The sequence below is a fragment of the Empidonax traillii genome, unplaced genomic scaffold, assembly GCF_003031625.1.
Source record: "Empidonax traillii isolate 1590-97213 ecotype Southwest subspecies unplaced genomic scaffold, ASM303162v1 scaffold43:size1863611, whole genome shotgun sequence".
In the NCBI taxonomy this organism is placed as follows: domain Eukaryota; kingdom Metazoa; phylum Chordata; class Aves; order Passeriformes; family Tyrannidae; genus Empidonax; species Empidonax traillii.
Window position 1 is genome coordinate 759,723 of NW_020955236.1, and position 68,068 is coordinate 827,790.

Here is a 68,068-nt window from a genome sequence, read left to right on the forward strand (position 1 = left end):
GTGACCTCTTAAGGACCCCTCCAGTCATCTTTACCCATGAGCAGAATTAGCTTTATCTGCAGTCACAGCTCATTGTCTTGAAAGTTTTGAAAGAAACTTTGCAAACAAGCCTGTGCTGCAGCTTTGGAGTTTTATTTATGTATCAAGTGTCTTTATAAAAGTTACCACAGCTCTGGAGCATCTGTGCTGCCTTCTGTTGGCTGTGATACAGCAGGAACTTAATTTTCAGCAGGATTAAGTTCTAGCTTTTTTTCCTTACTCTACACAATTCATAGTTTTTTAGAAATATTCCAAGAAGTGGAATTTATTTAACATGTGTGCTTCTATTTAATTATCCAGGAAGAACTCACAGATCCAACCAAGTGACTGCTCCAGAGTACGTGTTCCTCATTTCTGAACTGGCAGGGGAGCAAAGATTTGCATCCATAGTTGCAAAAAGACTGGAGAGCTTGGTAAGATGGTTTCAAGTGATCTGAACCTTCACTTGAGAAAACGCAACTTAGATTTCTTTTCTTTAAAATTCTGTTTAATGACAACTGTGTGTCTTAACAGGGAGCCCTCACCCACGGAGACAGAAGGGCCACAGAAACTCGAGACCTCAGCAGATTCAATTTTGACAACAAGGTGATGGTTCTATTTCTGTTGGAAAACCTGTGCTGTGGTGCTTATTCCACAATCCCATCTCCCACCTGCAACTGTGTCACTCTCTGAGGCAGCCAGTAACATTCTTAATTCTGTTTGCAAAGCCACAGGGAACACAAATGTGTGTAAATCACTGTTCTGCCTTTGCAAACAAACTCTTGACTAAATGGTGTGTCCTTTCCATCACAGCTGAAAGATTGGCAGTCCTAATTTGAAATTAAGGCTGCTTTGTTTTCAGTTATAAGCTACACTACATAAAGGTAATAACCAATTCCCTTCACCGTTGCAGAGAAAAATGTTTTATTGTGAATCAAACTGTGTGTGCTTGGGGCACAAACCCTGGACCCCATTGGTAGAACAACTTTCTTTTCCTTGCACAGTATGGCAGAAATGCTTTGGAGATTGTGATGAAATCCATTGTGAACTTGGACTCCCCAATGGTGTCACCTCCTCCTGATTTTCCTGGAGACTTCTTCAAAGGTAAGATAATTCACTGGCTGCAATAGCTTCCTTTTGATCCTTCTCCAGGAGGCAGAAAATGCAAATAATTGGAGAGCTACGAAACATTGTTGCTATTTAAACTGATCAGGTGGGAATAACAGCCAGGGAGAGTCTGTGCACGGGGCTCGAATGTTGAAGTTCACGTCTGAAATAAGATCTGGGAACTCTCAATAAAAGGAATGTTCTGGATCTGCTTGGCCTGTTATATCCAGTTCTTTAACTGCCTTTTCCCATTATCCATTGGGATATCTTGTTCTCATCCGTGGGGCCACTGATGTTTTTCACTGCCTGTGCTTCCTGCAGGGGCAGAAGGCAAAGTCCTGGCTTGCTTATTGATGTATTAGGTAGGAATTGGAAGTCATGGAATTGAGGGGTGGGAATTGGATCCCATTGCCAGACAAGCTGTTACTTCACTGGGTTATTTTTAGATGGCAGAGCAGCTCTGACTGAACTTCCTTCCCTTTCCTAGATGTCCGTCAGGGATTGATCGGCGTGGGCCTGATAAATGTGGAGGACAGATCCGGAATCCTGACCCTTGATAAAGGTATGGAGTGTTCAGTGTGTCCTTGGGATGCTGCTGGGAATATCCCATGCCATGCCAGCGGATTCCTGGCAACAGCACTGAACTTCTTCTATCTTGAACTACCTAAAAAATTACTTTTTAAAGGAGCTTAATGTTTTCTTGGATTTAAATAGTCCTTAAGACTCTTTGATAACAACAAGCTCTGAATCAGTGCTCAATATTTGTTGACCTAAAACATGTATTTCTTTTTTTTTTTTTTTAAGATTATAACAATATAGGGAAGTTTCTGAATCGAATCCTGGGCATGGAAGTCCATCAGCAGAACGCTCTGTTCCAGTACTTCTCTGACACGTTAAATGCAGTTATTCAAAATGCTAAAAAGAATGGGAGATATGACATGGGCATCTTGGGTGAGTAAATAATTGGTGAGTAAATAACTCCTGTACTCGTGTGAGAACAGAGAAACAGAACAAAACTGGGCTTTCCTTTTCAGATTTGGGCTCTGGGGATGAGAAAGTAAGGAAGGCAGATGTTAAGAAGTTTTTAACTCCTGGATATTCTACCTCTGGACATGTGGAGCTGTACACAGTAAGTTTATTCTGCATCACCTTTATCAAAACTTACATGCAAAAAGCATTAAACAACAGGTTTAGTTCCTGTGTGTGGAACTGTTTTAAAGTCTTTTCTCACTCAAATATTCCCACTCTCTTGTAGATCAGTGTGGAGAGAGGAATGTCTTGGGATGAAGCAACAAAGCTCTGGGCTGAACAGACAGGTCCAGATGATGGGTTTTATTTATCACTACAGGTAAGGGTCTTGTCTTTTGGTTTATGTTCAGGGAAATATAACCTGAAAAATTCCCTGTTCAAAGTAGTCACTGTTCAGTTTTGCAAAATACTTCAAGTCTTATAAATTCACTTAAAATTTGTTTTTAGTGATGAGTATGAAGTGCTCCTTTTTATATCTCAGGATATTTTCTGATAGGAATATGAGCCCAAAATAATAGCTCTTATTTAAACCTGTATCAAGAAAGCAGGTACTTTCCCTGTGAGGTTAGTGTGGATCTCTGTGTTCTAGAGGTGCATTATTATTCCTGATTTTGGTATTACACATTCCCATTACTCTGGAAAGAACTCAGTATGGAATCACTTGTCATCAAACATTGTCATCATGTTTAAATTTAGCAAGTTTTTGGTTTGTCTTTCTTTTTGCAGATAAGAAATAACAAGAAAACAGCGATTCTAGTAAAAGAAGTGAATCCTAAAAAGAAGCTTTTTTTAGTATACAGACCAAATACTGGGAAACAACTCAAACTAGAAACATGTGCAGACCTGAAAAAGAAATATAAGAAGGTAACCATTCAAATTATGCTTTTTTTAAACTTTAAAAAAATTTTGAAAATAAGTACAAGAGCTTTCTTTTTCTGGTGTTTTTATATAATTCTGGTAATTGATGTGTTTTCCTCTACTCCCACTCTGCCAGGTACCCTCTGAGGATGCTCTGCCACACTGGTTGGAGCAGTACAATTCCTCTGCAGACACCTGCACCCACGCCTACTGGTCAGTGTTTTCACTGGAACTTCCATTGCAACTGCTTTTTCACTTCTTCTGTTACTCTTGGGAAATCTTCCTTCTTCCCTAAGAGAAATTGTCCCATGACCAGTCAAATGACCCAACTCTAAAGTGAAAACACAGAGCTTTGCACTCCCCCTGGAGTCCTGATGGATGGGATGAATGCTCTTGTATAAATTACCCTCAGGAGAAGTGCAATGACCCAGGAGTAGCTTGTACTCAGAGTGTCTTGCTCTGAGCTATTGCTGTGATCTGATAGTTCAGATGTTATTTGGGGGTGGGGGGAAGTGTTTATGCTTCGTGTAGAGATGAGATGGATGGGAGAAACAGCTGTTCCTGTGCTGCCTGTTGTGTCTGAACTCAGCTAGGGCTGAATCCCCGAGGAGCAGCACAACTGATGGAAGTTTCAGATTGATATTGAAACTCCTGAATGCTCTGATCAGATCCCAGCGTTTCCCAGGCCATCACTGATTCCCCTGAGAATGGCAGTGTCTCTGTACATTTTGTAGAGCACTTACCATCACAACCCTGCCATCCCTTAGTGTGTCCCACAGCCCCCACTTGACTGAGTAACACCTTCAATAACTTCACCTCTCATTTTGGATGAAATTGGGTATAGAAGCTGTTTTTTTCCCTGTGTCTGTAGGAGAGGCAACTGTAAGAAGGCGGGGCTGGGCCTGGTGTGCGAGGTTGGGCTGCGCTGCCGCACCTACTACGTGCTCTGCGGCTCCGTGCTCAGCGTGTGGACGAAGGTGGAGGGAGTCCTGGCCTCTGTCAGTGGCACTAATGTGAAAATGCAGATCGTTCGCCTGAGGACAGAGGACGGGCAGAGGATCGTAGGTAAGTGCAGCTGCTGCTCCTTTACTGCTTGGAGGAGGAGGAGGAAGTTGTCCCTTTGTCCCAGACTTGTGTAAAAGGGGCTTCTGAGACAACGGGCTTGTCAGGTGTCCGTGGGGAGGGGCAGAACTACAGCTCTTGACATCTGTATTTTAACAGTATAATGCAAACACTGTTTTGAGGCAGGTTAAAGAAGGAAGAATTTGTTTTCAGCCAGGCTTTGGGACACTTATCCTCTCGGTTCTTTTGATTTACTCAGAACAAAAACATCATCTTTGGCTTCTGCCAGCCAAGCTACTGTGAAATCATAATGGCTCCGCTTTTCTCCCCACTCTTGGAAAAGAATAGTAGGCCCTTGAAATAATTGTTTTCCTAGTTTTTGTGCAGAATGACTTCCAAGATTGTCTTGCCTTCTCACTAAACCTCTTAGTGAGAAGCAGAACTTGTGGCTGTCCTGATTAAACGTGACACCGCGAACGCTCGCTGACCGTTGCGTAAATTAAATGGTGGAATCACCAGCCCGAGGTTTTAATGAGCAAAGTGTCCCTGAAACAACTGCTTGGCTGCTGTTCCCAGGTCTGATCATTCCTGCAAACTGCGTGTCGCCCCTCGTGAACCTCCTGTCGACGTCGGACCAGTCGCAGCAGCTGGCGGTGCAGCAGCAGCAGATCTGGCAGCAGCACCACCCCCAGAGCATCACCAACCTCAGCAACGCATAGGAGGGGGACGAGCTACAGGTGTTGACTCTGGTGTTGGGGAGGAAAAGGCTGTAAAAGCATATCACTTGCATAAAAAATCAGGGACAGATTCCAAAGAAATATAACTTTTTCAGTTCGGTTGTGTGCTCTCAAATACTTTGGGAATAAAGAGCTCTGACAAGGTTGGTAGAACTGAAAGCCAGCAGTTGTTTATGGTGGTGCATCTGTCTTTCCTTCTGCTCTCTGTAGTGCTTCCTGTTTGCTTTTACTTTTGGCCTTTTAAGCTACAAAACCCACGATTTGTTTGAAAATGCTTGAAAAAAATCCCCAAGCGAGGCTTTCCTTTTTTTTTTTTTTTTTTTTGATCTCGTCATACAGTGCTCAGGGTTTAACGCAGTGCATCGACGCCATTGCTGTGGGAGAGCTCGAATGCATGTATTGACTATATATATAGAGAATATAGAATATTGGGGTTTTTCCTCTTCCAATTTGAGTTTATTAAAAAAAAAAAAAAAAAAACACAAAAAACACAAAAGCATGAAAACCTAGAGATTGCACATCATGCATTCAGGTTCCTTCCCAGTTTCTGTTTGACAGTGCATGTCTCTGGAAACGGGCATGGACAGGATGAACACACGAGGCAGGAATTCGGAGAGAAACACAATCTCAGTTGTACAGCATTGGTTATTGCATTTTTATAGTGTTTATACCCAGGTGTTGCATTTTTTTCTGGTTCTCTCCTGGGGGTTATATATTTGAGTCTACGACATGTTCTTTTTGTGAGAAACATCTTAAATTAAAATTAGTTCCTTTTTAATGTATTAATGGTATTCCTAATGTGTACTGCAAAGATGGCTGGATGCCTGTTTTTCCTTAAATTGAAGCATTTCCTTAATCTGAGGTGGTTATGGAAACTTAAGTGCAAATTCACTTCCATCTCGCATACAATCTTCTATTTTTTACTTCATTAACGTAATTTAATTTGTCACTTGTAAGATGAAACCTTACTTGAGCTGTAAATTAGAGAATGGGAAACACTTGAGGGTTCCGCTGTATGTGCTGTTTCTGTTACCCAGTAACTTGAATACTGTTTAATATGTTGTAAGACATTGTAGAGTTTATCTGGAGCTGTTTAAAAGAAATTGTAATGTACAAATGTGAATAGTCACTTATCTATAATATGGGTAAGTTTTGTTTTGCCTATAATAGTAGATGTTTATAAGAAAGTGAAGGACAATGTTTGTCATTTCTTGCTTGCACAGGTTGCACTATTGAAAAATTGAGATTGTATAAACCTGTCCAAAAAAAAAAAAAAACTACAAGATAATGATCTTGTAGATGTCAAATAAAAGTTATTGTACTAACAAGAAGTGGAGTCTTGTTTAGGCAATCACCGTATTCCAAAAAAAACTAACAAGTCTGTACAATTGGAATCTGACAGGACTTGGCATGTTTCAGGCTGCTCTAACCAGGCTTCTGTCTTGCAGCCCAAATCTCTCAGCTGAATTCGCTAATGAGGCAAGAACTAAAGTCAGATTAGAGCTCCAAATGTGTGTGCTAAGGAAGGCTCAGCTGCCAGAGCAGGAGCACGGCAGGGGTGGCATCTCCCATGGGCAGAAGGAGCTTCTCTGTAAGTAACAGGGCACGGCTTGAGGCTGGAGTGTGTTCCTTCAGGGAATTGTCCTCTTGAGGCTGGAGTGTGTTCCTTCAGGGAATTGTCCTCTTGAGGCTGGAGTGTGTTCACTCTGCAGGGAAGGGAATGTGCCCACCTCACTCAGCTCCAGCCTGAGCTGTTCAAGAGAGTAAACCCCTGCTCACGCTTGGGACTAACTAGGAATGCAGACCTGGAGTAAATCCTCTGCTCCTCGTTGCTGTAGCACCTGCTGCATCTCTGTAAATCCCTGGAGTGCAGGTGGTGGGTTTGGGAGCAAGGGAAGTGTGCTGAGTGCTGTCAGAGCCCTGGCAAACTGTGGAGCACAGGGTGTGGGGAAGGATGTTCCTGTGTTCCATACCCACAAGTGCGTGGATTTGGCATCCATTCCAGGAGCAGAGATGGGGTTTTGAGGAGTGTGTTGACAGATCACGACTCCAGCAGACAGGGAACCCAAGTGCCAGTGAGGGCAGGCTGGGTCGGGACTGCTCTGGCTCTTAATTGTTATTTGATGTAGAAACATCTGGGATCTGAGATGGCAAAGACGTTTTAGGTCTTGATCCTCAGTGAGATGGTTGTAGGAGTGGCAGATTCACAATTAGTGGGGTTTTTTTTTTATCTTTTGAAAAGAATGATTTAAACACACTCAGTTCCTAAGTGCTCTTCTCAGCCTGATGTGCTCACTTTGGTTTTTGGGATGAGCAAACCACACTATTTTATTTCAGCCTCTTAGATTTATGTCCCTTGGAGATGGAGGGGGGGAAAAAGCCATCAGGACTTCCAAGATCCATAAGAACTGTTGCCATTCCAGAAATCTATTCTTCCACTTGCTGTCCTTTGCCTGCTCTCTGCTACCTGCCACCAGCACTGCCTTGGCTTTGCCACCAGTTACTAACACAGCTGCAGCCACGGCTCGGGACTGTTAAACACCTTAAAGATCAACAAACAGCAAAAAAAGTTTAAAAAAAAATAGCCTTCAAGCTCCAGTAACGTTTTCTCTCTTGAAAATTCCTGCTCAGGTGGTTGGGGTGAGGAGTTTGGTGGCAGTTTGTTCCCTGCATGAGCTGGGGAGAAAAGGAGTGTAAATAGCACTGGATGGGGTGAGGAACTGAGAGTGGTGTCCCTTTGCATCGCTGCCCCTGGGACAAACATCCTCCTGGGCAGGAGAGGAGATCAATTGTAACATCACACAAATTACCAGGCAAGGATGGTCTGTGTATTTTCCTGCTCGTGGGGTATTGATCTGCTTTGTACAAAATGTTTGCTATGTCTGGAGTGGGTATAAAACTTACAGAGGGCAGATGTCTCTGATAAAGGGGCAAAGCCAGGTGTAAAATGGTATCAGCTTCTGTGCCATGGGGGTTTTGGACTCGTGCTGCACCAGGGGAAGGTGCACATTGAAGTTGACCTGAAAACTGAAACCCAAGTTTTGAGGTTTCTTTTCTAAACTGTCCCTTGACAGCAACTAAATTACGACTTGTTAACTTTGTCTGACGCATGAAATGCAGTTGTAACCTCCTAAAATCCTCCTCCCACAGCAAGTTTTCCACTATTTCCAGTGGTTGGTTCATTGGGAACACACACACCTCTTGTAAAGACTCCCAGTTCCCTGAAGATGCGAGTTGTCTACTCTGTGTGTGGTATTTTTCTTTGTAAATGAACAAATCTCTGCAACCTGTAAACGCTTGTCCGGTGAATTATCCAGGGGATTTGTATTTTCCTTTTGCATTTGGAATAACTTCCCTCTGCTCCAGCGCAGTCTGTACATACCTAGAGTCTGTTTGTATATAGAGGTGTTAAAGGCTACTGAATATTGAATGTAAATAACTCCTGTTTTCCTGTGTTTCTTTTTTTTTTCCCCCCCCTTTCGTTCCCTTCCCAAGATGTATTCCTATTTTCTCAACCTGCCACCCGGGCAGTTTGTGTGTACTTTGAAATATATGGAGCTCATGTACAAACCTCCCAGGGTGTGTGTGTGCATTGGGGATGGTCTGTGTTGTCAGCAGTGTTTCAAACTCTCCGTGTCCGTGATCCTTCTGATGCTCTGTGGGTTTATTCTATATTTTTTTTTAGTGTATAATGCATTTTTTGGAGAGAGCTGATGTCTTTCAGTGACACAGTGACTGTACCAGGGGAATCAAATATTTGACTTTTCCCCCAGTTTGTTTCCTTTAATCTCCTCAGTGCAGTTCAGATCTTGAGCTTTAATCCTTCTTCCATTTATTTGTATCTCCAGTTGTGCATTCAGGGAGCTCCTACCACAGAGTCCTAGAATTAAATTCTGCCCTGTCCTGATGTGTCAAAGTGTATTACCACATTCAGATTAAATGGGAACTGTGTCTTGAAAGCACTCGAGAAAGGGGGGGATTTCATACAATCATACAATGTTAAAGGGTTGGAAAGGACCTTAAAGACCATTCAGTGCCAACCCCCTCAGTCACAGGCAGGGGCACCTCCCCCTAGACCAGGTTGTCGATAAACAGTTGGTTTGTGAGGAGAAAAAGGTGAAAGAGGGAAGAAAAGGCTGTAACAGCTGAGGGCAGGTTGCCCCTGAAAGCTGGTGCTGAGGAGAACAAGACGTAAAAAACCTCAAGAACTTCCTTGATCTGATGTGCTTTGCTATTTCTTGATTGATCCAAACTAATTTTGGAATTAATTTTGAGGCACTAATAAGATTCAAGAGTAGGAACTGGACAGGTTTAAGATGAAGCCAAAACTCATGTAAGTTTTCCACATGAATGGATCCTGCAGGTTTCTGTTCTGCACCCAGTGTGTGAAGGATCTGAGACATCTGTGTGGAGAGCCAAGGCTGAAAGGAAAGGATTTGGAGCAGCCAAACCAAATCACAGAAATACAGAGTTCAGGGATGTCCTGCAGGGTTAAACACCTGAACCGATGTGAGTTCCTTTTTCTTTCCTAAGAACTAAGCTTGGTTGGTGCCTCTGAACTCAGCTGTGCTCAGGGCATCCCTTCCAGGAGAGGGGTCACAGTGGAGGAATGGCCTTCCTGCACTTGATCTGTGCTGGGAAGGAGGAAGAGCCATTTCTGCTGCCATTTCTGCTGCCATGTTGATGTCTGCACTCCTGATTTGGAGACGATAACCCGAAAATGCCAGATTGATCGCAGGCACAGAATCACAGGTTTATTTGCCAAGTCATTTGATTTATTTATCAGCCCCTGACATATTGAATTTTATTGGAGGTGGGTGTTTGCTGCCTTGGCACCTTCCAGCAGCCCTAGGGAGGGTCTGTACCCCCCTACAGTAACCCACTGTGAGCCTGCCCTGGCACAAAGGGCACGCTCAGTTTTTAAAGTGCTTCTTCAGTCACACCTTTAACAATCCAAGGTGACAGAATTCCAGAGCCACGTGTGATTTAAGCTGAATTGTAGGAGTTCTTTTTATTGCCTGCCTTAATGGGAAAGCTTTGCCACCCTTAGAGCCTCCATCCTGCAGGAGTTGTGCTGCACATCCCCACGTTCTCCGTGCCAGCAACCAAAACCTGCCCGTGCCAACTGTCCAAGAGTGGCAGAACTTGGAGTGCCTGGCAAGAAAATATCACAGCAGGGTGCAGAAAGATTTATACTCCCCAAAATGACAAACTGAACACCAGGAGTTCTGTACCCAGTTCTTTCTTTTTTTTGGTAAAAAATCGTTAAACAAATTAAACTGATTATTACGTTGGGACTTTTTTCCCCCTCTTATAATTTTCTGCTGTGGAATTTTCCCATCCAGAGATGCTGGAACACCTTTCAGCAACCCATCTGCATACCTTGGACATTGTCACTCCATTTTAGGATCCTCAGACCAGCAGAAATCTTGTTGTAATGATCCAAACAGCTTTTCTTTCAATCCCCTTGAATCCCCAGCACTCAACCTGGCTAATGTCACTGGTTAATTAAACTGCCTTTATTAGCAGTTAGGAGCAAATTCACAACATTCTCTGAATGTTGATTGCAATGATCTTAAAAAAGGGAGGAGGGTTTATAAAAACTGTATCAAGATTGGAAAGTATCACCTTCTTCATATTTTATGCAGAGCATGCAAATGTCTTTCCTTTATCCAAAGAGTTAGTTTGGGATAAACAGACTAAGCAAACTTATGTTTGTACATCATCTTATATTTACTTCTATTCTCATTTTCCCCAAATTTGGAAAAGTGATGATGCCAAGTTCTCAGGAATAAATGAAGATGCCCAAACCTCAGAATTTAATTATTCATTTTCCCAAAGCAGTAGACTTTGTTCTGCAAGTAAAGGAGAAATGTCTTGAGAGAGGTTTTGGTTGGCTCCTTTCCAGTCCGTAAATAACACACCTTGAAAACACCAGCGAGGCAGCTCGAGAGCCGAGGGCTCCTTCCTTTGGGAGTCCAGCTCTGCTCTGTGTGCTCCCTCCTTCCAGTTTGTACAGTGAAGGACTGACTGGGGCTGGTAAGTGCACAGTGAATTGCAGGGCGTGAAACCAAGATCGGTATCGGCTTAGCCAGAGAAAGTTGAATCACACACCGGGGTGCGAGTGATTTAATTCTCCTGGGTGAGCTGTCCCTGAAGTCACTTGGAGGGAATACAAATGGGAGCAATGGAATGGTGAGGATCTGAGCTGGGCTCTGCAATCCCAGCGTTACCTCCCCCTGTGGGCTGTGGGAGAGGGCAGAGCTGGGATTGGGATTCTCCTGGCGGCAGCTCCTGCCTGCTTTTTGAGGGGCCCCCCAACTCTGCCATCCCAGCTCACGCTGCTGATGCTGAGCCTCCTGCCTCCCCCTGGCCCCTCTCTGCTCCCCAGGGTGGGCTCGGCAAAGCGCTGGTGTTCCCTCCCTTCCCTGGCAAGAGGAAAGCCCAGCCCAGCCCCAGGAGGATCCTGCTGGAGAGGGGAAGGTGCCCAGGCCTGCTCTATCCCCCCCTTGGCAGGTGTGTCAGTGCCTCGGGGCTCTGCCTGGGGCTGCAGCCTCCCTGTGCTGGGTCTGAGCCTGGCAGGTCTCTGGCTCAGACTGCGCTGCTCAAATGGCCAGCGCTGCCCCCGTGAGGAGCGTCTGGCAGGGCTGTAAATCCTTCACATCCGGGATTGTCCCTCCCTTTCAGTGCACGCACAGACTCTGACACCGGGGACAGCGAGGAGGCTGCCAGGATGCAGCATCTGTCAGGGGGGAGCTGCCTGGCCACGGCTCCGTGGGGAAAACCCACAGCCTGTCCACTCCACAGGGACTTGAGGGGACATCACGGCCTCTCCTCCTCACTTTGGGAGGGGGAAGGAGGGGCTCGTAGGTGCTGCTGCAGGGCAGGAGGCTGCTGTCACTCCTCAGGGACATGTTTAGGGACAGTTTGATTGTTTGGTTGCTAAAAATACTTGGTGTTTGCAAGCCCTGGTGCTGTGGGATCACCCTGTCGAGCTGCCTCTGCTGGGAGAGAGAATCGGCACTGCAAGACTCTGCACCCACTCAGGGCTGGGCACAGGAGCTTCACACCGGCCATCCTCGTGCACAGGCACCACCTGGGAAGGGACTTCAGGGCTCTCCCTCCTGCTCCAAGCGGTGTCCTGGGGCAGGAATCAGCAGGTGTGTTAGACTCATCGTGGCAATACCCATATCTGGGCTCTGGGCTGGCTGAGGGAAGGCAGTGCCGTGCCTGGCAGTGCCAGCCCAGGGCTCTACAGCACTGACAGAGACCACTGAAGAGCTGCCCGTGCTGGCTCAGCACTCCAGAGGCTGCTGCTGCTTCACTGGGATTTACCTCCTGCTTTTCCTCCTTTCCCCTGCTCCTCTCCCCCCCCAGCACTCTGAGTTGTTGTGAAGCTCCACATTCCTTTCCTCGCAGTCATTTCCATTTTCCAGCCCTGGGCTTTGCTTCCACTCTCTCCTCCACTTCCTCTGCTCAGATGACCAGTAACAAAACAATCAGGGATGCTCCCATCAGGATCCAGAGCTGCTGTGGAAAGGGGCTCTGAGGGACAGCGGTGTTTGTGCTTCTGGTTATTCGTTTCAGGAACGTGTCACTGGTCTGGTGACACTTGGTTTGCACTTGGAAGGTTTGCTGTGATGCTCAACCCCAGCATGATTCGAGTCTGCAGCCGTGGCAGGTGCCACGTGGATGATTATTTCAGGTGGTGTTTGACACCAGCCTACCTTCAGGAAACACTCCAGGTGAGCCAGCACTCGGCTTTGCTGTGGATTCCTGTGCTCCCAGACGCAGAGCAGGTTCAGGAGCTTTCCCAGACAGGGCTGGGATGAGAGCAGAGCTCTGAGGCTGCTCTGCCCCAGCCAAGGGTGGGGTATTCCCTGCCCCGGGCCCGCAGCAGGGGAGGCAGCGGCAGGGCCGTGCCCCAGCCCAGCAGCGCCAGCTCATGCCTTGGCACGGCCTTCAAGGGCTCGGCAGTGGGAGGGAAACGAGAGTCCAGCCTGCAGGGCATCAAGGGAGAGTCCTTCCAGGCAAACCAAGGAATCAGGCAGGGTGGAGCACTCGTTTGTCTGGAAAGATGGTGCAGGGAAGCCCTGTAATGTGGGGATAACCTGATAATCCATCGCTGCAAGCAACAGCAAGGAAGGACGAGCCCCTTGGCCCAAGCCCCCGTCCTCTCCTCTCTTCACTCTCCTCTTTCCTCTCTGTCCATCTCCTCTCCCTGCTGAGGGCAGCTCCGTAGCTTTATTTGCCTGTTCTTACCAAGCAAAATGAAGTGGTTTCCTTTCTGCTCTTAATTTTCTTTGCTGGTTTTCATTGGAATCTGGGCTGGTTTTGATATTGGTGCCTGGTGCTTGTTTGCCTGGCAAACTGCAAAGAGGAAAACTCTCATTAGAGAGATTCCAGGCCTGTGCTTTTGTGGCTGAGGGCTTGGAAACTTCTCATTCCTGCTCTGTGGTCCTCCAGGGAGACCTCCAGACAGAGCAGGAGAGAACAGGCTCGCTACTCACACCGTCTCAAAGGTAAACCCAGAGCAGCACAAAGGCCTCTTTATCTTCAACATTCCCAGTCTCACAGGTGCCGTTTGCTTTTTCTCCTCCTGGTACACGACATCCCTAGGGCAGAGCGTCCCCCTTGGAGATGGAACGGGCCTGGAACGGGCCACGGAGCCCGCGGGGCAGCGCCCGTGCGATGCGGAGCAGCTGTCGGCCTGGCAGGGCTGCTCCTCTTGGCAGCCAGACAAAGGACTCAGGAGCAGGAGGAAAAACAAGGCTGGGAGGGAAAGTCGCTCCAGATAATATGGCAGCTGGCCTGGGAGGAACCATCTTGAGGTGGGGAGCACGGCTAGACAGGGAAAGTTTGTCCGGAATAGGCATCCAAGCTTCCATCCGGAACTGTGGCGAGGCTGTCTGGAGACGTGGGCCAGGAGCTGCGAGAGGATTCCTGGCACTTGCAGAGGGTCTCAGAGGGCTCTTCCCCCTGGAGGGGGGAGCAGTGCAGAGCTTCCAGAGGGATCTTGAGGTGTGAGAAGAAAAGGCAGCAGGGTGGAGCTGCACAATCTGTGTTTTTAGTCAGGATTGGGTGTTTCTCTTGCATTTTGGTGAGGATGGGGCAATAGGCAGCAAACATCAGCCAAAAATTAGATCACAGAGGAGGGACACCGAGGGCTGTCAGATTCCTCTTGGGAACAAAAAGAGCAGGAGGGAAATGTCATAGCATCAGCAGGAAGCAGTTGTGGAGAACAGAGACGGCAATGTAAGGAGCTGCAGCAAGGCGATAAGAAAAGAGCAACAATGATGCCAAAAAGCATGAAATGCACAATTTTCCCTCCGTGCCAGTGTCCCACACTGCCCCTGGAGTGTACAAGGTGTCCTTGGAGCAGGGCCTGGGGAAGGAGGGGTTCTGCACCAGGAGGTGCTGGCTCTTTACAATCCCAGTGAGGAAGGCACTCTGCTCTGAAAAGCATCTTTGAAAATGCCCTTTGTTAGAGCCACTTGCCTCTACCACCTGTGCTCTTCCTAGAGGTTAAACCTGCCTTCACTCAACACGTAAAAAGCTCAGTTTTCAGCCTAGGCCTACCAGAGACTTTTCACTTCATTTTGGTCGATCATCTTAGTTTTAGCAGAAGAGCAGTTTGGAGACTTGCAGATTAAATTAGTGCTCAGAAACTTGTAGGAGCATCTGTGATTATTTTATGCATGATGCTGGATCCCCAGAAATGTGGGGAGAAGCATTTGAATATAAACTCCCTCCAGGAAAAGGAAAAAAAACTTCCCATCCCCCTTTGCTGCTACACAAGTCTCTGCGGTGGGTAAAGGACAGAACCTCCCCAGTCACTCAATTCATTAAGCCTGACAACAATTAATTACATTGAAATTAATGCGCAAATGTAATGTTCTACACATGTCAGAGACATGCCAGCAAAAGAGAGGGTCTTGCCGAGCCATCTTTAATTGTTTTCATTGTTGATTTAACCCAAGATGATAAGGAACCAGCCTAGTTTGTGCTCTCCATTTGCAGGTCCCCGGGAGTGTTCCAGCTCTGCAGTGACTAATTCACTTTGTTAACAGATCAAAGGGGGCAAACAAGTTTGTTTTAAAGCCTGGCCCAAGGCCCCTGGCTCTGTGGCAGAGCCATCCTTCAAGCAGCTGCCAGCACCTTCCAACATCCCACTTTGCATGTGTGCTCCTCACACCCTTTGCCTGAGGGGCACGGCAGGGACCCGACAGAGATTTGGGAAGGGAAAACCTCCTGCAGATCAGTCGGAGCTCTGGCTAAACAGGGGCTGGAGGCAAACTCTGTGGAAACACTGGCTGCTGAGCATTCCCAGTGGTTTGGGAGGAGCAGAGGTGAGGAAGTCAAACCAGCAGAGAGAAGAGAAAACGCCAAGAAAAGAAAGAGGAGGGGGACAGGGTTAGAGTTGGAGATCTCACACGACTGAGAAGAGGCAGCTGTATCTGGAAACTACATCACTGGTGCTTGCAGTGACTGAAGAGCCTGATTTCACAGAACCAAGACTTCACAGAATATTCTGAGTTGGAAGGGACCCACAAGGATCATCAAGTCCAACTCTTAAGTGCATGGCCCATGCAGGGATCAAATAACAACCTAGGTGTTCTCAGAACCGTGCTCTAACCACTGAGCTCTTCCTGTCCATCCTCCCTTGTGGAAAACAAGCACACAAGTTCAATTTCAAATTACCTCTTAGTGTGGAGAGGGCTTGAAAATGTCACCTGTGTGATAAAATGGCTCTGCTGTATTTCCTGCTCTATGACTTGGCCACTTGATGCTGAAGAGCTGCTTTTGATGTCAGTGAACACGACAGAGCCCTGGGCCTGCAGAGCAGGGACCTGCAAGCACCCTGGGGCATGTGGGCTCTGGGAGATGGAGCTGCTGCACTCAGGGCGGGGTTTGCATGTGCAGAGCACAACTCCAGCACTGCCTGGGACATCAAACGAGGTGAAACCACAGGCAGCCCCCTCTGAGGGAGCTCACTCTGTGGTCACCCCGCTGAACAGTCAGCCCAGGGCCCCAGCACGGGGTGGTTTTGTTCTTGTGGCCACACCTGGTTGAGAACAACTGAAGTGAACCCTCCGAGCACATGGCAGATGGGAAGGATTTGCAGGTACTTCTTACCCAAGCCAACTCCTGCAGTGTCTGCAAAAAAAAACCAAACCCAAGAGTAAAGTCAGTTGAAGCTTAAACAGTGTCTGAGGCCAAGCAGTGAGGTTGTTACAGGGTCTTGTGTCTCACGCCACCACTGCTCCCTGTGCCCAGAGGACTGCAGAGCAAATGTCAAAAAATAATGTCACCCTGCAAGCCTGACCACCTCATCAAGCCTGACCCCCACATTCTGCTTCAAAGCTCACCAGTGCCTTTTGCTGAAGAAAGGATAATCTTTACAGGAGTCCTTCCTCATCCCCCTTCCCTCCTGGAATATTGTGTATTTTGAAGCTGTCATTATAAAACCCGAGCAAAACACAGGGGATCTTGTTCTTTGGAGTGTTGCTCTGAGAGCAGTTCTGTAGAGTTGGTGCAAAGCCGTGAAAAACATGGAACGCTCCCATTTCGCACTCACTCGGTGTGACTGTAAACAACCACACAGCGATGGAAAATCCCAGAGCAGCGTGCAGGACTTCACTGGCCTTCCAGGGATTCAACAGAAAGGCTGTTATTTATAAATCTGGAGGCGAAGCTTTAGGGATGCAAAGTTCTCGCTCACACAGTGCTGGACAGGAGGGTTTACCAGTGCAATCTTTCAGGACTCTAAGAAGAATTACACAGTTATAGTCGCAAGCACCAGTGTGAAAATATTGTCACTGAGCATGTAATTCTGTGCCCAGGGCTCTCAGGACCTTTCTCTAACAGACCAGAGTGTGGATCAGTTGTAAGGAAAACTCTGTACCACTCAGGGCTTAGTAGGATCACTGCAGTCATCCACTTGGCCCAGAGATAAAATACAACTGTGTTTCATCTGGTACTAGTCACAGTTTTCAGATGTTCCTTCCATGCAGCGTGCAGTCACTGGGGCACGAGCCAGGGGCTCAAAGGCTGCCTCGCTTTTCCCTTTCCCCCTCAATTCTCCTTTATTTGCAAGAAATCCTCTGATTGCTCCGTGACTGTTTCCGTGTCGCTGTGATGGAGATCTCACCTGCTTCCCTCTGCAGAGCCAGCCACTCTGGGCCTGAGTCACTGTCACCTAAAGGAACGTACCCTTCATTTCCAAGGAGCAGGATCAGGCTTAAGAGCAATATAAAGCCCTGGACAGACTTCAATTAACACGTGCAATAAAATTCCCAGATCTCAGAGTGGCCTCTGATAAAATGTATGCGTGGGTCTGATCTTGTGGGTCTCAGGCTAAGCTGTGCACCTTTGGAGAGCTTGTCCAGCTCCCAAGCAGTTTTATTGGTATAAATCTGCAGTAATTTAACAATTGTAGAGTGTATTTGAGATTAATTGACAGAAGGAGAAAAATTGAGTGTCTTGCAGTGAAAACGGTGAGTTCTGAAGTGGAAGATGCATGCTGGAAAGTGTCATAATTTAACCTGAAAATTAATATGTTTTTAAATTTTTTTTATGTGGAGAAGTTTTACTACTGCTTGCAAGCAGAAAATGTAGTTATCAACGAGACCCGTATTTATTTTTCTGGCCCCTCAGAAGCTGCAATTTACATTAACCTTCCACCTTCGAGTGGAGAGAAACAGTGGTTTGAAAAAAAATAAAAAACAGAAGCAAAGAAAAAAAAAAAAAGAGGAGAATTTTTCCTTGGCGGCACCTAAGGGAAAGAAAAAAAAAAATCTTTTATTCTAAAATTATCAACAGGTATTTTCCATCGAAAATTGCGGGGGGAGACGGGGAATAACGAAGGCGAGTGAACGCCCGGTGTGAGGTGAGGGGGAGGCGGGAAGGCGGCGGCGCGCGGGCCGCCCTCAGGGACGGCCGGGGCGCTCCGGGCTGGCGAGGAGGGGCCGCCGCCCGCCGCGGGCACAGCCCGGTGGAAGAAAAAGAAAAAAAAAAAAAAAAAAAAAAAAGCGAACTTGTGCCAAAACTTTCCGAAGTTAATTAAAACAGCCCCCCCGCGCCGCCGCCGCCGGGGCTGCTCCGCCGCCGCCCGCCCGCCCCGCTCCCTCCCGGCGGCTCCCTGAGGGGAGCTCCATTGTCTGTGAGGGGATGGCCGCGCACCCCCGCCGCGCCCCCGCCCGCCGCGCCCCCGCCCTCCGCGCCGCCGTGCGCGGGGCGCCGGGCGGCCGCGGCGGGGTGGCTGCCGGCTCTCCCCCAAAGTTTTTGGATCCGCGTCTCCTCATGATGTATGGATGATATATTGCATTGTGGGTGTCAATATAACTGACGGCCATATTTGCCGGTGCTGCTACTGCTGTAAACAACCCAAAGTGTCTGGGAGACACGGAGACGCTTCGCTGAATTTCAGGACGCTTCTCCTCCTCCCGCTGGCCATGTCTCTGGGAATGTCTTACAAGCCTAACTTGAACGCCCACATCCCCGGGACTCCCCTCAACCCGGGTAAGTCCGTGGCGGCAACTGGGTGGCAAGTTTGGGGAGGCGAGCGGCGGGTGCCGCACCGGCACCTGGGGGAAGCCCCGGACTCGAGTTTGTGCCCAGTCCGGTATGGCGGGGCAGCGGCTCCTCCGCGCCGCCATTACCCGCGCCCGCCCGCCCCGCCGGCCGGCGCCGCCAGCCCCGCACCGCGCCCGCCCCCGCGCCGGGCACCGCGCCCGCCCGGCCCCGCGCCGCCACCGCCGCCGCCGCTCCGGGGCTCCGGCCGCCGGGTTTCCTCCATGCTCGGCTCCCCGGGGCGGCTGATTGATCTGGATCAGGAATATTCCGGCGGCGCCTCAGCGAGGACCGCTGCTGGCGGGACGCCGCAAGTGCGGCCGCTCTCCCCGCGCCTCAGCCTCGCCTCACGCCTCCTCAGCGCCGGGGCCGCCCCGGGGCCGCGCTCCGCGGGGCCGAGGGGTCGGCCCGGACCGCGGAGCTCCGCCGGAGGCACCGGCACCGCCTCGGGGAGATCCCCGGCCCCGCTCCCCCCTCAGAGTCTCCCCTTCATCCCGGGCGGAGGAGCCCTGTCCGCTCGCTGGAGATTTGGGGATGTGGAAGGAGAGGGGGGGGGGTGTGCACACGGGAATTGCACCGTTTCTTAAAAAACCTCCTTTTTCAAAATCGATCCCTCATCCTTGGATCTGTACGGCAGCTATTACAACTTTACTCTCTAAAAAGTTTCCTTGACAGCATTAACTTTTTGTCTTTATTATTTTTTTTTTTTTTTTTTGCTCCATCCCCGCGTTCCTCCCTTCCCTCCGCGGTTTCCGAAGGCACCGGCCGGGGTTTTTTGCCGGTGCTGAGGTGTTGCCGTACCTCGGGTCCCCGTGTGCGAGTCGGTGCAGCCTGAACAAAGCCGCAGCAGCAATTGCTTCGCTGTGGGATATTTGGAGGGGATCTCGCCAATCTCTGCGCGTTGGCTCGAATTGAACAGCACGAAAATGGAGAAGTTGTTCTGACTTAAAAAAACCCGTATTCCCGTCTCCCATCCCCGATGCCTGCCTGCAGGGTTGGCATCGGACCATCCCCAGCCACAAATCGGGCTGATTTTTTTTATTTTTTTTTTTCATTCCCCCCCGAGGAAAAGTTTTGGAGTTGGGTTTCGGAGGGAGGCAAATCAGCCTGGGTGATTTTCACAGCACCGTTAGTGGCTGTAATCCCGGGAGGCTGATGAACGAAAGGGATCACCGAGATGCACCTCTGTTCTGGCTGCCAGGAGAGCAACAATCTTATTTTACTGCAAGGAATCGTCGCCAGCTGGTGGATGAGCCGAGGTGCCGGTGTCTCAGACACTTTGATCCTGCGTGGAGCTGAGCTCGGTGGGGCTGTGAGCGTGGCAAGGCTCCGTGTGCCGGGGTCGTGTGTGGGGAGTGCCGTGGGCCCCGGCGCTGCTCTGCGGAGGGGTCAGGGAGCTGGGGATGTGCCGAGGGTTTTTGACAAAAAGCAGAAGTGTCACCGGAGAAAAAAAAAAAAAAAAAAAAAAAGAAACAAAGCGCAGCAAGGGAAACCGTTCTCCTGTCGGCTCCCACGAGAACCTGTGCCTCGCTCTCCGGAACAGCCGTAAAATTGCAGGGAAAACAAAGGTGGTATTTTGCGATGGTGGGTGAGGGGTGGGGATTAGGTCATGCTGTGGGGGGGATCCGAGTCTGGCTGCTCTGCGAGCGGGGACTGCAAAATCCCGGCTCAGACACGCCGTGCACAATGCGAGCCGAGTGGGGAAGTTTCTGTCTCCAGCCCTCTCCGCTGCCGTGTCGGTGCTTCCCGACACTCCGGTTGCGAGCTGGGCTTTACATTCTTTCATGCAGTTTTATTTTCCCCTTCCCCCCCAGCCCTCCTTTTTGCCTCGTAACGGCAAGTTAGCAAGCAGTTTGCTGTCATGCTGCAACTATTCCTGTCTAAGTTGTCCTCTCTTCTGAGTTCGGATCATCCTCAACACCCCCAGAATCTTTTCAATGAAAGAACGTCCTCCTCTGAATCCAAAATGGGCTCTCTCTTCCCTCCCTGTCTTCTGCCATTATCCTCACGCACCAGCTCTTCCTCTAGCTGGTGGTATTGCCAGCACCGTGGCCTAAGGCCAAGGGACTTAGACAAAGCAGTCCTTGCAGTTGCACATATCGCATTCAGAGTGATATGACTGCAAATGGCCCCCTCCTTTCTGGGGCTTAATTCTGATTTGGAGGAGGCTGCTTCTCTATTGTGCTTAAATTAAATGCCCCCTCCCCAGCCAGGAGGATAAATCCTAGGTCTGCTTCCAAACCTGGGGTGAAGGACCCCCCCCCGCCCCGTCCTGCAGAGGAGAGGAAAACAGGAAATCTGTCCCTTTTGGCCTGAAATCAGCCCTGCAGAAGCCTCTCTGTATGAATGCTGAATATTTTGGTCTCGGCCGACGGAGGGCTCTGGGCAGCTGTGGATCTCACAGGGATTTTCCTCTGGGAGGTAATGCTGCTTCCCTGCAGTGCAGGGCTTCTGGTGCAGGAGTATTTGGGAAGGCAGTGTCGACTCAGCTCCCGGAGCTGCGTCCTTGCTGCAGAGCAAACTCCTTTCAAGTTTAGGCTGAGAGCGGCCACTCTGCAAAATTCTGTTTGAACTGCACAGCAGTGAGAGGAAGCAGCTGTGGCTGGGGGGTGACTGGGCTCTGTTCTTGCACGGGAGCATGTTTTGGGAATCCAATCCTGGACTGAAGTCCGGAGGGAGAGGAGCTGCGTGTGGGAGGAAATACGGGGAGGAAGCCTCCGTGGGTTGTCGGCAGATCTGGGGATGACTGTGGGTGAGGAAAATGCAGCTGCTCCACAAGTGACTCAGGATGCTGGAAGCATCCGGGTGCTGACTCCTCTGCCTTGCACCAGGCTGAGGGAATGAGAGAGTGTTGTCACAGCAGAATTTGATGCCTGTTCCTCTTCCCCACTGCCTAGGTCAGTGCTGACACTTGGCCCAGGGTGGCTGCACTGGGCTTAGGGTGTTTAGTCTGAGTTACCAGTCACCTTCCTGGAGGGGCTGTGCTCAGGGAATTGAGCCCTGTAACATCCCAGGCTGTCAGATCCAAGCTGCCTGTGCTGGGGGAGCCCCATTTCATCTCCTGCACAAGCACCTTCTCTGTCTGGGCTGTAAAAGGTGGTTCTGGTAGGGACCTGCAGTGCCGTGGCTCTACCTTCACCTGACCCTGCAGTGTCCCAGGGGAACCTTTGTCACCTTTTCTAATAACCATGGTTTGATTTGTTTCTGTTTTCTTCCTTATCCTACTGAATCCTAGGAAGTGCTGCTTCCTCCTCATCTGTCTTGTGTTTCACATTGTTTGACTGTTTCTCTATAGGGGACCAGCTGCTGAGCTGAGGTGAAGTAGAGCATCTCCATTGACTTAAGTGGAATAGAGACATTTACACCAGCTGTGGACTGATCTGTAGTTTGTTTTTCCCCCTGTTTTCATGTGTTTTCTGGCTCAGTGGATATTCAGCATTCCCATTTCGTTCAGAGTATGCACAGGTCAGGGAAAAGGAGCTTGAAGATCCAGAAGCTGCAGTAGCAGAAACTACTTGGCATTTTCCTTTAGTTTTATTGTCATTCTTGCAAGAAACGTCAGGTTTTGAGACAGAAATCCTATTTGTGTAATAAAGGCTAAAAACTGTTGTGTGTAGGATCTGGAAGCACAGATTCCAGCAGGAATCCCTGTGAGCAGGGAAGGAGCTGTGTCTTGGCTCCACAGGAACCAGTGGTGACCTGTCCAACAGGTGGGGCTGTGGGTGCCCCTGCCCCACCTCCCAGCAACCAGCAGCTTCCTGGGAAAAGTGCAAACTCTCCCTGAGAGGTGGAACACAAGAATTTCCCTGGCTGGGGCCGTGGGTTCCAGCTGGAGAGCCCAGTGCCATTCACTCCTGAGAAATGACAGCAGCACACGAGGCCTCTCCTTGTGTCATTCCACTGCAGTGCAGACTGGCACCAGCACGTGGCTTGCTCGTCGCCCTTTCCAGAGACAGCTTCTGTTTGATATTGTTGTCCATATTGAGAGGTTGTTTTTGGAGTGGGAGTACTGGAAAGAATACTCTTTGTAGGCAGAACAGAGAGCAAAGTGTTCGTGCCTGAGCAGAGGGGATCATTTCTAGGAAATATACTCCCCCCTCTCATTCAAACTGAAATTTGCTGGATCCCTCATCTCTTGCAAGTCCATGGGAAGTTAAAAATGGTCTGAAAAGAAGCTTGCTAAACATGTTTCAGAATTAGCAATTTTCAGGTGGACTTGTTTGGGCATTTAGAAAACTGGCATTTTTGGCTCTGTCTACCTGAGCATTTCACTTCAGAGCAACGGGGTGGTTTTCACAGTCAGCAAATCCTCCCGTGGTCCCCACCCATCACACGCTGGTCGAGTTGCAGAGTGGTTTTGGTCCGTGCTAACTTGATTCCTTTTGGATAAAAGTGATCCAGGAGCTCTACTCCAGTTGTGCAGTGATGATGCTGCATCCCTTTTAATGGGGACACAAGGATCCCAACCCAAAGATTGGACAGCTTGGAACCACATCCCCCCAGTCTGGGGGAGCAGACTAAAATCTAACCTGAAGTCATACCCCCTCAGGCCAACTCCATGTGGTGTACATGTACCAAATGCTTTCATCTTTTGATCTGTTCCTTGTTGTGCCAAATAACTTGCTCGTGTGGAAACAGCTTCAGCTGGAAAAGAAGAACGATGAGGGAGTCCAAGGGACCGGCTTTTGTTTTTTTGATAAAAAAAGAAGACAGGGGGGTAGGAAGAGGAGACACAAACCATGACTATTATCCACATGGAAAGATTAAATAGCACGAGAGTAGTCGAGGAAAGGCCCAGAGTGTGACAGATCAAAAGAGCAAGGCCTCTGGCTGTTCTGATAAAGAATGTCCCAATTCTCCAGAACACATTTATGTGTCTGCGCACTGCGCTTTTTTAAAAGGAAGGAGTTTTATTCAAAGAAAGGTCTGTTTCTTCCAGAAGGGCTGCTTAAAGTGGGTGAAAATACAATTTTCGCAGCTAGCGCTATAAGGAATGTTTTGTGCAAATGAGAACAGGGTCCATTATTTTAAATTAAAAAATTTACGAGAAGGCAGGGGGAAATGGGGGCTGTGTGTTTGCACTCTGGGTTGGCAGCTCCTGTTAGACTTCAGTGTGTGGCTTGGCTGTGCAGTGGATCTGCTTGTGCAGACATGTGGTGTCCATGGATGGCGAGGAGCTCTTGTTGAACTTACACCAAAGTGCGTGGAGGGCTCGGGAATCAAATATTCCTGCAGTCAGCCAGAGCACTCCAGCTGTGCTGGGATCTGCACTGCAGGCACGGCTCTGCTGGGGGAGGCTCTTACCTCTGCCTGCTGCTCCAGGATGCCTCACAGTGTGCCCTGTCAGAGCAGATCACAGGAACGTTTCTCGTGTGTTTCCTCAGAAAGTTGTGCAGTTTAGGAGAGATTAATTTATATCCTCTCAGTTAAACTATTCCATCCCCCACAAGGTCAGGAATCCAGCTGCCATCAGCCCAAGCAGATGAAGTGCCCCAGGTGTGGCAGTGGCAGTGGCAGTGGCAGTGGCAGTGGCAGTGACCTCCAGCACTGGGCTATGCAGGGCTGTATAAGCCATGAGCCACCAGAATGGCAACAGCCTGGGGGTTGCAAACAACCTCAGCTTGAAGGGTCTGTGAAACACAGGGGGAAGTGTTGAGATTCCACAGGCTGTGCCAGGTTCCTCAGAGAAACTCCAGGTACGGGTGCATCTCCTTCCACGCTGTCATGTTCGTGTGGGGAACGAGTCTGTGAAATGGCAGTTTGCAGTTCTACAGGACCTTACAAAGCACAGGGTAGTAGAGAAACACCATCCAGGGGGATTGGCCCTTGGCTTGTCTCAGTCAGCTTTCCATGAGTAACTCGGTGAGTTGTGTCACTGTTCCTGGTTTTCCTTTGCTGTCTGTGAAACAGGGGTGGTAGCTGAGGGGTGTAGATGCATCTGATGGATCAGGTGAGTGTGTCCTGGTGTTCCCGCTCCTGCTGCTTCCTTGCAGGGTGCTCAGCAAGGTGCCTTCCCAGTTATTCTCCCAGCAAGCAGCAGTAAGAGAATTAAGAATTAAAACTTGGATCAGCAAATTGATCAGCATTGTTTAGGCTTGGAGACAGTAGCAAAGGAGCTAAAGGGACCCCTACAAACCTATCAGCAATTAATGACAAGATTCCTGGTCAGTGGGAGTTTAGGCAAACAAAGATTGATTTGAGATCCTTTGTCTCTCAGAGTGTTAATTTGGGCTCAGAGAGAGTGCTGGAAAGAAGAGATTTGTATACCAAAATCTCATTTCTATTTGCTGTACCTCCCCTCAATTAATAAATATTAATATTGATTAGCAAGAAAGTCACTGTATTTTTGTGGGAAAAATGCTTGTGGCAGTCTTCTGCTTGAATACAGAAATAAAAGACATTGTTGGTACAAGAATAAATGGGGATCCACAAGGTTTTGTCTACATTTAATAAGGAAAGTGGAGGGAGGAAAGTATGTATATTAATTTAGGTTTTAAACAACAGCAAGCACTAAGACAATTTGGGATGTGGTAGAGGGTGTCAGTGAAATTCAGTACCAAGCCCACTCCCTTTTCTATTCTGTCAGTTCTTAACTGTCTCTATTGTCATTTTAACGTGAGAGAGCAAACCTCGATTTAGATCCCCCCTTCTTTTTTTTCTCTCCAGTGAATACCTAATCATCACACTGATTTTTGACTGGCTATTGACTGTCAGACTTCCTGGCCTAATTTTTCTTTCTAGCTATAATAGCGGTATCTGGTGATTTATTTATTTATTTATTTTTTAAGCCGAGAAATGCAGGCTGTTCAGACATGCCGCTGAATTTTGGGTTAATTGAGTAATAGTCAGCCAAGAGCCAGGGCTTCTCCTCGAGATTAACACACAAAGTGATAGGTCAAAAAGCTCAGGGTCTGTTGCCCTGCGAGATACTAATATCCCCCCAATTAATTTCATTTGCGTGATTGCATCATCTTAAACTGAGGTGAAATCAAGGATTTTGCCTTTCCCCCCCTCCTCCGGCCGACTTTGACTGGCACAACTTCTGCCACGGCCGCGTGGAGAGGCTGGCGCTGCGGCCAAGCCAAATCCTTTCCTTTGTTCTCGGGGCCTGCTGCTGCTGCTGATAAAGTGGTCGGCGCATGGCATTATGTCTTATTACATTTTTGATGCAGACTGCAAAGAAACGGGTAAACTCACCATGGTTACCACGCTCTGTCACTTGGCAGGGCACGGCGCACTCGGCGATGGCCTCTAGTGTCTGCAGCACAGCTCTGCAGCGCCGGCCACGGCACAGCCCCGGCTCCTGCGCTCTCCTGGAGACACAGCCACCTCGGCTCGCAGCAGCTCGCTCAGCCTCGGCAATTCCTGGTAGTTTTTGCCCCTCGGTGTTGTCTCACTCCCCGCTGCATTCGCGCTCCCCGTGCCGGCACCAGCCCGGCGCTGTCCCGCCTTGCACAGCTGGGAAACTTCCTCGGTCGGCCCCGCATCTGGGGAACTTTGTTGCTCGGCCCCTGGATCCGCTCACGGCTTTGTCCTGGCACACCACATTTCTTTCAGGGTTTCTCTCTAACCCAGGCGTACCCTGCTGTGTTATTTCCTACAGACCAAGCTCGTGCCGTTGCTTAAATGGAACCTGAAACAGTCACTAAATTAACTGGACTGTATTATCATAAAATCATAAATAGGCTGAGGTGGGTCCATCAGGATCATCGAGTGCAAATCCTGGCCCTACACAGACATCTGCAGGGCTCAGCTGCCACCCCATTTCACAGACAGCAAAGGAAAACCAGGAACAGTGACACAACTCACCCCAACAACCCCACCCTGTGCCTGAGAGCCTTGTCCAAATGTCTGAGCTTCCTGAGCTCAGCCAGCCTTGGTGCTGTGCCCACTGCCCTGGGAAGCGTGTTCAATGCCAACCACCCTCTGGGGGAAGAACCTTTTCCTGATGCCGTCCATCAGCGTGTTATCATTAACCAATATGGGATCAATCAGTTGCTCTTTGTTTTGCCTGGGCTGCAGCTCAGCTTTGCTGGGTGGGTAGAGCACAGTTCCTGTCGATTGGAGCTCCCAGGTCTTAGATGTGACTGCTTCCAACAGCACTTTGGGAACAAGTCTTTGCAGGATGGGTCTTTTGCTTTATTGTAGGTGAGGAAAAATCGCTTAAGCCTTTCTCTGCTTAATTGAGGTAATTAAACCTTCTTACCTTGCAGCACCAGAAGCTCATTACTTTTTTTTTTTTTGAAGCATTTTGAAGTCCTAGGAGAAAAAAGACGCGGTTTGTTGTTGTGCCATGCTTGGGAACTGTTCAAATTCAGTCATCTGGACTTGAAATTCGGAGTTGCACGCACAGAAATCTTACACTGGTGTGTGTATTTTGAGCTGATAATGCGAAGAACTAACTGAGAGAGTAGCTGACAACTGTGCTGTTCCTTCCCAGTGCCCTGCTCTGTGGGTGTGGTGTTCAGTTTTTTGGGGCTTTTACTGTGCTCAAGCAAAATTAGCTCCATGTGAAACCTCAGCAACGAAAATGCAGGTCTGGAATTGCTATAAAATTAAGCAGCTCAGTTAAAGGCAGAGGAACCTTCTTCTTTTAGGTGACCTAGTGACCAGCCCAATTTGCCTTTTTGAGGGGGATTTCATGTCTGGTTAATAAGTAAAAATTAACACACTCTTTTCTTGTAATGAAGAAAACACCCCAGTAATATCCTGTGGTAATTCTTAAATGGAAGGAGACTTCCTAGCTGAGGGCAAGATTCTATTCACTGTGATCAGAGCTCTCTACAGAGTAACTGCTGGCCCTTTCTTTTTGTAGCGAGGGGAAAACAGGAATGAAATCACTTGCAACTTTAAAACAAAGCTAGAGATTTACATAGCACTGAGCCCCAGTGACTTTTAGCATCAGTTTAATTTAGATTTAAATGAAGGCTGGCAAATGAGATCTGTTCCTCTTATGAAAGGCAGTTGGGAATTTTCAGCAGAGGAGTTTGTGAGGGGAGGGGGGAGATTTTTCCAGACAGCAGGCAGTCTGTGTCTGTGCCTACAGGCAAAGGCAGCAGCATCCCTGGATGCAAGGGCAGGGGAGCCGCAGGAGGGAAGGAGTTCAGTGCTGTGGTGCTCCCTTGCTCCTGAGTGGAAGTCCAGCACAGTTGGGATATGGGCATAATTAACACCCCTAAGAAAAATCTGAAAGTTGTTTCTCAGCCCCAAATTCTTCCCATGGCACGGCAAAGGGCAGAAGTGTTTGGTTTCTGAAGCAGTTTGTCAATGAACACGAGGCTGGTTCTGCAACTCCTGATTCAAAACTCACAAGATGTGAATAGAATGTTTTATAACTTCAGAAAAAGTAACCCAAAGTGATGTTGTTTTTCCTTTGATTTGCTTATATAGCCTAATTTGCCTGGCTAAAAACATTTACTATCACACAAAGAGGAGTAATGGCAGCACTGCTCGGCTCTGGTGTGACACAATGAGCAGCAGATCTGATCCACCTCAACTGACTGTTCCCTAGGAATGGTTCTGGCACCGGCTGAAAATAGTACTGAGGGTAACTTGCTTTGACCATGTGATGACACTTTGAGTTGCAAAATTACTTTCAGATAACTTGCACTGAAAAAGTAAAAATAGCCCAGTACATCAGACTCATCTGTGTGGAATGTATATATGCAAAAATAGGGCTCCTTAATATTTACAGTTTGTCTGGGCAGAACAACCTGTCATGCTACACTCGGCTTCACTTTTAGGCAAACAGTTTGCACTGATAGTGTTGCAGGCTGTGCTGTTTCCCAGCGTGCAGCAAACCTGAGAGAGGCATCAATTTAACCGTTCCCTTCCTTGCAGTGCCACTCAGAAATGGCATTAGTGATCCCAGCCAAAGGTGAGAGGTCACAGCTTTAGAAACAAGTGATTAAAACGTGTTCTAGTGTAACAGTCTAATTGATCTTTGGATAATAATAGTTTTCTCTTTTCTCTCTACAGCGGGGAGTGTTCACTCTCCCTCCACGAGCATGGCAACGACTGCACAGTACAGACAGCTCCTGAATGACTATGGCCCCCCCTCTCTAGGCTACACACAGGGGATGCAGGTACAGCTCTGCTTCTTTGCCTTCAATCAGATCACTGCCCCCACTGTTTGCACAGGAGCAGGGACTGTGGCCTGTAATCTGAGGTGTTCCTCCCTCCCACCAAGGGCTGAAATCAAACCCAAATGGCAGCGCTGCTTCCTCACACATGGCTGGGGATCAAATTAGACTAAGCAGAGTGCTGAGGGAGGTTGTTACTAATTAACTGTTAGTCCCATCCTGTGTGAGTCACGGAGAAACATGTCTTGAATTATGGTAGTGAGGGCTCTTAACACATTTTAAAGTTATTTGTTAAAAAATGAATATTTCTGTACAGTTTTCTTCTCGCCCTCCCTGCCCAGCTCACTTCTCCCCAAAACACACACCTCAGCACTGAAAAAGCAGGAACAGGGATAACAGTTGCTGTTTTTTGTGATTGTTTTGTTTTCACAGTATTTGATTGAGATTAATCTCCTTTCAATCACAGGGTACCAGCAGCACTCAAGTCCCACAGAGCAAATATGCAGAGCTTCTAGCTATCATAGAAGAATTAGGAAAAGAGATTAGACCTACATATGCTGGGAGCAAAAGTGCGATGGAGAGGCTAAAAAGAGGTAACTTTTAAACTTATTTTAAAACAATCATCGTGCCCCCTATACTTTGTGCACTGATGCTTGTGTGTCCAACTGCATGACAACTGCGTCCTTGGAGAGGAGACAGCCTGAGCTCCTCGTGGAACTAGGAGTAGTAACCAGCAGCTGGAACCTTGGGATGCTCTGGCTGTGCTGCATTTGATAGATAAATAGTGACAAAATGTGTTTCACGTGTACACAGAGTGTTCCAGTTAATAATTCAAACCCTACTGTGGAACCCTTAATGGATACATTCTTTCAGGCTCCTGCTGACTTGTCCCTTCAATTCCCTTTTCTCTCTCCCCAGTCTCCAAAATACACAGCCAAGCATTGTTTACTTCTTCTCATACACATCTCCCACCTGCTTGGCCCAGGAATCTCCACTGAAGTGCATTTTGCCTAAAGAAATCCAACCTTGTGGAAATTCCCAGGGGCTGGTGGAGGGAAGGTGTCAGGGAAGGCTGTTCAGACCGAGATGTCAAACAGAAACCTTCTGTTACCTGCTGTCAAGTGGTTGTGGTGTCATTAAGAGTCCACTAGAAAGGGCCAGAGAAGCTTTTAGGGCTGGCTGATGAGTGTCTGTGGCTTTGCTTTGTCAGCTAAAAGGGGTCATAAATGCCCTTTCCTTGCAGTGTAAAAGAACCCCCGCGTGCCCCACTGGTGACATCAGCCTGACATTGTCCTCTGCAGGGAACGGGCAGGGATATTTCTGAAGGAGCAGTGGGACATTCCAACAGTTGTGCTGCCAGTTCAGTCCTTTGCCAGCATAACGTGGTTACCTTTTCCTCCCTTCCCATGGTCCTTGTGCCGAGATTGGCTCCTGCCTTTGACCCAGAATGGGAATGTTATTGGAACAGAGTAACTTCAGCACCTTGCAAATCCTTTACATTTACCCAAGACTCCAAAGCTTTATTTAAGGCTCAACCATTATGAGAGAGCAATATATCTGCCTTGACATGCAATAAAATGACTAGTAGCTGTTCTGGGAAAGGATGCAATAAAGTCTGCTGATGAGTGGTAAGTGGAATCTGGCCCAGCTAAAATCAATGTTGCTGGAGACTCTCTTTATTGCATTGCCTGAGTCAGTATTAATAGATCATGAGTGGCAATAGGCTAATGGGGACAGCTGGAGAGAGACCAGGGGAGGTGCAGACCCTCTCTGAGCTGGATGGTTCAGTTTGGGGAGGAAAAGTTTGTTTTGCTGCTTCTTGAAGCGAGTATCTCATTTGTTGGTTAATGAAGGTTTAAGATTCCATGCTGCCACCGTGACTTGCCTGCGTTGCAAAGAATCCCAAATAAATACTTTTTGCTGCCATCTTTTGGTCACAAACGTACCTCTCTTTCCATTTTGGGAGCCTGATGGCTGAAGGAGCATGTGCAAGTGGAGAGCAAAAGTGACTGAGGGGAAGCACGTGACTGCTGCCTCCATGGCCAGGGAGGTTATTCCTGAACCAAGTCCCTGTCCCCAGCTCCACCCGCTCCTACTGACCTCCAAAACTGGCCAAATTCCCGGTGTTCTACATTATTCAGAGTAGTTCTGCTGCATAAACTGGGCATGCTGCCACCACAGCCAGGTCTGACACCCTGCTGTGAGTAGGAGCTCCTGGATCCCCCAGCTGCATCTTTCCTGTCGAGGCAGTTTAACTTCTGCAGAACCTGCACTCACCAACCCCAGGGAGTCCTCCTTGGTGCAGAGGCAGTTGCTGTGAGCTGGGCTAGCAGCCTTTAGAAACAGGAGCCATCATCTCTAGAGATTAAACCCCAGCTACTACCTCACTGCCCTTTCTCCACCTTGTTAAGGAGCAGGATTGAGCAGAGAAATCACCTTCTATCCTGCCCTGTCAGCAAAATATAACCTCCTTTGTTGTAGGAAAACCTGTCCATCTCTCATTTTAAAATCTATCTCAAGCTCTGTTCTCTCAGCAGCTCTGTGAACACAAATCTACATTCAGGTCCAGAATCAAGGTCCAGATTGCTGGAACTTCAAGGCAACAGGACTTGTAGTGGAAAATTCCGCATTCTGTCTCTCAGATGAGAGTAGATGTAAATTGTGGTGATGATTTCCACTGGGAGCTGAGCCAGTGTTAGGAGGTAACTTTTTGCACGCACCATAAAAAAAAAAAAAATCTCTTATTTTTACAGAGGTACAACTTATCTTTAAGCAGCATTATGATGGTTTGGATTTTGATGCATCCTCAAGGAGAATTATCCCAAAGCACCAAGACTTTCAGAGCTTGCTACAATGACTCGTCAAATAACTTTGTAATTCGTGTCACTGCACTGTAGCAAAATAACTCACTGGGAGGCAAGACTTTTTTTTTTTCCCTCTAAGTCTTTGATTTTAAGTAGGTCCACACTGCAGACCTACAGATCTTCTTGTGCTCTGCTTCAGTCCCTTTTCAATTTACGATGCAAGTTTGGGAGGGCAAACCTGGTCAGGAGCAGCTGATGTTTGGGATGATGAATGGGATGATTTCAAACGTGGTCAATTTGTTTTGCAGGCATTATCCATGCCAGAGGATTAGTTCGGGAATGCCTGGCCGAGACGGAACGAAATGCGAGGTCTTAGCCCGCTGATTCAAGAACTTCCATCTCTCTTCCCGAAGAAAAAGGAACACTTATTCCTTTTGACTCTTGAAAGGTTCACACAAATTCCTTTATTTTGAATGTTTCGCCTTTCTCGTTTCGCCCTTGCAAAAATGTATAGTTAAGAATGAGAAAAAGAAAAAAAAAAAAAGAAAAACCAACCAAGGATTTTTCAACTTACCGAGGGTTTGCATTTTGTAAAGATGTTAAAACTCCCTGAGATGTTTCTAAAACATGGAAACTGAAGTGCATGCAGAGGAATGCTCTCTCTCTCCCGGGCTATATTTCAGTTCTCTTCTTATCCAGCCACAGCCTCATTCTGTTTTTTTTTTTCCTTCAACTGTATTCACTTATCCCCAAACTGTCAATCTTTCCAAGTTTGACAGAAGCTCTAAGGATTTTTTTAATAAATGCAGAATAGCATGCTGTACCTAGTAGTCTGCTACGTCACAATTTGTCATACAGCATAGACCCTGCTTAGAAATAACCTCCCCTTTCTCTTATTTTTCCTTTTTTTTTGTTCATTTTGCATAAACATTTGCATGACTATTAGTGCTTTGAAGTCCATTTAAAGTGCATGAGCTATATGGAAAATAGGGAAACCTATTAAATAATAACAAGGTCCTGGAAAGCTAATTCCTACATTAAGGCTGGAGACTTCAGTTTAAAGTTTGCCAAAAAAAAAAAAAAAAAAAAAAAAAAAAAAAAAAAAAAAAAAAAAAAAAAAAAAAAAAAAAAAAAAAAAAAAAAAAAAAAAAAAAAAAAAAGGAAAATTCTGGATAAATTACTAAAACTGTTATTTGCATCTTTGTATGTATTTATTACTTGACGTAATAAAGCTTATTTTCATTAACAGTTTGTATTTAAACTACGGACAGTCACTTTAATCAATTCACACAGTCAAGAACTGTCAAGGAGATAAATGCTGAACCTTCACGCAGGAGTTGAGGAAAGGGCAGGGGAAGGGGCTGCTTTGCTGCTGAGTTTCCATCCGTGGCACCCTTGGGATACCCTCAGTCTCTGGGAAAAGGAGGTGGAATTCTCCGTCTCTGCTGTCTTCAGAATCCACACTCTGGCTTTGGGTCTTTGGTGAAGGCCAGAACTTGGTGGCAGCTGGTGAAGATGCTGTCCAAAAATGAGAGAGAAGTTCTGGGTAAGCAGGTGGGAGTTGTTAACGGGGTAAAACCAGCAAGCTGCACCTCAGTAGTGACTTCAGAGCAGGTGAGAAAGGGAACACAACTGCATTTGAAGATGCCAACGTGCCCAAATTTAACTGCAGCACGGCATCAACATAATAAATGACTAATTCACTATTATAAATCAAAAAACCCCCCACCTGAATCCTAAGGAAAATGGGATGGCTAATACACACAGACCTATGGATACCTGAACAAAATACAGTGTTAAGAGGCAAACTTCAAGAAGAATTAATTAATTCACAGCTTGGATGAGCTGCTCAGCCCTCACTTGAGGAGGGACCCTCCTTCCTCCACCCTGTGAAGCTGCTGTTGGAACTTCCCTCAGAACTGAGCAGGACAGAGCACTTGTTCAGCTGACACATCTGCAGGAGGCAGCCAGAAACTGCTGATGGAAGAGACTTCCATCAGCACAACCAGTACCTAAACCTGCTTTATAAAGGATTTATGTCACTGAAGGCATTGCCTGAGCAAGGATGGGAAGTGAGAACCTTCAGTGCTGTTTTCCTCACCTACAGGAGCTCCTACAAAGCATCCCAAGGTGGGATTTCCTTCTGGGCAGAAGAAAATCTGTTGAATTTTTTTTGGTCTCCCTTAAGAAGGGTGGAAAGTTTACAGTCCCTTTTTTACCAAGAATTCTTTTATCTCCTGAACTTGGCAGAACAGCTGATCATCTGTTAGTCTGAAAGGTGTCATGACAAACATTTCCCTTACCCCACCAGGGCAGGTCAGTGTTTCACGTGTTTATTTCTTATCCAGCTGTTGCATCTCTTTAAAAAGCTTTTTCCTTTCCAGGTTTTCCTTTGCTCTTCTCTTTTTCTCCCGCTTCTTCTTCTCTGCTGCTTTTTTCTCTTTATAAACATCGCTCTCTTCACCTTTGTAGAAAAGATCAACCTTTTCCTGCATGATTTCTCTGGCAATCTTTCTGTTCTTCTCCACTGACCTCGTTTGGTGACACTGAAGAAATACAACAGGACATTTTTAGTGGAACTTTAATCTGTTTATTCTTTCCCCCCTCAGTCTGTACATTCCTGCCATTAGAGCAAAGAAATTCCCCTCCTCCTGAAGCCAAGATTAATTCCAAGGCATTAATTCACAAGAAGTGGGTAAAGGAAATGCTGAAAAAGGATCTGCAGAGTGTGAGCAACTTGGTAAGGAAGAGACTTTCACTCCCATGGGGGGCAGGAATGTGACAGCTACAAGGAAGATTCATTTCCCTTAAAACTACAACCCAGAAAATTAATTCCTGGCAAAGCCAGGAAGATCAGCTCTGAGCCCTAAGCCCAGTTTGTTTATCTGCTGGCAGATTCTTCCCCAGAAACACAAACCTTTCCCTGTGCCACGAGCACTGTGGTTGTGCTTTACTCTGGAAAAGTCTTGGTGCAAGTTGTGCCTTAATAAAGCAGACCACAGTTACCTTCACCACGATCCCAGATGGAATGTGCTTCAGGACAACACAGTTGTTGGTCTTATTTGTGGCCTGACCCCCTGGACCATCCCCTCTGACGAATTGTTCTTCCAGTTCTGCCTCGGAGAGTCCAAGGAGATCCCGGGAGTTCCTGGCTGCCTGGAGCATGGGAATGCTGGGCAGGGAGAGCCGCTGCTTCCTCAAAACCCACGCTGTCCATGCTGAGAATTCCCTCAGGAAGAACGGCAAATGAGAGAAACCTGGAACATTCATCCAGGATTCTCTGGGATGGAAGTGGAGAGAGGAGTTTACTGGGAGAATCCTGGTTTTCACACGATCCAGTCTGGCTGAACATCTTAGGCAATATTTGCATGATCAGGTTTGTTTTCAGGGATATCTGAATCTGGAATATTTACTATTTTGAATGGAATTTCGGTTCTTAGCGTAATTAGGTTTGTTCAAATAGTTGGGATTATGATTTTTGAAAGGGATCTGGAAAACAATAAGTCAATAAGCACTCCTAATAAACACTTGGAAAACACTGAAGATATCAAATATTAAAAAAAGAGAGGGAAGGGGAGTTATTTCTACCTTGGAGTCTGACCTGAACAGCCTCATGGATAATGAGGAATGTCCAGTCCTACTGCTGTCAAATGTCACTGCAATAATCAATTAAAACAGTACACCCTGTTATACTTAAAGGAGAAGAAAATACTTCAGCGTGTGAATAAATATCCATAAGAAGTTCAACATAACTTGAAAAAATTAAATAATACTAAAAATAATTGAAAGTATTTTTAAGCAAACTTTTATTGGTATCCACTGAAAAAGTTAGTAATTTTACAACGAAAAATACACGCCGGGAACAAGCCTTTACTTTATTTAGCAGGTGTCATAGGGCTCTGCCCGCTTCGAAAGCAGGACTGACAACTCTTCACGGACAGGGTTAAAACCTCACGTTCCCTCGACCTGTTTCCGCCGTTCGACCCCAAAAAAGAGGAAACAAATCCCGGACAATTCACTCACCTCCGCCGGCCCCGCCGCGCCCGCGCCGCGCATGCGCCCGGCGCAAGTGAGGGGCGGGGCCGTCGAGCTGATTGACACATGAAGCAGCCAATCGCTGCGCGCGGAGGGCGGGCTTTCCGCGCTCCCTCCCCTTCCCCGCCAGTGGGGCTCCTCGGGAGGCCGCGCGCGCCAATCCTCGCGCGGCGACGCGCGGGCTCCGGTGCGCAGCGAATCAGCGCGGGAGGCGCGGGCCGGCGCGCGCTCGAGGCGGCCAATCGGCGCGCGGCGCTCGGGCCCTGAGCGCCCTCCGCCCTCCCCGCCGTTCGAAACTCGGCGCCGCCGATCTCCGGGCGGGCGCCGTAGGGCCCGCGCCTCCCATCGCCTCACGGCCGCGGCGACACGCGGCTGGCCGGGCGCCGCGGGCTCCCAGCGATGCGGGTAAGGAACCGGGCGGGCCCGCGGTGGGTTTGGCCCCGTCCCAGCGCCGCGTCCCGGAGCCGCCGAGCCGCCCCCGCCGCCCCGCTCCTTCGCCCGGAGAGTGGCGGGAGCACCAGCCAATCAGAGGCGGCGGCGCTGTCAACACCGGGGAGCGCGAGGGGCGGCCGCCCAATGGGAGTGGGAGGGCGGGGCTTGGCCGAGGGGGGCGATGGGGAAGGGACCGTGAGGGGAGCGGGGCTGACCCGGGAGGGCCGCGGGGGCACCGCGGGAGGGACGCGGCGCTTGGGAGGGCAGGGGGCCCGCACGGGGCAGGGGAGGGGGCAAGGGCTGAAAGGAGGCGGCCCTCGGGGCGCAGACGTGTCGAGAGGGGTCCCCGCGGAGGCCAAGCCTTTGGGGCCGGGGCCGTTCCTGAGGACACCGCGGCACTGCAGCCCCAGGCCCGCTGTCCCCTCGCGGGGTCCCGCAGAAGCTCCTTGGGGACGCGGGGCCTGGCGGCGAGGGGGCACCGAGGCGCCCCGGGAGCCCTGAGGGACCTGCGCGGGATCTCAAAGAAGCGGGTCTGGCCCAGGGGGCGATGCGGATCCCCCCGGGCTCGGGAGCTGTGTCGGCTCCGGCGCTTGCGGCCAAACCGGCGCTGATATTTCAGAGCTAAAAAACCCTCGTGTGTTGTGTTTTTTTTTTTTTTTTTTCTTTTCCGAGCCTGTCCCTTTATGCAGCGCCGTGGCCGTATAAGGACCGTGCTGCTCTGCGGGGTCGGGGGATGGCGGCTCGGCGCTCCCGCAGCCCCGGTACAGCTCGCGAAATGTTTTTTTTTGATTGTAATGAGGTTATGAAACGAGCCTGTGTCACAGCTAAGTCCCACCCATTGCTGTGCTGCTCAGATAGGCCGCCCGTGCTGGGGGCGACTGATCCCACATCCAGCTGCTCCACAGACACTCCCAGCATCAGCTTTAGCTGCCAGCTCTGATAACCTCCAAGTTTTCCAAGCTTCTGACCGCTAGAAAAAGAAGAAAGGCTTCTTTTTTCCTTCTTCTCCTCCTTCTGTATCCCAAGAAGCTCTGCCAAAGGGATATGTGTGTCTCTGGTAACTTCCTTTGAATTCTGGCGTTTTCAGCCCTACCCAGAGGAGATGGTGTGAGTGAGTACCCAAAAAAAACCCAAAACATTTCTGCTGAGCCAAACAGGCTCCAAGAAAACAGGGGAAAATCAGGGAGCTCTCCATCAGCTTCCTTCTGGTGGAAATATTCTATATTTCCAAAGCTATCTGTTAGAGAGATGTCTCTGCGCACTTAAAAATGAGGAAAACACGAGTCTGTAAAACCCATCAGCACGTCTTTGTGAGGCCTGTGAAGAGGAAGGGTCGTGTTTTAAAGGTGGTGTGCTGCTTTAAGGCAGCAGGAATTTATTCTTGGAGTTATCACAGGATATTTCCTAATGTCTCTTTTCACTCTCCATCCGTGAAATGATCATAGGGGTTTTTCTTCAGGGTTAGAACAAGGGCTGAATTCACCAGGGTGTAGAACATGCTGAAATAAGCACTATGTAAGGACTGATTAATTAATCCATTTCAAGTGTTTTCTTAGAGTAGAAGAATCTTTTAGTCTCTCTACAGCCACCCTGCTTTGAGAGCTGTAAGACGATGAGTATTGTGTGTTTATTTATTTATGGTGCTTTCAGTTAACCAGCTGCTGGTTTGAACTGCTGTGGGATTCCTGTCTGACTGCTTTTTTTTCTTGTTTTATTCATCTCTGAGAGATGCAGCTCAGAACAGTTTCAAAGCTTTCTGCGTTAATGTTATATAATAACAACGAAGCGAGGGATATGTGAAGAAAGTGAGGCAGATATTGGACACAGAAAGGGCAGAGTTGGTCAAGTGCAGTTTGTTTAATTTAACTCCGCGGGTCTCGTGTTTGTAGTTTTGGGTGGGTGTGTTTCTCCCAGGGAAGCTGCAGATCCTCAGTTGCATTTAAAGGTGTTCTCACAGAAGGTTTGAAAATGCTCTGTGGAGCTTCAGATTAAAAAAAAAAACCAACCAAGCAAACCCCACCAAGGCTGTTTTTACCTGGACCGTTTTGCCCATTCCAGAGCTGTGCTGAACAATTGGGAGTGTCTTTGACCTGCAGGAGTCCCAACAGGCATGAGATTAACTGAGGAGCTCCTGCGTGCAGGTGCAGCCCAGGAGAAGGGAGAGGGGCTGCTTGTGGAATATTTGCACTTTCTGGGGTGTGTTTTAGCCAAAGCAACTGTCTCTTTAATTCTGTGTCTTCAAACAAAAAAGTCAGATGGTTTTTTAAGGTAACAAGTTGATTCTTGTTTCTGTCTGTTCTCAGGGTAACGTACTGGGGACCAAGATATGGAAAACTGGGATGTGGTGAATCCTGTACAGGAAATCCCCTCATCTTCTGCAGACTCTGATGTCAGGAACACCCCCAGCTCTGTCTGTAACTCGAACTGTAACAGGTAATGTGCTGAAGGAATTCCCAACAATTATTTTTATTATTTTGGGTTTGCTTAGTTCGAATGTTTTTACAGCAATGTTGTTATTAAGGTGAAATTATGTGTAACATTGCAGTGTATTTCAGGGTTCTTTTTACTTTCTTTTTAGAGGAAAGCCCTACTGAAAGAACTGTGAACTCTTCCCTAAATTCTTAGTTAAATTCCACTGCCTTGTGTTTCTTAGAATGGGGGAGGAAGGAGGGAGCCTGTCCTGGCCAAACTGTAAGAGATCATTTTTTAGGAAGCTCCTGCCTTGTGTGAAGTCATTTTTTGAGAGCAGCAGCTTAGGAAAACCCAGTTGTTTTGCTGTTCAGTGCCTGATTTATTCCCAGGGAATCAGAAGTGCAAGAATGGCCTGATGGCCCAAGTGACAGGTGGTTCTTGACTGCCCTGTTAAGGTGACACAAGTCACTCCTGCCCACATCACTCCTCCAAGAGGCCTCAGTCCTGCACTTCCCAAACCACTCTTTTTTGATGTTTGTACCAGTGAGCAGCATTATCTGTGCTGATTATCCTTGGAAAACTACCGCAGTTTCAGATTGTGTAGGATGAGAGTGAATTCCTTGACACTGGCTTGAAAAATCCCCTCGGGAATGTATCATTTTTATTCCAAGATGATGAGAGTCTCAGTGTGTAAATTAAGAGTACCGTTCCTTTCCTGGCTGCCCAGCATATGTAGTGTGTTGTTTTGGCCACTGTGTTGCACAAGTGGCACAATCAGTAATTGAGCTGTTTTTCCTCCTGTTTCATTAGAAGTCCTTCCTCCAATCCCAATGGAGTTTCTGGTTACTCAGGGAATTCCAGGCCCTCATTAAAGCCTGGCTCTGTTGGGCTCTTTGCCTCCTTTATGCAAGACATCCAGGACATTGGAAATGCTGACACGGAAATTGTGAAGACCTGTGAGGTAACTGATCTTCAGGTTTATTCTGGAAAAGTTGCATTTAATGTATTTTCTTTGCATTTTGGAAGGCAAATCTAATGATGTAGTATATGGATTTATATACACATGTATGTGTTTATTCTTCTTGATGAGGCAGATCCATTGACACATGTGAACTGATCACCTGGCTGGACTTTATGGCAATTTTCAGCTTTTGAACTGAAAAATGTAAACCTTTAAAACTGTAGCACTTCAAGCTGAAGTGATCCTAGAAACTAGAATTTTTCTTTCTAAAAATAGTTCTGTTTTGCTTGATTTATTTACATGTCCCATTTGTAAAGATGTGGAGGTGATGAGTTTGTTTAAAGCAGCACAAAAACAATGATGGGCTTTTGATGAACTAAATCTCCCCAACACTTTTCCCAATGTTTTTTTTTTGCCCTTTTTTATTTTATATATCATCAATATTTTTAGTCATCATAAGGAACATTAATTTGCCACACCATGGGCTTGTTCCTGCAGAATTTTGGAGCTTTCTGGCTGTGATCCATCACAGAGTCTCCTGACAGATGCTTAATTTGGGTTTTCTTTAACACCTCCAGGAACAGAATATTGATGTGTGTGTCCTGTGCTTCCAGCACCAGGCTCCATAAACATTGGCGTCAAATAGTGTTTCAACACCACATTTTGCCATGTTTTAGGAATGTTATACATTTGATTTTTATAAATAATGTGGTTTTTTTTTGTTATTTTCACTGCATATTTGTGCTTCCTGGCCTTTAGCTGGATCGCTGCAGAGTTTCTTAGTGAAGTGAATGATTCCCTGGACCAGAGGGATGTTTAATTCTCGATTTTAAAACTGCCTTTAATGAATTGAATTAATTAATTGATCCGGATCAACCTTTCCAAAATCTGCCTGGGCTTTCCTGCCAGCTGTTTCTTCTTTCAGTGTGCCCTGAGTGACACGTGGGGGGCTGCAGGGATGAGGGGGGTGGGCAAACCACGGGGCTGTTACTCAGCTTTGCATTAAATATAGGATTACAAAGCTATTTGTAGCTGCAGGGAGAGGTTGAGAGATGCAACATAACTGTATTTTTAATTGGTTTACTCTGTGATTTAATAGACAAGGTGGCTGCAGCTGCTGAGACTGGTGGAAAAACAATGTCAGCAACAAATAGTTGCCCAGCAGGAGCAGTTTCACCATCAGATCCAGGTAAGAAATGATTTAAGTAATGATTTGGCCCCGCAGGGAGATGAGGCTGAAATGTTTCTTTCCTCCCTCCAAAACAATGCAGAGAGGCAGGTAATGGAAGTGGATGACTGGAATTCGAGACAGCCTTGGCTGATTAACAGAGTCACTGGTAGGAACCATTTCAGGAGAGGTTTGTTGGTTCTTTGTTTTCAGCTGTTTTGTTTTCACAAACGTGTGGTTCAGAATGCCCACGTGATAACTGTAGGTGTGAGATGGTTTTTATTGACTGTTTGACTGTTTAATTTCTGCTTTTGAGCCACTGTAGCTTTCTTTTCATTAGAAAATGTTGTACTGCTTGTCATCCCCTCATCCAGACAGCACAGCATAGGAAAACCATCCCTGTAAGAGCTGAACACTTATTTCACCCTTCAGTTGAACAATCTCCTTTCTAACAGTGAAAAATGACCCCTGTGAAGGTTCCCACTTTGGCTGAACCACATTTTTATCCTTTAGAACAGGAGTAATGTCTTTGCATGCATTAGAGACAGTAATACTGTAAATATCCAATGCTTAATATCCTCATTATTTTGGTTGCTGTTTTTCCCTTCCCTTTCCTGGTGCCCTCCACACTAGTAGTAATCAGCAGTTCCTGAGCTGAATTAACAAGAGGTACTGTCCTTTTATCCTCTTCCTCCTGCATCCCCTCCCCTCCCTGTGCCTCCCATCTTGGCATTTTCCTCCCACCAGTGTTTTGTTACCTGTGTTATTTTGTTATTTCCTCCCTCTGACTGCAGTGGTTTGATTCACTTGTTGCTGATCATGGTCTTTACTAATCCATTGTGTTGGCTTGGCTGGTTGTTGTCCTTTTTTTAAATAGGAAAGGCTGCCTCTGGAAGAGCTGAGGGTGTGGTGCCAGCAGGGATTTACTAACTCAACAGTTAGTAAATTTACTAAATTTACTAAATCAACAGCTGCAACTTAGTTTGTGGGTGCATTAGATAAAGTAAATGGAGCTGTTCCAAACTTAAATGGTGACCCAGTGACCTGTGAAAACACAGGCAACTCAACACATTCTACTGAGAATAATAAAGAGGCAGAAAAAATAACCAATTTGGGGTAGAAAAGCGAGGGCTGCATCAGCATTGCCATGCCTGAGAGCAGGTTTGCTCTGGGCTGGCTTTCAAGACCAGCTGTGCTTATAAAAATACATCTTCATCCATGTGAAAATAGGGATCAAGAAACCCTGAGTTCTTTTTGGAATCAGTGGGGTCAGTCCTTGCTTTGTATGACCTGTACAATAGCAGATGAGCTGTCACCACCTGTGGGTCATCCTAAGATCAGACTTTATTGAAGAGGATTTAAAACCAAATTTTCCTGCAATCCCCAAACTTTAAAAACCTAATTTATTTTCCCCAGGTTGTTCCATCCCTTGCAATTCTTTGTGACCATGCAAAGAGAAGTTAAAATGCAGTTTGGTTGGAATTGTAGCCTTTCACTTTTCCAACCCCGGGGTATTGATGACGAAGATGAAATGTCAGCAGGGAATCTGATCTCCCTCCTCACCCTCCAGTTCTGTTTTTTCCCCTTTTGTTCTCCCTTCCCTACCTTTCTGCCAGAGTTCAGAATTAAAGTGCAAACAATTGCTGCACTCACGATTGAAATCATTAACAGAACAAAAAACTTCGTTATGGAAGAAAACTTCACCTCGAGCTTTTTGTTTGTTTGTTGCTTTGGGCATAGAGAGCTGAAATTCAGTTGTTCAGTAAAACATCTGAGGCTTGGTCCTGACTAGAGTTACACGTAGATTCCTCTGAAATTTTCTTATTTTTTTATTTCTTACCTTAAGAGAACAAATGATTTTTGTTCAACTTGTGCTTTCCAGCAGCTGTTCACGTGTGAGGGATGTCCTGTAGTCCTGTCCTCAAAATTATTGCAAGGGCTTTTTTCTTTTTTTCTTTTTTTTTTTTCTTTTATCCTGAGATAATTAATTTGAAATATTGCATTGAAAGCAACCCTCTAGGCTGCTCTTGTCATGTGTGAGAAGAGTTGGGTGCTCCTGCAGTTCAGTAATCCCAGGATAACTCTGGGAAGTGCTTTCCATGGGCACTGATGGCAGTCTTTGCACAGCCCTTGGCAAAGGCATCACTTGTTTCTCAGAGCTGTTCCAGCACTTCCAGTGCACAACTGGAAAACTTGGAAAAAAAAAAAACCCTCCTTGGGCACTGAAATAACTCTTTGCAGACATTGCAGCTTAAGTAACCTGGTAAATGGGGTGATCCAGTCAGAGGATTGTTCCATCCCATCAGACACCAGAGCAATCCAAATGTAGATCTTCGTGTTGTCCCATAGGATCTAAATTGGGTGTTTTAAAGTCAAGTTTTGTGCAAATAATCTTACAGAGGTCCATTATTCCTATTAGCATAATAGAGGAATGGTTAATCCTTCGAGTGAGGCGTCCTTGCAATCCTTAAAAATACACAATATCCAAGTTAAAAACTGCTTTAGACCCAAATTTAGCAGACCACGTTTGTGGATAGTTTGTCTTTCTTCAGCTGTGGTTCTGAAGGCAGTCAGTCAGTGAATACATTCATGCATGTTTTTACGTGAATTAATGATTCCTGAGGCCTGGAATTCACTGCATGGACTGAGGGATTGTTCCCATGGGCATTGTACGTGGCGCTCTCCTCCATGCATGAGGTGTCTGCTCGTGAAACGAGCGCTCCGATTGCGTCACCGATCGCACCGAAGTGCCAACACAGAGGTGGGATCGGTGCCGCCACCTCACGGGAATTCCGCCTTTCCCTCCGTGCAGCTGATTCAGGCTGAGATCCGGCAGCTGGTGAAGTTTGGGAGCGTCGCTTGGGGAGCCGGGAAGAGCCGGGCTGTGCCCGCCGCGCTCCCAGCCCCTTTCCCACCGGCGGCGGTTCCGATGGGGATGCGCTCCGAGCTGTGCGAGGAACACGAGAGCATCGCCCATCACCTGCGATCCAGCGACGCCGAGAGCCGGCCCGGCACGACCCACCTGCAGCAGGAATGTGGAGCCAGCGACGCCTCCGCCAACAGCGGCTACGGAACCCTCTCCACATCCGAGCCCAACCCCGGCACGGCCACGGATTCCATGGAGGAGCCTTCCCAAGGACACGGGCACGGGGTGGGGTCGCAGAGTGACGCGGTCGTAGCCAGAGTTCAAAATAAAGCTGAACTTTCACCAAAAAGAACAGAGGGAAATTGTTCGCCAGGAAGGAGCAATATTTTGGTTTTTCCTGACGAATTTGAGCATAAAGTTGATGAAGCTCCATGTGGGAAGAAAGCCAGGTAAGTGATAAACTTTCTTGCGGGCAGTTCCCATGGAGTAAACAGCTCTTGGTCGCTGGGAATGGGCCAGAATTGAATGGAACTTCTGGATTGTAAAAAAACTCTGCTGCTTGATAGCTAAATGTATTTGTTTAGCCTGATGTCCCTGTGGGATGCAGGTTTGCACCTGCAGTGTTTATTTGTTGCAGATTTGTTGGGGGAAATAACTTAAATATGTGTGTTTCTTACCATCCAGTAAATCTTTAACGTCGTGGGCACAGAAGCTGAAACAAAACCAACCCAAAAGGATAACTGCAGATGAAGGGTGTGTGAACTCTATGCAAGAAAATGAGAAAGTGAAGAAGCCACCACTCGAGAATGTAAGCCTCTTTTTATTCTATTCTGCTTTTTCTGATGCCATTCTTGTCACTGGGATTTTTGCAGAGTTCCAGCATGTTCTCATCCAGCACATCCTTTCATATTTAGCATTTAGCAATTCCCATTCATTATTTAAAGTTCATGTGGGCAAAGTTGACTTCTTGCATCGTTCCACACTCAGGCACATGGTGATTTTGGCTCATTTTATTCATCTTTGTCTCACACCTCCCTGAGTGGCACATGTTGCTTCCTCATGGACATAATGACCACATTCTCAATTGATGCTTCAGGTTGTGGCAATTTATTGTGCCCTGTAATTTTCTGAAGGATCTGTCAGCTGGTGATGCCTCCTTTGGCACATTAAATTCTTGGTGTGTTAAGGCTTTAACTGCTTTTTTTTTTGTTTGTTTGTTTAGTTTGGTTTGGGCTTTTTTAGTGTTCTCAGGAGTCTCAGGTTGAATCAGCTCAAAATAACTTCTTTTGAGAAGAGTTTGGGTTCCCCCTCTCTCATCCCTTTGAGCTGATAATTCTGTGTGTCCACAAATCTGATTTATTTTGAGGAGGGAAGTTTAATCACATATAATATTTCTGATCCAAAAGTCTGTTATGCAACATGAGCAATCACCACCCCTCCAGCTAGGAAGCTTTGGAATTACTTCCAGCATGTTCAGTGTCCCAAACCTTTATCTTTCTGTTCCTTTGTGAGAATGCAGTTGCTGTTCCTTCCTTGTCCTTTCTTCCTCCTTAGGCAAAGGAAATACCTAAATAAAAACATTAAAGAGGGGCAAAATAGCCTTGAGGTGAGATGGTAATTCCTGCAAAAGCTTGAACAGCTTTAGCTCTGATTTTTTTTTTCTCTGTTACTTTTGTTAGCTGAGTGGTTCCTGTCCTGTTAAGTCCTCACTTGTGTGAGGTGTGTGGGTTGAGCTGCACTGATGGAACAAAAAGCCCCAAGCAGAGCAGAAAAGAGCAAAGTGAGATGATAATTTTTAAGCAGCTGCCCTGGTGTTCTATCAGTGCCACCCCTCCCTTTGGTTAAGGAAGAGAAGAGTTGTGTCAAATATTAAATAATGTGAATTTTTTTTTCAAAGTTTTGCTTTGGGGATGTTTGGAAAGTTGGGAGTGATGAGCAGAAGGATGTGGAATATCTTGTCTGTCTGAGATGACAGTGGTACCTCCAAATTTGGGGTAGGTGGAGTCATAACAACTGAATAGGTGAAATTCCAATCTTAGGATGAGGGAGGAAGTAACTCTTTATTAAGTCATCTCTCTTGTACCTCTTAAGGAACAAGAAGGTTGAGATGACTGTCCCAAATGTGTATTTCTGCACCAGCTAATCTCAAAAATGCTCCACAAGCACACAGGCACTTTATAGAAAATAGGAATATTTATCTATATATAAAAAATATAAATATGTATAAAAATATAAACATTTTTAAATTATGAGGCATATCTTAGTTCCCCTTTCAACTGTGATTGCTCTCAATATAAATTATGTAGGTTTGGGTCATGCTGTATAATCACATTCAATTTTTTTGCTTAAAAAGAGCAGTAACATTTATGTGCAATTTAAAAAATACTACACCCTTGATTTCTTTTTTTTTTCCTTACCTTGTGACTTTCCTTATAAATTTGTTTTCCCTTTGTAATTTCAGACAAACCTTACTGATGCTGCTTTGCCACCTTACACTTTTTACCTCAACCAACCGAAGGAAAGTCCCAATTCCTTGGTGTCTGAAGCTTCAGGTAGAGTTCATTTTATTGCACTTGTCTTTCCTTTTTCTTTGGAATTCTCATTTTTTTCAGTGCTCTGACTGGAATGCATCTCCAATATCTGCAGGGAGGTGAGGAGGATTTAAGCACTGCCAGGCTTTGATTTAGCATAAATCTGCTTTTCCTGCTCCTGTTTTCAAACTGCTGCAGCTCCTTTGTATCACTGCTGGCAGATGTAGGACATGCAGCAGTTGTTTTTTATGTGGTTTTTTTTCCCCCCAAATTTCCCAAGATTCAAAGCTGAGCTTTGTGTTTAAAACTGTTTCATAACATAATTACCATTAAAATCACGGCCAGCTCTCAAATGATGCTTCACATACGAGCATCATTGACCTGCTAATGTTGGGGATTCTTAAATTGCTTTTTTGTGGTTTGGCTTTGTTGCTCTGGGGGCTGGATGGGAGGGGTGGTTGGTGATGGGTTTTTCACAGTTTGGGAGTTGTGAGTTTTGGTTGTTGTTTTTTTTTTTGATGAAAGCCAAACAACTAATTCCCATATTTTGATCATAACAGGGTGGATTCCTGTCAATACCAAACAGGGGCACTGAGATGCAGCCCTGCAAAGTGTGTAAATTATTGCTGCTTCGCCAGCCACTGAGAGAGGGCCACATTTAAGGAATTGGAGTGGGGTTGAGTGTCTGTGTGTTCCTCTTGTGCCCCCCTGAGCCCTGGCAGCGTGTCCTGCATGTCCCACAGTGCTGCCCAACACCAAACCCAGGAGTTTGGAATATCCAGTGGCTGCCTGGGATCATCCCTTGGCTGACACCAGCTTGAAGTGCTCCACTAGAATCATTAGAAATACAAAAACCTGTGCTAATTGAAGATTTACCCCCTCGAAATCAGTGACTGTGGTGCTGTGTGGTGTGATGTGATGCTGCTTCTCTTGCCTGTGCCTTGCACTGAGATTTTTGTCCCTCCTGGTACCAAATGCTCTAATAAGATCGTTAAGCAGTAGATGCAAAGAACTAACACAGCATTCTCGTGGAAGACAAAATAACACTCCACTAATGGATTTTGGGATTCCTGTTCTGTAGCCCTGAGCTTGAAATTTATCTTTTTATTTTATATTTTGATGTTTCTTCTTTGTCAGGACTTTCATACTGGAAGTCAGATGAAAAGGAGCTGTATCACACTCTACCAGAGAATTTCAGAAGTGAGTTTGCTGATGTTTTCTCCACGAAAGTAACAGCAGATCAGGTAAACTTTGTCTGTGGTTAAAAGTTGTCCTGTAATTCCTTGTTATCTTTGCTTTTTTTTTTCCTATGCTGGAAAGACCCAGCCCTCCAGAATTTAACTTCTCTGTGAGAACTCTTGTTAGCTCAGTCTCTCCTCCTCTGCTCCTTCATTATTCCTGTACCCCCACTAATCTCACTTGGAATTTATTGTCCTCCTTTTGTTATTCAGAAGAAACTGTGTAGGACATGAAAAGTGACTCATTTTGTGTGTTAAAGGTGCCTCCTTAAAGACTCTTTTTTAACCTGTGGGTGCATTAAATGAAGCTGCCTTCTATCCTGAACTGCTTTATTAGCTAAACCCACCCCAAAGCTGCTTTTTTTAAAAAAATTATTATTATTTATTTTGGGGATGGAGGATTGTGTTCCAAAAAAGTAACGCAGCAATTTTGCCTGTTGAAGTTGCCTCCTGCTGAGGAAAGGAAGTTGTCATCCCTGAAGGACATTTATCATAAAAGACAAAGAGAAAACAAGCAGATGCCAGACCAGAATGTTTTGCCTTCTTCCCAGTCGAGTCACCCACCAGAGGTAACACGAATTTCTTTACTTCCCGGCTCAGTTGAGGATCTGTTGAATCCAGGGCTGGTTTCCCATGAAGCGGCCCCTGCTGCCACCTCCAGTGCTCGGCTGGAACAGCAGTTGGAGGGAGGAACCAGCCCGGGAAAGGATCCAGCTGGGAGGAACCTCTGAGAACACCCCGAGGGAGGAGGAACCTTCACAGCACAACCCTGAGGATGGGGCAGGGCCGGCTGTGCCTGTGCTGGGAATGCTCGTGGAATGCCCTGGAACTGCAGGGGCACAGGCAGGAATTCCTTAGTGCTTCCCATGAAACAGCACAGGTTGTGGAAATGATTCTTTACCATCTCTCTTTTTTTTTACCCGGCTCTCAGTCCTGTACATGATCCAGTCATGATGGCTAATGTGGGACTGTGTTGTTTAGATAATTCATCAAGTGCTTTTCTAACCTACAGAGTTATTGTTTCAACACACAAACAGATCATAGACCTTCTGTTTGCAGAAGGGAAGTTTTCAAAGGCTTTCTGGATATGTCCTTTATTAACGGAAGCTTAGAAATTTGGGAATGTGTTTTGTCATTTCATCAGGCACCTTCTTACTTGTCACTACCAAATGATTGCAGCAATATTCAGTGTAACGCCTGAAGGGTTACATTATTTACTGGTGTCTTCAGATCACCTCCATTTACAGGCCCAAAAGTGAAATCACAATTTTTTTTAGCGTTGTGACTTCTCTCCTAGATCCTGACGTTGGACCCGACCCTGCACATGAAGCCAGCTCAGCAGAGCCGAGGGCGCTGTTTCTCCCATATTCCTGAGGAGATCACTCCCTTTTCTCCAGACTCCATGGCAGAGCCAGGATTTTCCAGCCATTGTGACACAGACTCTTTCTCACAGACCAGTCGTTCTTCTCAGTTGGCCGATTGTCCCACCCACCCTGGCAGCAGCAGAGCTGTGTCCCTGCACCTCTGGAGAAATCCCCCTTTCCAAGGGGAAAGCAGGAGCAGCTCCCCCTTCCCAAAGGCTGATCCTGACGGCTCAGTCAGCACCGAGGAGGAACAAACATTGACTTTAACTCCATCCCCTGGGGCTCAGGGTGCTGACAGCGCTTGGCCAGATTACAGCCTTGCAGTAGCACCTGTTGAAGACCCCGTGCTAATGTCACAGTAAGTCATTTTTCCCTTTTTTTAAAAAGTCAGAGTTGTGACTTTCATGGAAAAAACCAAACAAAACCAGCAGAGAACCAAAGAAAACGTGTGAATTCTGTTTGCTTAGAACAGAGCTGGACGTTACAGCTTTCTTTTCTCATTTTTAATTCTCCTTTTGCCCCTTAAAATACAGCTGGGGTACAAATAGAACAGTCATTTTCCACTTCTTACAATTGTCTTTCTTTAACCAACCTATTAATTTTCTTTAGCCCACAATATTTAGTCTTCTTTAGACCGTGCTATTTATTCCAAGGCACAATATTTGTGTTTTATCTTCCTTGGACGTCAAAGCCTTAACTGGAAGGCAAAACAATTTTCTAGGTTTTATTTGGTTATTTCTCTTTATATATAAAAATAAAAACACATCCTTCCTTCACGGGCTGCAGGAGGGGGTTCATTTAGGCAGAGAATTTCAAAGTTCTGGAGGGATTCTGGTTTCCTCTTTAAAATCAAATGGTGGGAGCAGCACAGAATTCCTGGACTTGGGAAAAATAAATCCTCAACTGTTGAAGCCCTCGTGCTTTGCACACATTCCATGTGGGAGAGCTTGTGAAAAACAAAGCTTTGCATTGTGGTTTTTCTGTGTTATTTGTATGTAATAACCATGATTTCTATTTCTAAGGCAGAGAAACCTTTGCATTAATAAATGACAAAACTTCCTTTGCTTTAATCTGAAGGGGAAAAAAAAGTTCTGTAACAGAGATTTGTATACAAATTCATTCTGAGTGAGATATCCAAATGATTACATGTGGATAGCTGGATTTTTTTTTTTTTTATCTTTTTATCCTGAATTTTCCAACCAGGATGAGGCAGAACCTGAGGGAGAAGCACGCTCGCCACGTCGCTGACCTGCGAGCTTACTACGACTCCGAGATCCAGAGCCTGAAGCAGCAGCTGGAGGCAAAGCAGAGAATTCCATCTGCTCAGGACCTGAGGAAAATCAACCAAAGCCTTGCTGACAGGTGCTGTTTGTCCTTCCTCGCTGGCTCCCTCTTTTCTTGGTGTTTTTACACTTGAAAATCTGGGTATCTTGGTGTTAAAATGTGTATTCTACTAGAGCTTGAATTCCTGGGGAGGCTCGAGGAAGGAAAGAAGGCTATGAAATGGAGGTTTATTTTCTGAAGATTGGTGTCATCTGTGTGTTCTCAGTAGGTGTGAGCAGCTGGATGCAGCTCTGAATGAAGCCAGTGCTCGCATAAAAGCCCTGGAAAATAAGAATAATCTGCTGGAAAAGCAAGTGGTAAGTGTGTGTTCTTCAATCAAGTTGCTTTTTTAGTAAAAGTGTAAGAGAAAAGCTTGTTCACTGTTGAGCTGACCTGTGTTCCTGTGCTTTTGTCTTTTTATTTTCAACCTTTTCTCTTAAAATGTGACATCAGCCAGCATGTTACACCACTGATTTTCCCAGCTGAGTTTCTTTGGACTCTCTACCCGAATCCTCAGCACTTTCACTCATGAACTTTTTTCCAGGTCAGCAAGGATCAAACAGTTCACGAGTCAAACCTTGTGATGCGTCTATCATGTTTTTCTCTAAATTTTCCTAATTTATTGATTTATTTTTTTTTTAAATTACTTTCTTATTCGAGCTGTGACAAAAGCAAATCTCACCTGTGCTAGGGCAGAAGTAAAGTTATACAGTATAGATACTTCTATAAGTTATAAGTATATTTACACAATGTTTTTGGCCGGGCCAGACCTCTTTGGTTGTGCATAAATAATAAATTTGACATAAATAAATGTCAAATCACAGGACACTTTGTCCTGTCAGCTGGACGCCTGCAGAGACCAATTCCCACGTTTTTCTGGGCTGGGAATCAAATCAATCCTCAGAGATCAGAGGCCTCACCTCGAGATATCATAACCCCTCTAAAATAAATGCCTCTTTGGGGTTTCCAGTCTTCACTTCCATTCTTGAAGCATCACAGAAATGAGCCAAAAAATCCCATTAAATTCACCCTCGTTTTCTCTTTGGATGATTGCAGGTGACTCTTTGCCCTGAAATAAGTAATCTACCAGGGGAAGGGTGTTGAAAGGATGTTTTCTCTCCTGCAGGCAGAGTGGAGGGAGCGTTTCCAGGCCCTCAGTAGCACTTCCAAGGCTCTGCAGGAGCGGCTGGAGGAGATGAGGACGAGCCACAAGGAGAAGGACAACACCATCAGCCGCCTGCAGTCCAGGCTCAGGGAGCTGGAGGAAGCTTTTGAGAAGGCCTACAAGTTATCTGACAACAACAACACCAGGCTGAGGGAAGAAAACAAAATGTTTCAGAATGTAAGTGAGGTTATTTTAGACAGTTATTTTTTTCCTCTCTTAAGTTCGTTGGAGATGGAGTAAATTTCTGATACCTTGTCACAACTCTGATGAAGCTGTTCATTGTGGGTGGTTTTAGGCTGAATCAAAAGGGATTGTTCCTCTGATTATTCAGGAATAGCTTTATGGAATGTTTAATTGGATTGGCCAAATGGGTATTGGCTGGAAAAGCTACTTCATGCTTTAATTTCTTTTTTTTTTTTTCTTTTTTTTTACAATTGAGATTTCAAAATACAAAGTGGGTTTTAGAGTCACTGAGGAGTTTTCCTGGTTCGCTCATTCAGTTTCTTTAGAGAGAAATGATTTGAAAATTAGAAATACATTCTGGAAGTAGCTCTGTCTCCTCTTGGCCCATCTATAACTTTCTCTTCCACTTGGAAGATGATAAGAAGAACTGAACAAATACTATTAAAAGACATTTTGGATCCCCTGTAGTGTGGCAGACAAGCAGTTGGGATGATTTTGCAGCAGTCTGATAATTGTGGATGGTCTCAGAGTGAGTTTTCGTGTCCTTTTGTTTTGTTTTGTAGCTTTTAGGAGAATACGAGTCCCTTGGAAAAGAACATGAAAGAGTCAAGGTGGGTGCCCTGCAGTTCATTAAAAACCAAACATGCAAACTGGGGGATAATGGGCCATAGAACTGGCTGAATTAACTGAAGCATTTTGCAAAAACCTCACATGGAAATATCTGTGATTCTTTTTACTGAGAGCTTCTTGCTCCCCCTGCAGAGCCCTGGAGGGAAGAGGGGGAATTTGGGATGTTTTATTTTCCAGTCAGCAAAGATCCTGCAAAATCAAAGCCAAAGGGATTGAATGGACCTTTAGAAATGGGAAGGTGTATTTAATGTGGAGTTATTTGTTTTTCTTTTCATGCACTCCTGGGCTTTTTACTCTTTTTCTCTGTGCCCTTGCAGGATACATTAAACACAACTGAAAACAGATTGCTCGATGCAAACGTGCAGATTGCTGATTTAAAAAGGTAACTGTGAAACTTATTGCTGATTTACCAATGTGAAATACAGACTGTGGCCTGAGCATCTGCTCCCAGATCATGAAGTCTGTAGATCTTGCCAGTTTAATTACATTTTATGAAGCATTTCTTGTTTTATGTTACTTATACACACTAAAAATCTTGTTATTTTAGGATGTGGGGTTTTTTTTTCTACTTCTGCTGCTGCCACAGCATCAATCTCCTGTTCCTGTCTTTCTAGCCAGGTTACCTGAGTTATTTAACTTGCAATTCCGATCCATATTTTTATGTACATTTAGATAGACACAGAGATACACAGAAATGGAGAATTGCTCTTGTTCTCCGGGGTATCTGAATAAAAATGAGTCAACTAAAAAAATAAATTAAAAAAAAAAAAGTGTCTTCTGTGTCACTGAAACCACCTCATAATGCATCTTTTCTGCTTCCCCCTTAGGACAATTGGAAAACTCGAGGCTCAGCTCAAGCAGGTGGAACATGAAAACACCTTGAAGCTTCGCCACATCACCGAGAACCGGGTGAGAACCTCCTGTGCCAGGTGAGGGAACGTTCCAGCAGTGGGGAAAAACAGGGCAGGGGTTTGGGGGTGCTTTTTAACGTGTTTTGGCTAAAAGTGGGTCGAGGTGAGGTCAGTCCATGGGCTAAAGTGGATTAAACACACATGGAACGTAAATCTGGAGACTTCAATTCCCAGGAAATTATGAAAGCCAAATCAGCACTTGGGTTGATTGACCAGAGTCTCTGGTCTTCCCAAAGCAGTGGTAGATGGGTCTCAGTTGCTCAGCTGAATAGGGGTTCCCACGCTCAACAAAGGATTTGGGAATAAAATTGAATAAATCATAAAAATAAATCATAAGTAAATCTAAATCTGCCGGCACTTTGGAGGTTTCCCACGTGTGTCGTTGATTTGAGAGGCTGATTACAACTTTTTATGGCTCCAAATGCAGTTTGTGCAGGTGTCCTGAGTGCAGGGTGGGAGTTCAGTGACAATCCACACTTTAGTCTCAACTGGGAATTTATTTTAAGAGAATTAAAATTGATCTGGGTTCTTCTTTTGTTCCTTTGTTTCTTTGCTGGTTTTTTTTTGTTTGTTTGATGGTTTTTTTAATGTTTTAAAGATCTGAAAAACTTTATCCTCCTTTGGATTTCTTATTACTCAGTTATGGTTTCTTCAGTGTCTGTCCCACTCAGCACTGATGCTGGGAAGCTCAAAATGATAATTAATGGGATTTATGGATGTCCACGTGTATTAATTTTGGGAAATATGATTTTCTGATGATTATAAAGACACAAGTAATCGATGCATTAATATATTAGAGGGACAAAATTTCTGTTCAGAGCTCTTTTAATATTTCTGAACCAGATCCCTCCCCAATGAAGAGAAAAAAGGAAGCCCTGGGCAGGGCAGACCATGTTCATCAGGAAGAGCCAACATGGATTTAGAAGTTAATCTGTCCCTAAGTGATCTCAGAGGCTCAGGGAAAGCCTCATTCCAATTGAATGCCCAGCAGGATAAATTTACACAATAGTGCTTGTGGTTCAGGGCTTGGGGAAACAAGACCCTTTTATTTTTTTTTTTCTAATTATCTACTTTGCTGTGTGTAAAAACTCACATTGTTTTGACAAATCAAGATAAGAATATACCAACAGATGCTTAAAAGTCAATATTTATCACCCTCACATCATCAGTGGTGGCTTTTTCTTGGGTTTTGTTTTTTCCTTTGTCTAATATTTGGTGTGCAAAGGACAGCTGGGTTCAGATGCTCTGGACTGCTGCAATAATCTGCACCAAATGTCGTGTAATTGGTTGGGAACTGCAGTTACCCAAACCTTGGTCTGAGTAAGCAGCATTAAATGACAGGAAAATCATTGGGGAGCTTTGCATTCTGAGCAGATTGTGGAATTTAGGCTGAAACCTCAACCTTACTTTGACTTTACAAACGTGTTTTAAAAAGCAGTTATTTTTTCCCATGGTATTTACAAGTTTACTGTATATTTCTTTCTGTTTACTGGAATAAATATCAGCTTTTTCTTTAAGAAAAAAAAAGAAGAAACAACTCCAAAGCCTTTTGAAACTTTTTATTCCCACAGCAAGTTGGGAACTCCTGATGTCAGCAGGAGGAAGTGGCTGATACCAGGAGCAGAATATTCCATCTTCACTGGGCAGCCTTTGGAAGGCCAGGAAAGCCCCAAAGATAACAGATTAGAGGATACCTATATTCCTGCCAGGTGAGTTGGTTTCCTTCAGCACCCACCAGGAGGAAAGGTGAAACACTTCTAAAATGAATAAATGAGAACCCTTGTAAAAACTTTTATTGACTAGATTTCTATTTCTAGATTTTGTATTTGTTAAACAGAGTTAAAAAAAAAGAAATTCTCAGTGTTGTAGGTGCTGTACAATTCCTTAAAAACAAAACACTCCATTAAATATTTGATCATTTTCTCCCCTCCACTGCCTCACATCCTCTAAGGTATCACTCTCCTCCTGAAAAAGATTCTTCCCAAGAAGACTCTTCCACAAACACAACAGAGAAGAAAGAACATGAGATGTCAGAAGCACCAATTATAAAAGCCTTTAAAGAACTTGAAGAAGGAAAAGTATTTAAAGACTGGGGGACACAGACAGAGAAAGAAGATCCACCAGCCAGTAACTCTGATTTTTGTACTTCTGAGTGTGTTTTGTTGGCTTTTCTTTGTCTGCATGTCTTTTTGGTTTTGGTGTTCTCAGCATGCAATTCCATCAGGCTTCAGTGAAGGGCTAAAAACAGTGTTAGCATCAAAACTCCTGGGGTTTTCCTAAGAAAATTCCAAATTAGAGAGTTTGGTGGTTTGTTTAGAACAGAGGGAAGGCAAAGGTTGCTGTTGGCTCTCAAACTGGAGACTTCTCCTCTTTCCTAAGAATATCTCAGTATTTCCAAACAGTTACTGGAGCTCTGAGAAAGCTCTGGCTGTGCATCCACTGGAGTTTTGTTTTCGTGGTGGTGGATTGGAATGTCCCTAAGGAAGCTGGGATGTGTGGGATGCACTGAGCTTGTTGTAACAACAGGGATTTAGGAGCCTTGTCCTGAGAAAACATCCAGTCTGTCTCCAATGCTTGTACTCTTGGCTCAGGCAGGTAGTCCAACCTCCTTTCTCAAAAGATGCTTTTATCTGATTTCCACTGTTTCCTTTAAAAAAAAAAAAAAAAGGAAAGAAAGGCCCCCACACTGCAAAGATCCTTTTCCAGAAGTTAAACTGTTCTGTGACCAGAAGAGAGACTTGTACAAAACAGCACAAAGATGTTGATGTGAGGGAGACTTTAATGCAGCCTTTGCCAATTGTTGTTCAGGAGAATATTTGTGAGTTCTCATATTGAAAAAGGTGGGTTAATACAAGAACTCGTTTGTTTTTCTTTTAACCAGAAACATCAAACCGCCGTCAAACCGTTGGGTTTGTTGAAGCTTCTTTAGCTGCCACCCCAGAGAAAGGGAAGGAGCAGCACAGACCCAAAAGGTTCAGCTCCCCTTCGGGCCAGAGATCATCGTCCCTTCCTCCTCCCACCAGGAAATCCAACACTCCAAGTCAGTGCCTTCCTCAACTTGGCTTTGTTTTACTGGAAAAGTCGAAGTAGACAATGACAGGAGGGAGTAAAATAGAGGCAGGATTGCTGCATCACTGACAGCCTGAGAAAGGGACTGCCTGGAATCCCAGCAAATGGGATTTATTTTCCTTTTTCTGTGTTGTGATGCACTTTCCATCAAATTTAAATAAACGTGTAGACAGCTTTGGAGAGCGTTCTGTAAGCACAGGAGTGGGAGGTTCTGCACGGGGAGGTTGAAGGGAGATAAACATGATTTGTCTTTTGCAGCAAGAAGAGAGATCATGTTGGCACCAGTGGCTGTGACGTACAGCCCAAAACGATCTCCCAAAGAAAACCTCTCCCCTGGATTCAGCCACTTGCTCGGCAGGAACGAAAACACAGTGACAAGGTCTGAGTGTGGGGAATACAGTTGGGTTCTGATCGTTATTAGATTGTTATTATCATTTTATAGGGGCTTAATGCTGCTGGTTCTGGTCTAGGAAATGAGGCATGTGAAGATTTCAGAACATAAAGCGAAGTTTGACTTTTTAAAATCTGGCAAGGAAAACGTGGAGTGGTTTCCTGTCCTTGACCTACAGCAAGAAGGGATGTGGGGTTTGTCAGATCCACAACACTGATCACTGAGAAGTAGTTAAAGAAGAGTTGCTCTGTGGAGTAGGTGCAGATCAGATGTAAATAAAAGTTGCAAGTAGGACCTATCTGCTTGTCCTGGTACCTACAAGCATGTTAAAATATACATAAACTTACCTTTCTGCCAACTTCCTAAATACTGTGGTTTCTATCAAAATCTTTGCTTGGCAAAGCTCACAGACTTTGAGAACACACTTTGCTGTGAGATGAAAGTGTGAGGGATAAGAAATGTCCAGCACCACTCTGAGAGTTCCTGTGGATGATGAAACAGGAGCTCAGGGTGCTCAGGAGCAACAGCTTGGTCTGGCTCCGAGAGAAAGCCACGCCAGTGAGGTGTTTTGGTGTGTGCAAATAGGAGAACATTGGGATATGGTGCTAGGAACAGGAATCAGAAGACTTGCAGTGCCTGTGGGATATAAATAGTTTTATAAAACAAATGGTTTATTTAACCAGAAGGTGAAAAAGTAGGAAATTCTGTGTTGCCTGACCCATGATTTCTAACAAGTCATTGCTGTGTGGTTGCTGCTCTGTAGGTTTGATATACTCCTCGATGACCTGGAAACTGCTGCTACATCTACTTTACAGCACAATAATCCAAGGAAGAGGCTCCAGTTTCTCTCACTGGACGATGCAGAAGGTAAATCTGTCAAAGTGGGGGGGAAACTCTTCTGTGTTTTGTACCACAGTTCCTTCCACAGCTGCTTAACTGCAAAGCTGACCCTTGACTCCACCAAGTCCAGCTTTTAAAAATCCCCTTTTAAAACTCTTGTCTTGTCCCTGGAGCCAGAGATACACCATCCATCCAGTATTTTATTTTGATGTGTGTGTGTGTGTGTGCACAAACACAGCAGAACAAGAATAATAATTAAATTGAGGAAGAAGGACAACACATTTCCCCGGGCTTAACTCAGTTATCCAGTGCATATCTAAGGGGGGTCTGAATCGAGCTGTACCTCAGTCACACTAATAAAATCCTGCTGCTAAACATTACAGATAGCAAAGAGTAATAAAACCAGCTCTGTCAGGTTTTTTTAAATGATTGATTGAACCAAATCTTTCCTCGCTTTCCTAAGCCTTGTCACAACGTTCTGCTCTTGTTTTTATTTATTGATGCGTTTATTTAGCCTGGTGTTTGCCTGACAGCTGCTCTGCTTGCTGATATTTAGAAATGCACCAGTGGAAGTAATTCCTAATTAGCACAACAGACGAATCTGTTTGCTAGCCAAAAAAATATGCTGTGCTACGAAGATCACTTGAAAGATGACCCCTGCAAATGTTTTGCATTCTTCTGGCAAGTTGTTTAAGGCGAGGGGACCGAGGCTTTGCTTCACCGTCCGTGGTTCACACACCACCATGATCAGGCTGCTTGTGCTGTTTCTCTGCCCTGTGTAATCGTTTCCCACACAATGACAAAGGTAAGGATGCCAAACCCCCCCTGCTTTGTTGGCAGGAAGGCAGCACTCAGGTGGCAGGCACAGCTCCTGTGCTGATCCCATCAGCAGCGGGGCGAGGAAGGCGGCGCTTCGGGACGAGGGGAGCTCAGCTCCGATCCACGAGCGGGCGGCGTCGCCCGGCGAGGAGGATTTCAAATACACGGCGAGGATCACGACTCTGGCCGAAACTGAGAGGCTTTTTGATGAGCTGACTCAAGAAAAGCAACAGGCAAAGATTGTTTTTTTTTTTGTTTTTGAGTTGTGAGAAAACAACAGTTTTTGTATGAGAGGGGAGGGAGGGAGCTGGGTGTCCACACGGTGCACAGTTTGAGGGTCACGCTGGGAATGGGCCATTGTCCCTCCCTGCTCCACTTCCAGACCTTCTCTGTCCCTCATTTCACTGAAGGACACTCACTGGAATGCAAACAGTGTGAGTGGGCATTGGCACTTTAACACTCACTTCTGTGACCATAATAAAGGCCAAAACTGCCTGTATCAGTAATCCCTCCACCTCAGCTCTCCTCCTGTAAGAGGAGTTGGGAGGGCTCAGATTGGCTCTTGAGACTCTCATTTACAGCTGAAGTGTTTTCTGTTATTAGATTGAGGCTGCACTGAGTCGAATTCCTTGTTCTGGGGGAAGAATGACCTTACAAGCAAGACTGAATCAGGTGAAAAAGCTCCTGCATCTGACTGTCCGGTTAAATTGCTCTTCCACAATTTGGGAATACGCAGAGGAAAGTTCTGCTGTGTGGGGTGATTTCTGTGGCAGTTTTTATACAGGTTTTGGGTTGTATGTTATTGTTTTATATTGTTTATATCCTCTATTTTTTGTACATGGGATGCATTTTGCCAAATTGCTGCAAGAATAGTCTGTTCTTGTGATAACCCTGAGAGATAAAGGCAATAAATTAACAGTGTGCAGTTCCTATGGAATAGATCCCTGAAACTGTGGAGAGGATGTTGTGCTGTAGGAGAAATTGCAAAGTTTAGGTTTTGTTTGGTTGTTTTTTGTCTCCTTGTAAATATAAGTAAGAAGGTAAAAATAAATAGTGGAAGAGGACTACAGGACAATGCCTTCTTTGGGAAGCTCTGCAGACTCTTTTAATAGAAACAAGTGTCTCAAAGTTGTGTTTTAAAGCTCTCTGTGAAGCCTCCCAACTTCAGCGTTTCCTAAATTCTAATCCTGGTTAGCAATTAATCAGTTTGAAATTAAAACATCAGCACTGCCACTCACTGTAGTGATCAGCTCTTTGCTAAATGTGCCTCCCTAATTGTCAGCTTGTCCCATTTCTTGTCAACTTTATCTCCTGGACTTTCCTAAGTCACAAAAAGCCAACAACCTCCAAATACACACATAAAAATCAGATGGAAAGTGTGGAGGTCTGGCTCTGGTTTTTGGGTGATAACAGAATAGTGATAATGCCTCAAAAAGGATACCAGGAAAAACAGGAGTTTCTTAATTTCTAGAAGGATCATGGACTTTTTTTATATTACTAATTTTTTTTTTTCCCTTTCTTTAACTCTTCCTTTTAGGAAGCCTTGGAAGATCGCTTGGAAAGAATTAACAGGGATTTGGGCTTGATAAGAATGACTCTGAAAAGATTCCATGTTTTACGGACCTCTGCCAATCTCTGACAATTTCTCTCCTGACTGCAAATATGCTCTTTTCTTTTTTTGGCTGTTTTTTTTTCTTTTTTTTTTTTTTTTTTGCACTAATATATAATTATGCACTCGGTAAATGCAAATTGTTTTGTATTTTTATAAGCCCTCCAAAGTAGTTTTACAACCATGTTACCCTTTACAAACAGCAATATTTTGTACTTGGGAACAGCCACCTCTATTTTAAACATATTTTTCTTACACCTGAGAAATCAACGTTTATCCTGTATTGTAATATTTTTAGAAATATTAATTATTTTTAAATAGTGATATTGAATTTATAATAAGAATAAGGAACTAAAAGGCAGCTTGTTTTCAGAAAACGATAGTGTTGCCCTTTTGCACTTGGTTTTCCTCCACCATTTTATAAATATCGAAGGCTGTGATGTAAATATTAGCCAAGAGGAGATTTTGAACTTGAATACAGCAAAAAGCAACGTGAGTTACCCGTGCTCAAGAGAACTGCTGTTCTAGGGTGAATCCTCCCAGCTGAACCCTTCACCTGCCAGCAGCCTCCCTGTCTCCCAGTGAACAGCTCAGCTGACTCTCCAGGACTGGATCTCCTTTCCCTGAAGTTCCTGGTTCCCTGTGCCAGTGTTCCCATTCCGTGGCCATTTCGTGTGTCTGTGAACAGAAATGCATTTTTCTTGTTGAAAAATCCAGATTTGCCAGTTGACTTTGGTTTGTATTTTAATATTAAATAAATGTTTAATTAGATTCTTTTCCTCCTGCCTCCAGTACAGTAATAGGTTCTGGGATGTTACATCAGCCATAATGTAGGTTTTAATCTTATTGTGGGGTTCGAATTCTGTCCTTGTTCAAGATGTTTGGCCACCAGTGATGTGATTACAGGGCCAGAAGAGCTGTCACAAAGGAAGCTTGAGAAGGTCTGATTCTAAAATTAGAGTGCTGTGGTTTCAGATTTTTCACGAAGAACTGTCCTACCCGTGCAGAGTCTTGAAAATCTGGTGGTTTTTGCAACCCTTTTGTGCCCTGTGGGTCCTGTCAGTACAAAACCAGAGCTGTTTTAATTACTCATTTCCCCTTTTTTTCTAAAATGGAGAAATCGGGTCTGAGTGCATGGACATGACTTCCTTAAATATATTTCCAGTCTCCACAAAGACAGGCACCATTTTTATGTCATTCCATGTTCTTCCTGGTAATTTTTACTTAGAAGGGGTGGGAGAGAGGAAAAAAGAACCCTTGACTTCCCTGCTCAGCTTTATTTAGCCAAAGGTTTCCCAGCATTTTGGTACCAACAGGCACAATCTGAAAGTATTCTTCAGAAGTACCACTCAGCCAGCAGCATTTTTCCAAGGAATCCATCACAGGAAAATTTCCTGAGTCCACTGCTGGCCTTGTTTTCTTTCATCAGTGCTACAGCAAACCCAAAGAATTGTCCTGACAGACATCAGAGGCAGGGAGGTAAATCAGCTCAGCTCTTTCAGTGCCTTTCCCTCTCACCTCCCTTCATCTCCACTCTATTCTTTCCAGCACTATTCATATTCATGGACTCCTTTTCTATTACATCCAGAAACCTGAATCGTGAGTCACAATTTATTTTTTAATCAAAAGTCCTCCTCCATCTGTTGGAGCTCTTTTAGAGCTATTTCTGTTCTATTATAACACTGAAGGGGATAAAAAAAAAAAAAAAAAAAGTGTTGCTTTTGGTAAACTTGTAGGACAACCTTCTGAAATACCTGCTCAGTGTGGTGCCTCTGGCCTGTTTCAGCAGAGGGGCAGAGGCTCTGCAGTTCCACATGAAAGCAGTGGGAGGCCTGAATGCTCAGTGCTCCTGAAAATCACACCCGAAGCACCAAAAACTGGGACACGAGGAGAGTGTTTACTGTGGGAACCAGGACTGTGCTGGCCGTGCCCTTTGTTGGACACTGTCCTTTTTTTTTTTTAAATCCCTTTTAAACTTCCCCTTAACATGAGAAAATTGGCTTGTTCCCTATTTGGGGATAAATAAGCACTTCCAGAGAAGAAGAGCTGATGCCTCCTCTGTGAATGACTTGAATCATCTTCCCCTTGTGTTCTCACCTGACATCTCCCAGCTATGTTGGCATTTACTGTCCTGCCCGGAGCCCCAGGCTCTCCTCTGCCTCGCACTGCCCTTGCAAGACACTCCCATGCATAGTTTTCTCTGTGATAATAAACATTTCAACACCTTCAGCTCTGAGGTTTAAGCTTTGGAAAATAAAATTTCCATTTGATCACATTTCTAGAAAGCAAATTAAAAAAAAAAATAGTAGTGATAGGTTTGGGTATAATCTGCCTTGCACTGGGGAACTTTGTCTCTAAAAAGAACTGTGATGTGAACTAGAATTTATTGTAGCAATGCAGGGAACGTTTACAAAACAAACGGGGAGTATTTTGCATTTGCAGAGAGGGACGGAAGCGCTGGAAGGATAAATCCTGGAAAAAACAAACAATCAAACCAGGAGGTTTTGCCACGGCAAATTTTTTTCCTGCGGTTTCTGAAGAAAGCGATCGCTAAACTTTGGGAGATATTTTTTTTGTCCCCAGTCTTTGCGGGGAGTGAAGCTGGGGGAGGATGGGGTGTCCAGGTGAGCGCAGGGACCGTGCTGCGGGTCGGGACCCGCCGACCCCGAAGGGCGGCGAGCGGGGCAAGGCGGGCCGGGCCCGGGGCAGCCCCGCACGGCCCCCGCACTCCCCGCCGCGCCCGCCAGGCGGCGCCGCCGCCCCGCCCGCGCGGCTGCGGGAGCGCCGGGGGCGCGGGGAAGGAAGTGGCGGCTCCCGGCGCTCCCGGGGCGCGGGGCTCGGCTCGGCTCGGCTCGGCTCGGCTCGGCGGGCGGAGAAAGCCGCGGGGCCGCCGTGCCGGGGCAGCGCTCCTCGCCGTGCCCGCTCCTCGCCGTGTCCGCTCCCCCCTCCCCCGCAGCTGCGGCGGCCCGCCCGCCTCGCCTCTCCTCTCCTTTCCCCCCCCTCCCCACCCCGCCTCCGCCGTCCCCGCAGCGCCGGCGGGCGAGGAGCTGCTGCTGCTGCTGCCCGCGCCCGGCCCGCCCGCGCCGGGGATTATGCGAGCGGCGCGCGGGCGATGTCGGCGGGCAGAGGCAGCGACCCGTAGGCAACGGCAACCGCCGAGCCGCGGCGGCACCGGCAGCACCGGCAGCAGCGGGAGCAGCGGGAGCAGCAGCAGCAGCGGGAGCCGCGGCCGCCGCGCCGGGAGCAGCCGGTGCGTGGCGGGGGGTGGCGGGGCGAGCCCCGGCACCTGGCGGTGCCTCGGCGGGGGCGGGAACCGCGGCGGGCCCGGGGGCAGCGCGGGGGGTTGGAGGGGGCGGCCGGGCCCGCCGGGCGGTGGCGGCGGCTCCACCGAGGGGCCGGTGCGGCGCGGGGGCCCCTCCCCGGGAAGGCGGTGGCGGAACGGCCCCCGCGGGCCGCGGAGGGTCCCCCGCTGCTGCCTCGGGGCTGCCGCGGCCTGAACGGGGCCGGGCGGTCCGTCCCCTCCCGGGATGCGGCGGTGAAAGTTTCCCGGTGGAGCGGCCGGTGGGCGGGAGGGCCCCGCGGCCGTGGCAGCGCCCCGGTCCCGCTCAGCGGCACCCGCAGCCCCGCGCTGTGCGGGTCCGGCGGGGACACCGCCGCGCTCGGTGCTCGCTGCGCCGGCGGGCTGTGGCAGCGGACACCGCGCTGTGCCCGCGGGGACGGACGGACAGACGGACAGACGGGGACCCTCCGCGCCGGGTCACGGCGCTGGGAGCATTTGGGGTCGGTCGTGGCTCGTGGGCCAGACCAGCCCGTCCCCGGCAGAGCCGCCGGCCCGGCCTCCTCCTGCATCTCCCGGGGTTGATGTCCCCGGGCTCGGCTCTGGCAGAGGCCCCGGGGGCGGGTTTGTCGTGTGGTCACCCCGAGAGACCCACGGACGAGGCCGGGCCGTGGGGAGCGGTGAAGGTGCTGCCCGGGGTGACCTCCCCGTCCCTGTGGTGGGAGAAGAGGGTGAGACCCGCAGCAGCATCACAGAGAAACAGCTTTGACTCCCTACAGCGGAGGGAGAACCTCGTGGGCTTTGGGGCTCGAGATCCCCCTGCGCTCAGGGAACTGCTGGGTGGTTCTGGTTCCTCACTGGAAACCGGCCGTGCTCCTGAGGCAGTGCCTCCCTCTGGGAGAGTGGGAGGAAGAGGTTTTTTCCCTTTGGAAAGCGCAGGATGCCCATTCCGGAGGTGGATGATGGGCTGTGAGAGGGGATTCTCTTTGCTGGGCCCGGCAGTCTCTTCTCCCGGCCTCCCCATCCCTTGGCAGAACAGGTCCTGCCTGATGCTCCCAAACAACCCTGGGCTCCATCCTGGAGCGCGCTGATGCCTCGTGGCTACAGCGTGGACGACCCCAGCGTTTTGTCCAGCTGTGGGAGGGTTAAATCCCTTCCTTCTCCTCCTCCCCAGGCTCTCTCACTCCACTAAAGGAGCTGAAGCACAGAGTGCACAGAGGTGCTCAGCCTGGAGCATCCTTAGGGAGCTCCTCAGAGCACTGCCCTGCTCAGTCAGCCTCACAAGTCAGCATTATCCCCTTCTGTGTTAAAATGCTGTGACAGAGGCAAAGTTTATTTGAATTATTTAAGGAAAAAAAAAAAGTTCCTTCCTGTGTTAGTACCTGCTCTGAAGTGAGAACTTCCGTCTCCTGTGTGCCCTGTGTGTCTGGAAGCTGCTTGGTGGGCACTGCGATGTCAGGGAGCACCTTCAGCCTGTGAGGACACAATCTGTGTGTGTGCTCAGCCCTGCACACGCCAGCGGTCCAGCAGGACAGCGGCAGCGGATCAGTCTTTGTGGACATCAGGACTTGAACGTGCGCTCTGGGTGCGTGTGGGAATACCTGTGTCTGTGGGGGCTCCTTATCCTCCGATGGCTCCCCGATCCTGCTCCCTGCCCACACCTTTCTGCTGCCGCTGTATTTTTATCCCGCGGTTTATTTTTGTGTCGGGGCTGTGACTGCGCTCCCGAGTAACACAAGACGCCTGACTGTGTTACAGAGTTCAGCGCTGGCTCCTGGGCGGCTTGTTTTCCACTGGTCGATAGGAGACTTGCTGTTTGTAGGGCAGCCTTTTTCCCTCTTTTTTCTTTTTTTTTTCCCTCGGCAGCCCCCGTGCCTGGGGTGGTGGATGGATGGATGGAGTGCCTGGCTGTTCTGACAGGTAACTCGCTGACTGAAACGTCTGCTCAGGGGGGACGTACAAAATAAAGAACGGCCAGGCGTGAAAGCACCGCTGCAGACTTGTCCTGGCTTGCTGTTTTTTCTCAGGAATTCTGCTTCGTGGTCCTTGCAGCGTGTTCTGGTTGTGGCAGCGTCTCTGGGAGGGAAAGAGAGACGAGCAGCGAGGGCTGGAACGCCGCTTGTGCCGCTTCCCTTTGATGGAGCAGAGTTCTGGTGGGCTGCTGGGTCCATTAATCACGTTTAAGTTTCTGTCACTAACTTTTAATTAAAAGCCTGGTTGATACCACTTTAATGAACGCACAGATGTTAGCCATCCTCCTGCATAAAAATGCTTTTTAATTCCCTTCCTATTCCCTTTATGGCCCTTAGATGCTTTTGTTACCATCTAATCCGTGTACAGTAGCAGCTGTTTATCTTCTTAATAAAACTTTTTCTTGCATCTGTGTTCAGGAAACAATGCTGCTTTGAGTAAACAACTCCCTGGTATCCTTTAAGGGTATCTTTTTTTTAAGGAACTTGGCAGAAAGGTTTTAAGTGGTGTCTAAATAGTGAACTGCAAGGCTGACAGTCGCCCTGAGCCTCACGGAACTCAGCTCGTTGGTGATCGTTCCTCAGCTGAGGAGAGGAAGATAAGTATTCCTCAGTGTGTGACTTTTGATTCTGATGAGCTTACTGAGGATCCTTCCCCCAAATGATAACTCCTTATTAAAATACCCCGTCTATTTTGGGTTTGCTGGTGTGTGGCAGCGCGTTTGTCGCTTGTTGTGCATCTGACAGCCCGGGCATTTATTGTGATTTACCAGCTGGCACGGGGGAGTTTGATCTAACTTCTCATTTTGCTTGACAGCAACCAGTTTGGAAAGACCTTGCCCTGATTTTTTTTTTTTTTTTACTTTTAATAGAAATTCTCAAAAACTTATAACTGGCAGTGGGGCTAAAAGGCATTTGAATTGAAATAATTAGTCTGGTTTTATTCACAATTTGTTACTCTTTCTTCAAGTGAGCTGACTTACAGAAGGTTCCTCCAATTAGTCCTAAAGAGCTGTAATCTCCCCCCGACGTTGAAGTGAAAAATCTTGTCGTTCAGTTGCTGTCTTGGCAGCCTGAGTGGAAGGCTTTGGAAAATGGCAAGTGAAAGCTGATGCTCGCTCCCCAGTGCAGTTTGACTCATGCCTCTCATGCATATTCACCGTAATGTCCTGTTCCAGGACCAGCAGGATCCCTCTAGAAACACTTTTGGCTTCTTTTTTTTTTTTTTTTTTTTGAAGTGTTTTTCCTTTAGGCTTCCTCTTATTTGAGAGAGGGGAATAAAACCAGACCAGTATTTCTCATCTCTTTATTTTCTTAGGAGGAAAAAGCAGTTTCTCTAAATGGTGAAGATGGCTCCTCATTTAATTTTAAAGCTGGCTGATGCGGGGTGTGATGCAATTAATATTTCTGATTATCCCCCCCCATCAGTAAAATATGTCTAAATTCAACTTTGAGCCTGAAAACGTCTTAGAAATCACAGCATTCTGAAGTATTGAGTGTGAATGGAAACGGAGTAATTAATGGGGGGGGAGGGAATAAATAAACCACTTTTATTTATAACTTTGTTTCCTGGGTGTTGGAGGAAATCCAAATGCCACAAGATTGTGCTGGGGCAGAGTCTGTCTGAGCTCACCCACGGACTGAAAGGGAACGTGGCTTCTCTAGTCGTGGTGCCCATGCCAAGAGTCCTATGAAATTTTAAATGAGCAAAGTAATGAATGATATTTGGATGTTCTTAATGTAAGAGGAAGAAAGCAATTTAGCCTGGGGCTGACCCAGATCCTGACACTACGGGGAGTTTTAATCAGAGTGAGTACACAGAGCTCCTGAAGTCAGGCTGGTGTGTTTTCCATAGGGAAGGGGCTTTGCTGGTGTGACTGTCTTTGATGGTGATTTTTATTTTTTTTTAATTAAAAAAAAGAAAAAAATTCTTAGAAGCTCACAGCAAAATGTTTCAGTAAATCCCACTGGCAACTTAAAAACCGGTTGGGAAAAAAGCGTCTTTAATTTTGAAGGATTGGGGGGGGCTCAGGGGACCTCCTGAGAGATGGCAGGATCTGGAGATGGAGCTGCTTCCCACTCCTGCTGCCCTTCCTGAGTGAGTCTGACAAAGGGCTGGGCTTCACAGGTGAGAAGAAATGAGAGGCTGCTCAGGCAAGTGGAGGTAAATTGTTTTGGAGCAAATGTGGGTGCAGGGGAGAAATGCAGGCAGCACAGAGCTAAAACCTCCGATGAGCTGGGGCACATCGGAGTCGATCCCAGAGAGACCATCCAGGAGGAGAAAAGAGGGAAAACAGCATCTGCTGCATGTGGGCTTCCATGTGCAGGGAACGAGGATAGCGGGGGTCTGGGGTTTGGTGGTTGAGGCAGCCCAGGTCAAGGGTGTGGAAAAGGTGTGGAAAGGCCCAGCCGTGAACCTGGCACGGCTCTGGAGTGCAGGAGTGACGGTTCCGGGGTCATTGCTCTGGTATTCCCAGGGCTGGAGCCTGGCAGGATGCACATGCCAGCACACAGGAGGGCAGGGACAGAAAGCAAACACCTTGGGTGAGTCAGGAGTGCTGGGCAGGACGAGGCTTTCCAGGCAGGAGGGTGGCACCCACAGCAGTGCCTGGAGCTTCCCAAAGCCTCCCGTGGCAAAGGCTGATCCTCGGCTTCTCCTTTCTGAGGGTGGTGCTTGAGAACTCCATATCAGACAGATTTGAAGATCTACAACATCCAGAAGTCTGTGTCCTTGTGGAGATTGAATTTTCCCACAAAAAGGTCCCCAAACCTGAGCAGTGTCTTGGACAGCGAGGACTCAGCACAGGTTTGACAGTCCTGGTGAGTGCTGTGATGTCGGGAGCAGGAATTTTGGAGCTCTCCTTGGTGGGAAAACTGTTGGTATTGGGTAAGTTGGGGAGAATCCTTTGATGGGATGAGGAAAAGTGATTTGCCACTCATTCTTTTCTGGACCTTTTTAAACAGTTCAGTCTCCTGTCAGACCAGATACTGGGATTTTTCCCTGGGTTTTCCACCAGTTTCCATAGTCTTGTCATGGCAGGGGGAGGGGACAGAGGTCTGGACAACCCAGTTAAGGAACAAGAGGTAGTTTGATGTGAGCTGGGAAGGCACATCTGGGCACGGAGGTGAACTGTGAGGAGGAAAATAGTGAATGAACTGCTGAGAGTTTCACAGGACACGGGGATTCCTGGAATGGGCAGGGAAGTTCATCTGATTTGTTTGGATTGCCGGCACTTACATAAGGACCGTGGAGCCTGGGGACACTAATTCAGGCACATTAGCTGACTTAACCCCCAGAGCAGTGACCCGAGGAGGCATTTCTCTGCACCAGTTTGGAGGGTGGGGGGTGTGTAATCACATCAGCACCTTGAGGGCTGTGTTGGATCTTCAGGGGCGGGGCCGCGTTATCTCCGGCTCCAAAGAAGTTTGGAATGTGCGTGACCTGACTCTGGACTCGTGGTGGGGCCTTAATTCCATTATGTGCTTTAAAAGGTTATGGAAGGACTGCAGGTTTTTGTAGGACAGCCCTGGTAAACAGCAGTTCAGCTCTGCCTGGGGGTTACTCAGTCAGGGTCTGCTTTGGGACATGGGGTAGATATTTGGAT

At 46.8% G+C, this 68,068-nt stretch overlaps 5 protein-coding genes across 18 annotated transcripts in view; 4 read left to right on the forward strand and 1 right to left on the reverse strand.

Moving 5' to 3' along the window:
- SBNO1 (strawberry notch homolog 1) overlaps positions 1–4,970 on the forward strand; it is a 27,570-nt gene extending 22,600 nt beyond the window's left edge. For both annotated transcript variants that reach the window (XM_027878541.1, XM_027878542.1), the window contains exons 22-32: positions 340–452; positions 553–624; positions 1,023–1,122; positions 1,613–1,687; positions 1,930–2,076; positions 2,160–2,254; positions 2,381–2,473; positions 2,881–3,018; positions 3,149–3,225; positions 3,884–4,077; positions 4,651–4,970. In XM_027878541.1, the coding sequence (XP_027734342.1) occupies positions 340–452; positions 553–624; positions 1,023–1,122; positions 1,613–1,687; positions 1,930–2,076; positions 2,160–2,254; positions 2,381–2,473; positions 2,881–3,018; positions 3,149–3,225; positions 3,884–4,077; positions 4,651–4,793 (1,247 nt within the window). In that variant the 3' untranslated portion in view covers positions 4,794–4,970. The remainder of the gene's footprint in view (positions 1–339; positions 453–552; positions 625–1,022; positions 1,123–1,612; positions 1,688–1,929; positions 2,077–2,159; positions 2,255–2,380; positions 2,474–2,880; positions 3,019–3,148; positions 3,226–3,883; positions 4,078–4,650) is intronic.
- A 13,074-nt stretch (positions 4,971–18,044) lies between these two features.
- On the forward strand, positions 18,045–32,337 carry CDK2AP1 (cyclin dependent kinase 2 associated protein 1). 3 transcript variants are annotated; one of them, XM_027878605.1, is made up of 4 exons: positions 18,045–18,332; positions 28,362–28,468; positions 28,932–29,058; positions 31,578–32,337. In XM_027878605.1, exons 1-4 carry the CDS (start codon positions 18,125–18,127, stop codon positions 31,643–31,645), a joined length of 510 nt encoding a protein of 169 aa, XP_027734406.1. In that variant the 5' UTR covers positions 18,045–18,124; the 3' UTR covers positions 31,646–32,337. The 3 variants fall into 3 exon arrangements, with proteins under 3 accessions (XP_027734406.1, XP_027734409.1, XP_027734408.1); XM_027878608.1 differs by lacking the exon at positions 18,045–18,332 and adding an exon at positions 19,840–19,951 and having other exon boundaries at positions 31,578–32,279; XM_027878607.1 differs by lacking the exon at positions 18,045–18,332 and adding an exon at positions 20,493–20,804 and having other exon boundaries at positions 31,578–32,279.
- A 1,198-nt stretch (positions 32,338–33,535) lies between these two features.
- On the reverse strand, positions 33,536–34,554 carry CUNH12orf65 (chromosome unknown C12orf65 homolog). The gene is made up of 2 exons (XM_027878609.1): positions 34,276–34,554; positions 33,536–33,815 (listed from the first exon to the last, which is right to left on the reverse strand). Exons 1-2 carry the CDS (start codon positions 34,537–34,539, stop codon positions 33,603–33,605), a joined length of 477 nt encoding a protein of 158 aa, XP_027734410.1. The 5' UTR covers positions 34,540–34,554; the 3' UTR covers positions 33,536–33,602.
- A 1,065-nt stretch (positions 34,555–35,619) lies between these two features.
- On the forward strand, positions 35,620–59,763 carry MPHOSPH9 (M-phase phosphoprotein 9). 3 transcript variants are annotated; one of them, XM_027878553.1, is made up of 24 exons: positions 35,620–35,709; positions 38,040–38,169; positions 38,959–39,109; positions 40,209–40,298; positions 43,090–43,592; positions 43,828–43,951; positions 45,605–45,695; positions 46,812–46,918; positions 47,356–47,481; positions 48,210–48,634; positions 49,480–49,638; positions 49,829–49,916; positions 50,726–50,941; positions 51,511–51,558; positions 51,895–51,959; positions 52,405–52,506; positions 54,060–54,197; positions 54,440–54,615; positions 55,370–55,528; positions 55,816–55,936; positions 56,712–56,815; positions 57,629–57,840; positions 58,211–58,279; positions 59,145–59,763. In XM_027878553.1, exons 2-24 carry the CDS (start codon positions 38,063–38,065, stop codon positions 59,244–59,246), a joined length of 3,483 nt encoding a protein of 1,160 aa, XP_027734354.1. In that variant the 5' UTR covers positions 35,620–35,709; positions 38,040–38,062; the 3' UTR covers positions 59,247–59,763. The 3 variants fall into 3 exon arrangements, with proteins under 3 accessions (XP_027734354.1, XP_027734352.1, XP_027734353.1); XM_027878551.1 differs by lacking the exon at positions 35,620–35,709 and adding an exon at positions 36,399–36,847; XM_027878552.1 differs by lacking the exon at positions 35,620–35,709 and adding an exon at positions 36,399–36,841.
- Positions 59,764–62,412: 2,649 nt separating this feature from the next.
- PITPNM2 (phosphatidylinositol transfer protein membrane associated 2) overlaps positions 62,413–68,068 on the forward strand; it is a 126,618-nt gene continuing 120,962 nt past the window's right edge. For 8 of the 9 annotated variants that reach the window (XM_027878531.1, XM_027878538.1, XM_027878534.1 and 5 more), the window contains exon 1: positions 62,413–62,466. The gene's annotated coding sequence lies outside the window, so the exon portion shown is untranslated. Of the gene's footprint in view, positions 62,467–64,212; positions 64,414–68,068 lie in introns of those variants that run through there. The other variant, XM_027878532.1, reaches the window with a different exon arrangement.

Bases quoted from the DNA above. Each gene is read 5' to 3' on its own strand.
- CUNH12orf65 (XM_027878609.1), bottom strand. From the start codon at position 34,539: ATGAATGTTCCAGGTTTCTCTCATTTGCCGTTCTTCCTGAGGGAATTC. The intron at 33,816-34,275 runs GTAACTGTGGTC...GTATTTCTTCAG, and splicing joins CATCTGGGATCGTGGTGAAG to TGTCACCAAACGAGGTCAGT.
- CDK2AP1 (XM_027878605.1), top strand. From the start codon at position 18,125: ATGATATATTGCATTGTGGGTGTCAATATAACTGACGGCCATATTTGC. The intron at 28,469-28,931 runs GTACAGCTCTGC...TTTCAATCACAG, and splicing joins GCTACACACAGGGGATGCAG to GGTACCAGCAGCACTCAAGT. The intron at 29,059-31,577 runs GTAACTTTTAAA...TTTGTTTTGCAG, and splicing joins GATGGAGAGGCTAAAAAGAG to GCATTATCCATGCCAGAGGA.
- MPHOSPH9 (XM_027878553.1), top strand. From the start codon at position 38,063: ATGGAAAACTGGGATGTGGTGAATCCTGTACAGGAAATCCCCTCATCT. The intron at 38,170-38,958 runs GTAATGTGCTGA...CTGTTTCATTAG, and splicing joins TGTAACTCGAACTGTAACAG to AAGTCCTTCCTCCAATCCCA. The intron at 43,593-43,827 runs GTAAGTGATAAA...CTTACCATCCAG, and splicing joins CCATGTGGGAAGAAAGCCAG to TAAATCTTTAACGTCGTGGG.